General features: G+C 36.3%; 2 protein-coding genes across 2 annotated transcripts; both read right to left on the bottom strand.

Moving 5' to 3' along the window:
• Positions 1-30909: 30909 nt before the first annotated feature.
• Positions 30910-46036, bottom strand: xpnpep1 (X-prolyl aminopeptidase (aminopeptidase P) 1, soluble). The gene is made up of 20 exons (XM_030135820.1): positions 45911-46036; positions 43212-43336; positions 40860-40923; positions 40275-40379; positions 39260-39352; positions 38921-39064; positions 38693-38788; positions 37891-37972; positions 37505-37715; positions 36611-36700; positions 36455-36505; positions 36108-36166; positions 34779-34856; positions 34589-34660; positions 33911-33971; positions 33721-33790; positions 33410-33583; positions 32229-32305; positions 31472-31570; positions 30910-31199 (listed from the first exon to the last, which is right to left on the bottom strand). The coding sequence occupies exons 2-20, from the start codon at positions 43326-43328 to the stop codon at positions 31080-31082; spliced, it is 1863 nt and encodes a 620-aa protein (XP_029991680.1). The 5' UTR covers positions 43329-43336; positions 45911-46036; the 3' UTR covers positions 30910-31079.
• A 1123-nt stretch (positions 46037-47159) lies between these two features.
• cusr (Copper-only SOD repeat protein) lies at positions 47160-60446 on the bottom strand. The gene is made up of 10 exons (XM_030135741.1): positions 60310-60446; positions 56810-58892; positions 56247-56346; positions 55082-55159; positions 54328-54429; positions 54075-54207; positions 52481-52595; positions 50391-50518; positions 47860-47940; positions 47160-47642 (listed from the first exon to the last, which is right to left on the bottom strand). Exons 1-10 carry the CDS (start codon positions 60347-60349, stop codon positions 47566-47568), a joined length of 2937 nt encoding a protein of 978 aa, XP_029991601.1. The 5' UTR covers positions 60350-60446; the 3' UTR covers positions 47160-47565.
• Between the last annotated feature and the right edge of the window lie 1169 nt (positions 60447-61615).

Raw genomic sequence — 61615 nt, forward strand, 5'->3', positions numbered from 1 at the left:
ACAATTAAAATAATTATTTACATCCAACTCTTTTCCTTGGACAGCCATGCAGCAGGAAAAACATGCAAAACTTTGACTGACTATTAACAAATGTTTGGAGGACGTGAGGAATTCATTGTTTTATGTCTCAGGGCCATGACAGAGGTTTAAACTGATTTTATTGAATGTTGTGATTTACTGGGGAGGGGTGAGGGTTCTGGGATGGATTGTGGAGGGTCTGGATGGAGGCCAGGAAACAGAGCAAAGTGTCCAGAAAAGGATGGGAAGCCAGGAAGGCAAGGTAAGAAGGAATTTAATTGTTCATAGTACAGTACGTGGTTCGTAGATACATGATAGATTTGAATTTCTCAGGCTTCCTCTCTTGGATATTTTTCTCAAACAGCACTTTATGTTGAAAAAAACAAAGATTTCAGAATTGAAGATAGCCCAGATTAAAGACTCACCTGTTTAGACTGGCTTTTAACCCTTGGCACTGAGACACTATTAGGTTTTAATCTGTGGTCTCTTTCATCATTGTATATTGTGCCCTATTGCTTTATGCATATTTATAGTACTTGATTAACCTGTTTTCTATCTTATAATTTTATCATGTTTTTAGATGTAAAGCACTTTGGGCTTCTCTATGTTGTTGTAAAGTGCTATATAAATAAACTTTGATGTGATTTTTCTGAAACAGCACTTTATGTTGAAAAAACAAAGGTTTCAGAATTGAAGATTTTTTAAAACTCAGGTTTATGTGTATCATGGACAGGGAAAACAATGATGGTGTCACACACCTTTGCATATCCTCCAGAGACCAAAGACACTTTTGACTTTTGTTTACTTTAAATACAGGGTGGGGAAGCAAAATTTACAATATTTTGAGGCAGGGATTGAAACACAGTGTATGACCAATTAGTTTACATTTGTAAAACTGAATTACAGACAATGCGATAGGAGCTGAGAAAGAATTGTTGTGCAAATATTGTGTTAGATGGATGACGCTGGGAATGCTAAAGTAATAGAAAAAACTTATGGTAAATTTGTACATTTTGATGACTTTTAAGTTGTGTAGTTATATTAAAAAGTACTAAAATGTCTTAACTTGAATTGATTGCTTTTTTTGTTATTTGCCACAGTATTTACAGGGTGGGGAAGCAAAATTTACAATATTTTGAGGCAGGGATTGAAAGACAGTGTATGACCAATTAGTTTATTGAAAGTCATGAGAATTTATTTGCCACAAGAAAATTGACATAATAGAAAATGTTTTTATTCTGTGTCCTCCTTCTTTCTCCATAACTACCTTCACACGCTTCCTGAAACTTGCGCAAGTGTTCCTCAAATATTCGGGTGACAACTTCTCCCATTCTTCTTTAATAGTATCTTCCAGACTTTCTCGTAATAGTTTTGCTCATAGTCATTCTCTTCTTTACATTATAAACAGTCTTTATGGACACTCCAACTATTTTTGAAATCTCCTTTGGTGTGACATGTGCATTCAGCAAATCACACACTCTTTGACGTTTGCTTTCCTGATTACTCATATGGGCAAAAGTTTCTGAAAAGGTATGGATAATAGTGTTAGGTATGATTATGACATCAATATATGTTTGGTTTCAAAACAATTGACGTAGTGCCTGCTGAGAAAAAACAACTAAATGTTCATTGTAAATTTTGCTTCCCCACCCTGTAATTGCCCTGATTGGAAACAGCATGATACAACAATTTTTTTCAGATAACATTTTTTATTATTTTGTTTTTTTTATGGAATATCCTTTGCAGTGGACAGTATTTTTTTGTTTTTTTAGTTAGCTGTGAATCTCACATTGCTGGGTCTCAGGAGGATATGTCTGTTATGTGTTTGTGTAATGACGCTGCACCTAAAACATCAAATCCAGGTGTGTAAACCAGCGCATGACCTGCAGTAGACTGAGGTCAGCATGGATGCTTTTGATAAACAGACAGGACCAACGTTTTGGCAAAATCCAATTCATGTTACGAATACACTTATACAACCTAAACTAACAGTAAATGTATCTTGGGTTTATTAATTAACTTAAGATACTGATGTTTCAATCACCTTGACCATGACAGATTACCTCCTAAAGACCCAAACAACCAGTGGCGACCACGATCATCTACTGATGTAAAATGTTTAATACTGATGGATCCACTAATCCTATCAATCCATGTAAATAATTTGTGTAAAATACAGTTTGTCATCTTTTCATGGTCATCAGATATGACCCATTTGGACGTTCAGAGGCTCCGTAGTGAACGTAGAAACATCATCATCTTCTACAACATTGTTTCACCAGTAATAAACAGTCACTTCTTCAGTTTTTTCTGTTTCTGATAAAATAAACCTCAACTTTTATCTGAGCTTTTATGAATATCTACATGATCAGTAAATTAAATATAGGAAAATACCTGATTTACACTGAAAAAATACAAAATATAGAGGATAATATTATAATATCACTTAAGAAAAATGAAATATAGAGAAAAAAAAAAAAATATATATATATATATATGGGAACTGCCAAAAAATAGCACTGGGTATTTATGGGTTAATCTGAATTTGTATGAACATCTACATGATCAGTAAATTAACCCTTTCATGCAAAGTGGTCATTACAGTGGACAGTTATTCTACAGCTGTTCTCTTGTTTATTCATGGATTTTGTTATTTTAGTTTCATATCAGCCAACACAATACACAATACACTGCAATTGATAACATTACTGTAACTTGGCTGTTCTTGATAAACCAAATCGAACATGTCTGAGTATAAATCAATTCCTTGTTATCGTTATTAGACTGTAATTAACAACAAAAGTTTTTTTTTTTTTTTTTGGTGTATTATCTCCTTGAAGTGACTAGTATTGGAGTTCACTACAAACAAAAAGTTAAGGATATTTCTTTTTTTTTTTTTTGTCTTTTTTTTTTTTTTTGTCATTTTTGCCATTTGTAAATAAAACTATGTCTGGTCCTTAAAAAAATGTGTTTCAATTTAATTCACACACAAAAAAGTAAAAAGCGTGCAAAAATCCCAACTGAAAAAAATAGCCCCAAAAATTTTAAATATCCATAACTTTTTGTTTGTAGTGTATGTTAAAATGTGAGAAAACATCAAATTAGCAGCATTTAATGTTTTTATTTCATAGTTTTCACACAGTATATCAGTGAATACATGTTTTGTTGCTTTAAAAATTAAACGCACATTTTTGCAACTCCTTGAAAAATAGCTTCATAAAAAAAAAAAATAATAATAATAATCTCATTGTTTTTTAAATACCTAAAGAGGAATGAAGAAAAAAATCTTGATTAACATTCTCATAATTCATGCATGAAAAGGGTTAAATTAAGGAAAATACTTGATTTTAACTGGGGAAAAAAATCTAAATACAGAGGAGAATATTCTAATACATGATGATAAATCACTTAAGATAGGTTAAATAGAGAGAAAAATTAGTTTGGAAGCTGCGACAAAAGTAGCACTGGGTCTTTAAGGGATAAGCCCTCTGCATCTGCTCCATCTAGTGTTACCTGCAGTGTTATTTTTGCGTTGTTATGCAGAGAAAATGCAAAAATTGAGGAAATTATCTGTTTAGAAAAATGTTGAGAGGGCATTAATTTGTCTCGTGGAATAAAAAGGACTTTTGAATCAAACTGATCATATCCAAAAATGAACACATCTTGTTTTGTGATAGAGACTGATGTTAAAGAGTCATTTCAGGAGTGCAGGAGCTCCATAATCACATCAGACCTGTACAGCTGGCAGGGCCTTAGAAGCATAGCACCTCCAGTGTGTCTGATCTCTGGGGAGGAGAACCTAATACCTCCATCCACCCCCCCCTCCACGCTTGGACGAGTGTGCTCACTGTACCATGAGCCACAGAGTATGTGGTTTCAGTGTTTGGGTTGGCAGCCCCGACCAAAACTGTTGGCGTTTTGAAGAGCAGCCTACTGCACTGCGAGGGAAAACACAAGCATAATAGACAACTATTTGAATTCCTGTTTAGCCTGACGAGGCTGTACATTGTGTGTTCTGGTACAATAGCAGCTAGAGTCATGGGAATATCTTTTGTGTTGAGGCATTTCACTTATATTATATCATATGTTACTTATGTATTTGATGTTCGCAGCTGAATACAATGAATGCAGCGCAGAGGTTATTTGTGTAAATAAGGTCACAGAAGGTCTTTGTTTGGGAGATGTCAGGGCCAAGCAACCGGTGGTTTTGTCTGAATCAGTTCATGACAAATTATGCATACTTTATTCTATCACTGACCATTGTGCCATTGTAGATTAGAAAGAAAAGCTTCCATTCGTCCACAGCTTGTATCTTCAGATCACTGTACAACAAATTTCAGCATTTCAATTTCAGAAAATGAAGTGTGTGTGTGTATGTTTTTAACATGCAACAGCTGATGCATTTTGTAGGAGTAAGAGGAAATGTAAGAGGCTCATGTAAAACAAGCAGCAGCTAAAACAACAGTGATGTTTTATTATTGTTATCTTTAAGCCCTTGTTGTTAAGGTTAAGGTTTTTTAAAACACTGCAATTTCCAGCGGGGCTGATTTTCTGGGGAAAACTAAATAAATGATACTTGTTATTTAGACTTACAGTGCATGAGCCATTCTGGAAAACTCTAAATTTAATGATTCATGGATCCTCAATTTCATTTGTCGTCATCTTCTTCTTCTTCTTCTTCTTCTTCTTCTTCTTCTTCTTCTTCTTCTTCTTCTTCTTCTTCTTCTTCCTTTTTTAATCTAGAAAGATTGTACAATGAATGGAAAAAAATGGAATGAATGATGAAAACAGTTAATAAAAACTTAACAAACAGAATTACAAAGTTACTGATATACTGATCTATCTTCTGGGATCTGTTAAATCATAATTCTACATAAGTGCATACCATTGATGTTTTTGTCTTTCCATTGTGATTAATGACAATTTAATACATTTTGGGAAACAGAGTGTATGTAATGGTCCCAGACAAGATGTATACTCACTCCACAGGGACAAGGTTTAAACAAATTCCCAAATAAAACATGAATTAATAAAATAAAATGATTTAAGGAGAATCATTTGCGGTTGGTGCTCATCAAGGAGGCTCTTTCCCGTGTCCATCCAGTGAAAACAAGTTGATGGGGGGAAGCAGCATTCCTCTAACAAACTCCATACAAGAGGTCTGCATCTATTTTTAGGAACAGCTCCTGCGTCCCACACATACATGATTCCCCTGGAGTGTCTAGCGACATCTTTTTCCCAGAGATCTTTGTATACATGCGTCCTGGGTCATCTTTATTTGTCATGAAGGCACTCCCAGATCAACTACGTGGTTCCCAAGGAAAAGGTTGGCCTTGTTAAAGTGGGCAACACGGTGAGAAAACCAACAGACCGTTTAGTAGCGTAGCCGGTGCTGACAGAAATCAGTGACATTTAACATCTGACAGTAAGAATCAGCCAGTTTCCTGTTTCACAGACCAGAATAATGTGACATATTAAACCTATAACACGATACAGCCAAGATTTACAGTCTAAATCAAAATCAGATCTTCCGCAGTGAAAAAAAAAACATGTTTCATATAAATCCTTGGCTCAAACTAGATCTCCACTCTTCCAAATAAACATGTCAGACTGAATCACTTTAATAAGATCATTCACATTCATCAGATGGTTGGTCACAGAACATCTTCTCCAGAGGGTGATGATGGAAAATCTCCCAGAGTGCAACAGGGTCTGGATCTTCTCTAAAGTAAGTCTTCTGTAGTTTTCCATACGTACAGACAAATTGTATCAGACACAGTAGCTCAGAAGCAGGTCCTCTTTTGTAAACCATTATGAAAACATGCTCAGTTCAGTTCTGTTGTAAGCACATTATCACTCCACAGCCCAATAATTCCACTCAAGGACAATACACCTTGTCATATTTTTGCTCCTTGTTTATACACTTTCTGCTTCTTTTAATTTTATTTACTTTTATATTTGTATTTATATTTAGATTTCCTTTACAACTGTATATTTATTCATGTTAAGTAAACTCTGGATTTTTTCTACCATAATATAATATGATATAATGACATCATTACACACTGTATTGGTCTGAGAACCCTAATTTCATAGCACATGGCTGTGTACTGACAATAAATTCTATTCTATTCTATTCTATTCTATTCTATTCTATTCTATTCTATTCTATTCTATTCTATTTGTCACATCTGGACACCTTTAAAATGCACAATAAATAAAAGTAATTTGTCTTGAAGTAACATTGAATTTTTTCCCCAAAAACTACCTCAAACATACATAAAATCCAGAGAAGATTATTTAAAAAATGATACAAGAACAGCTAAGCAATTAATTGCAGATGAAAAAAACAGTAGCTGTGGGTTTATTTGTTTTAAATTGAGAAACTCAACAGTATGTGTTGAGTTTGTGTTCATTATCAGGGTGTCTGTGTATTTTTAAAGCTGAGAGTTCACTTTGAGTTGATTCTGACATTTTGTTTTAGGAGTATTGCATACCATTAGAGATATAAATTCTGATAAAAAAGCCAAATGCGTACATTTAACTTGGGCATAGAGCCACTTTCATGCTGTACCTTCAAAATAGATGAGGAGAAGCCTCAAACAGTACAGATATAAAAACATCTCAGATGTTTCATCATAGTATACGAATTTATCTTCCTCGGTACCGCTGCCAAAATCTATTTTCTTGGCCGTATTACTGTCCATTTTAGAGATCTTAAAAATAGACATGTGATCCTTCCTTTACAGATGAAAAAGCTGATGAACAGAACAAGTGACTGATCCACATAAACAACATGAGTCTGACCAAACAGCCTGTCCACTTTTCTCCATTAAAATATAGAGTTTCAGGTTAATGGTCATGACAGATTCCACATTTTCCCGGCGCTGGTTTGACAGATCTATGCATCATTTTCAACTTGGATGTTTCTGAGCCAATCAGTGAGTCAGCAATAATTCTTTCAAACTGTATTGAAACTTCTTGGATGCTGTAGAAAGCAGATCAAGATCCAGTAAGAAAATCCTCTGTACAAAACTAAAAGACGAACTGACGTTTATTTGGCAAGTGACTAAAACAGTTCAGACACTGATCTACCTTCAGAGGAGACATTTGAAAGCCCTTTTAATGAGGATTGTTTGTTCACTGACTAAAAAAATCTATCAGCCAAATGTTCTTTTAGCTCAGATAGGTGTCACATTTGGATTAACTCTTTTATCAGAGGACAAGACAATGTACAAATCTTTTATTCCCCTTATTCTTATTTCTGTTTTCCATGTAGTAATGATTAATTATATTGTTTTCAGAGGGAGTAAAATATTGCACAAGAAAGGAGAGATCATCTGTATTGCAAAATATAAGTGAAATATACTTTTAGTTTCCCTTGTCATTTCATGTATAAACATAAGTGTCAGTGAGAACAGGGAAAATGAATGATAATTTTACTCATAGTATTTAATAACATAGAACAAGAACCATCATTTCAATCATATTTGTCTACTCTCCTTAAAATGTAATACTGTACGTTCATGCAATTCTATTAATTATAGATACAGATAAACTTTATCCACCCTCAAGGGTAAATTCATGTTTCTGTTAGTTCAAGAAAAGTTAAGGAAACCAAACGAAAACAAAAAGTAATTAACAAGCACTCATTTAATCTATCAGTTCAAGACTAAGATGTTATAGAGGTATCTCTTTAGTCTAGGAGGCAGGTTTTGTAACTGTTCACAGTAGGCTTTTGTCATTACTGTTCCTTTACTCCCCTTCCTGTCCATTGCTGATACATGCCACAATAGCTGTGTCAGAATATTTCTGGATTTGACAGGACGCAGTTGTACTTAAAGTACACTGTGTACAATATGAACAGGAAGGGAGCCAAAACAGTCCCCTGTGGACCCACATTGCTGCTCATTATTGTAATTACTTTCAGTTACAGCCAAAAACCCATTTGTGCTGTCACATTTACCTTGACCTGCAAAGCTGCAGGAGTTGAAATCAGGAGTAAAAATGGCAGAATTTGAAAACACACACCTCCTTCTGCAGTTTTCTCCTCTGGGTCCAGATCAAATGATTAAGTAGAGATACAGAAGAACCGTGTTTGTTTCACGTCGTTGTGGAAAAGTGAAGCCACTATCCCAAATTTCTGTGTAGAACAGCAGTCATATCCAGGTCACATCTAACAGAAACCCCTTTTACACAGCACTTCTGTTCTGGGAAAATATCACCTTTATTCCGGTTTGATGTATGCCTAAACAAAATGGTGGATCATTTGGTCCCACCTCTGTCACGACTCTGTAACACCTCTGGAGGTAGTAACAGAGCTGTGATAAAGATGATTCTGGAATGCTATGTAAAAGGAACACCTCTCCTTTCACAACTAATGTATGATGTTTTTGATGACGTATTGTGTGTGCGAGCCTTGCACCGGGGAATTTAAAAATGAGCGTGTTCAGTTAACAAACATATCAACACGACCAGAAAGATGTTGAACTGGGGAGACGCCGAGATCTGTGAGGTGTTGTCACTTCAGGCGGAAGACTCTATCCATGCTAACATTTGTGGAACGGTGAAAGACGGGCGGACTCTGGAGAGGTTAGCTGTACTTTGGGTATTTCCGATGCACAAGTTATACATCAGTGGTGCCCAATCCAGGTCCTCGAGAGCTACTATCCTGCATGTTTTAGGTGTTTCCCACTTCCAGCACACCTGATGGTCATTATCAGGCTTCTGCAGAGCTTAATGGTAGGCTTATCCTTTGAATCAGGTGCGTTGGAAGAGGGATGCATCTAAAACATGCAGGATAGTAGCTCTCCAGGACCAGGGTTGGGCACCCCTGTTATACATCACACTATATGTCACTGCTCCTTTGATCCCAGAATGCAGGTCTGCTGTGTAAAAGTCCAACCTGTCTCATCTCTGTTAGTCCTTAGGCTTGGCTGTAGAAATCAGTCAATGGTGGCAAAAAGGTGGGATCACCATCTCACCTTTTTTTCAGGATCACTGTGTAAAAGTGGCTAGAATGTGATATTGTAATTGTCAGTCATATCTGCCTGAAAACCTGTGATTAGCCTAAATCACGGTGAAATGGTGTGGATTTAATGTTAGTAGTCTAAGTCTAATGCCCTCTTAGGCAACTTAAATAGAATATACTGAAAGGTAGTTATGGAATTTTTGCTGAATGACACTGGTAAACTGTCACCTACTGCTTTATTAACCTGTCAACAAATACCTTTAGTTCTAAGTGAAGGGGTATTCCAAATTTTACAATATTCTGTCAAACTGTTCCTCACATTTCAAAAGTGATGGGGAAGAGCAGACAAAACTTCTTTATATATATATATATATATATATATATATATATATATATATATATATATATATATATATATATATATATATATACTTTATTTTTATGTCCATAGACAAAATAACCACAAAACAAAAGACAGACCACAACAATCAGAGCATCCAGGTTCAATCTCCAGACAAACAAAATACAGACAGGTTCAGGACAAATTAGGATAAAATTATACAGGTAGCCAAAACTTCTTAATAAGGATATGGTAAATTGGTGAGATAACCAAATCTGAAACACAAGAAACCACAGTGAAACACAGAAACAAGTATGTATGAGGCATGTCTGAACAATCTGTCCCTCTGTCTCTGATACATTCCTTCCTGACATCCACAAACCCTCTAAATCCTCTGTGTCATTAAATCAGATTGTAATAGAAGTTTGAGTCTTGAATCCATGAAGCTCGACACACACTACGTAACAGAACTTCTCTGCCTTGTATAAGCAACATGGAAACAATTTTATTTGATCTAATAATCCAGTTTAATTTAATACACCAATTTGCAGATGATTCTACATAATTAGCTACGACAGTGCCCTGAACTCTGTGGTTGGAATGATCTCATGATATTCTATGTCTATCACCTTTTTGCTCTCTGCCTCATCACTGTGTTCAGATCATAGCAAAAAAAACCAAACCAAAACAAAACAAAACAAAACACACACATACAGAGGCAGGTCTGGTTGTGGTAAAAAGAGAAACCTATCAATAGCTTCCTTTTCTTCCAGACACATTGATATTACAGTTATTTTTACTTTGGTCAGGAAATGTAGGAACAAAATCTAGGTTTTGTTGATAGACAGGAGCCTGAGTGGAGCAGGTGGGTCAGGCAGAGGTGGTCTCTGGATGTTAAAACCACAGACATGACTATTTGGATCCGTCTGATAGTTTGGATTTGACATACTTCACAGGTGATTTTTCTTTTTTTTTGTAAAATAAACTGCATCTGCTTACACTGGCAACTACATTTAGATACTTTGGAAACCATGTTGGAAGAAATCATTCACAACCAGAGACAGTTACACCGATTTCTCCTTTGACAGATACCCCCATAAACCACAATGAAACTGAGACATGTGTAAGTCAGGCTGCATGAGGAAGCAAAAACACATGTCTCAGTTGCTAACTAGTTTCCCATCTAACCTCATTTATCTACCTTTTTTGTCTTAAAAAACTCCTTTAACATCACAACATTAGGTCTGTATTCTCCTTCAGACTCTCCTGCTACTGTGTCACCAAGCCCAGTTTGATCCATCACAGTGAGGTGAAAGGGTAAAGATAAGTGTTTCTGTAACGCACGATTAGCACTCATTAATAAACTTTCTTCAAAGTCAATTACAGACTCCAAGTTTCCAAACAACTTCCTCCTGCTGCTGTAAAAGTCCTAAGCTATGTTTGGCAAAAAGTACAGCCAATACAGAGAGTGGTTTTCTGTAGTCTGAAAACATATCATCATTTGTCTCAATCTATAGGATGAAATTTTATTTAGTCCAGCCTTCATGAGGCCTCAGACATTAAACAGGTTACTGAAAGGTCAAGAGTGAAGTTCAGCTAATGACATATTACCTCACATAATACACTGTCCATTTATCTTCTTTCAGATTCATGATGAATGAATCGTTAATCTAAATACAATCTACACTAATGTTATTTAGATGATTACTTCATCGAGTAACACCATCGCTGTACATTTTCCAGCACAGTTTTTCCAAAAAATCCTTATCTCATCTGGGAGACGTTCAAAATAACTAGATGGATTGCAGCTAGTAGCTGTGTTATCACATACAGAGGTTAATATAGAAATATTAGAGGTAAATGATCAAGACAGAGGCCTCCAGTTCAGGAAATCTAATTATATCTGGATTAATTAGAGGAGAGGAGAGGAGAAGAGAAGAGAAGAGAAGAGAAGAGAAGAGAAGAGAAGAGAAGAGAAGAGAAGAGGAGAGGAGAGGAGAAGAGAAGAGAAGAGAAGAGAAGAGAAGAGAAGAGAAGAGAGAGGAGAGGAGAGGAGAGGAGAGGAGAGGAGAGGAGAGGAGAGGAGAGGAGAGGAGAGGAGAGGAGACAGAGAGTTTAGGCCAAACAGAAGAAACAGAAATTTGAAGAAGTAAACGGACAGTATCTCGTACACTTCAGTTTTATAAACAGGAGAACATTTCCAGATTATTAAACATTTCCCTCATATTGTCTATTTACTTTTCTGTCCCATACAGAACAGCTCTTTGGCCTCAGTTCACCTCTGCAGCCGCTGCGATTCAGACGTTTTCTGGCCAACAGTAACTTTGACAGAAGGAGTTTGTTTTGATGAAAGTGTTTAACTAAGACTCCCAGTCTGCTTTGTCACACATACTAAGATAAATAGCTGTTGGATGTACTTTGTTCAGATAACAGTATCAACCCACAGGGACGATGCAGGATCAACACATACGTGTAAGTGTTTAGATGTTCAATACTAAACCTGTGCAAACACAACTATGACCCAAGATTTAATGTCTGTGTTTAACGTGGCATTTAGTATCTTTTTTTGCAATGAAATTTTCTGTCCTGGTTATTGTTTGTCATACCCTGTTTTCTATATGCAAAGGCAGTAATTTGCAACTGTGTAATGTGTTTATTTGCCTGATTTTGGTTGAATTCTCATTTTATTTTGAGTCACTTGGTCACAGGTTTATGATTTTTGTGTGATTTTAACTAAGCACGAAGGTCGATCATGATGGACATGACAAACAACCAAAAGTGATTTAGTGGCTGGTCTTCAACACCCAGCATACACGACCATCAGTCACCTCGTTACCTTTAACCTCATTTGTCCATTTGACAGGATATTTATTTAATAATGTTGTTCTTGAGGCTGAAGCAAAATAATGTCGCAATCCCCTCTTTTTTCCACAAGAAGAAAGATGCAACAAGAGACAGTTGATTTTAATTCATCTGACCTCTTTTTTTTTTTTTTGCCTCTTTTTAAACAACTCAAAATGAGGGGTATGATGGGAGATGTAGGCTGTAGTTTTTAGCCTGAGGTGGTGGATTGAAAGGTCATGGATATTTTTGTGTAACCCATAAACACCCAAACAGAAACTAGCGGCCGAAATCTTCTACTGATCTAAACTGTTTAATAACTTCAGATCCACTAATCCTATCAACGCATGTAAATAATTGGTGTAAAATACAGTTTGTCATCTTTTCATGGATGTTCAGAGGCTCCGTAGTGAACGTGAAAACACAATCATCTTCTACAACATTGATTCACCAGTAAAACACATGGAGTTTGATACATGACAGGTTGTAGATATGAATTTTTGTGTTCAGTTATTGATATATTTTGATTAAAGTCACTTTTTTCCAGTTTTCTTTGTTTTTTTGTTTTTTTTAACATAATCACCCTCAACTTCAATCTGACCTTCAATGAACATCTACACTATCAGTAAATGAAATGTAGGAAAATACTTGATTTTCACTGAAAAACTTTAAAATACAGAGGATAACATTGTAATAAATGGTGATAATTAATTTCAGAAAGGTTAAATCTAGAGGAAAATTCATTTGGGAACAGTCACAAAAGTACCACTGGGTCTTTATGGGTTAAGAAAACCTGCATATAAAGAGTAGTCCAGGCTCAACAGTATTTTACATTTTAAAGGAACTTGACAGGAATATAAGACGTATATTGTATAAAAGTATAAGTGGGCTGCACACAGTACTGGTAAATCGGAAGTTGGATGTCCTCATTTGGGGTAAGTTACAGGGTGGGGAAGCAAAATTTACAATGAACATTGAGTTGTTTTTTCTCAGCAGGCACTACGTCAATTGTTTTGAAACCAAACATATATTGATGTCATAATCATACCTAACACTATTATCCATACCTTTTCAGAAACTTTTGCCCATATGAGTAATCAGGAAAGCAAACGTCAAAGAGTGTGTGATTTGCTGAATGCACTCGTCACACCAAAGGAGATTTCAAAAATAGTTGGAGTGTCCATAAAGACTGTTTATAATGGAAAGAAGAGAATGACTATGAGCAAAACTATTACGAGAAAGTCTGGAAGATACTATTAAAGAAGAATGGGAGAAGTTGTCACCCGAATATTTGAGGAACACTTGCGCAAGTTTCAGGAAACTTGTGAAGGCAGTTATGGAGAAAGAAGGAGGACACATAGAATAAAACCATTTTCTATTATGTCAATTTTCTTGTGGCAAATAAATTCTCATGACTTTCAATAAACTAATTGGTCATACACTGTCTTTCAATCCCTGCCTCAAAATATTGTAAATTTTGCTTCCCCACCCTGTAAATACTGTGGCAAATAATAAAAAAAGCAATCAATTGAAGTTAAGACATTTTAGTACTTTTAAATATAACTACACAACTTAAAAGTCATCAAAATGTACAAATTTACCATAAGTTTTTTTCTATTACTTTAGCATTCCCAGCGTCATCCATCTAACGCAATATTTGCACAACAGTTCTTTCTCAGCTCCTATCGCATTGTCGGTAATTCAGTTTTACAAATGTTTAAAAATGACCTTTCCATCTCCTCTGTGGCAAACCCTAATTAATTCTTTGGAAATCAACTAATTTAGACAAATGTCCTGCCATGTTTTGACCATGAGTTTCCTCCTTGTGGACATCCAGCCTCATTCAACAACCCTCACAGATGCTCAACCCAGCCTTAAGTAAACCACAGAGTCCGTCCGGAGATGTCGAAAATCCGCCAGTAAGTGTGTTGCTTTCAGTCCAGCATGCAGTTCCCACACACAGTCTCCAAGGCTCATTTGCCAAAGTGTATTTACTACTGGCAAACAGAAGAGAAGGCCTGGATATCCTCAGGGGTGAAGCAGACTGTTGGTGCCCGGCCAACAGTGCACAGGGTCGGGGCAGAGACTGAGCACAGAGCAGCAAGGGAAGAACCAGTCCCACTTAGGGTTGAGTTATGATCATTTTGCTCAGTGACAGGTCATGGTTGTAGTGATAGATGTGAAATGCAGGTGGTAGGTTAAGAAGATAATGCACTCTCACAGGATTATAAGGATATCTGAAAAAGTAGGGTTTCCCAACAAAGAAATCTTCATGTGAAATGAAAACCACCTCAGCACACACATGTACACTCACATTCGTTATATTGACTGAAAGTTAACATTCAGTCTGTATGGATGCAGATTTTAATCAAACAGTGTAAATTGAGGTGAGAGCATCATTTTTTTTTATTTTTTATTTTTTATTTTTTGAACTTTTTATTTATTCCACCCATATAAAACACATGGAGATGTACAAAAATCACACCAGCCTCAGTCTATAAATTACTCGATCCATATCACATTACTTTCACTTATAACTACTTATACTACGCCTTTTACATATAGGTCAAAAATATGTCAAGGTCATACACAGGGTGGGGAAGCAAAATTTACAATATTTTGAGGCAGGGATTGAAAGACAGTGTATGACCAATTAGTTTATTGAAAGTCATGAGAATTTATTTGCCACAAGAAAATTGACATAATAGAAAATGTTTTTATTCTATGTGTCCTCCTTCTTTCTCAATAACTGCCTTCACACGCTTCCTGAAACTTGCACAAGTGTTCCTCAAATATTCGGGTGACAACTTCTCCCATTCTTCTTTAATAGTATCTTCCAGACTTTCTCGTAATAGTTTTGCTCATAGTCATTCTCTTCTTTACATTATAAACAGTCTTTATGGACACTCCAACTATTTTTGAAATCTCCTTTGGTGTGACGAGTGCATTCAGCAAATCACACACTCTTTGACGTTTGCTTTCCTGATTACTCATATGGGCAAAAGTTTCTGAAAAGGTATGGATAATAGTGTTAGGTATGATTATGACATCAATATATGTAATATATGTTTGGTTTCAAAACAATTGACGTAGTGCCTGCTGAGAAAAAACAACTAAATGTTCATTGTAAATTTTGCTTCCCCACCCTGTAACTTACCCCAAATGAGGACATCCAACTTCCGATTTACCAGTACTGTGTGCAGCCCACTTATACTTTTATATATGTATATTGTATATAGATATATATATATATTTTACACAGATACCAACAACATTCTTGAAATCTGACTTCTAATATTCCACCAGCACAAATAAGTGAATTTGCAAAACCAAAACAGGTGCTACTGAGGAAAAGAAATAGAATAAAATAATTGAGTTACAAAAAAAAAAAAAAGCAATATTAAAAACAAAGAGGTATTTAGAGCTCTTGTATGAGAGCATAATTTTTAATAGTAACAAGTAAATCAGACACAACACAAGATGCAGGAGATTATGCAAAAAAACACAAGTTTAAGTCATAAAAAAACAAGCAGACTAACTAAATAGACAGAATGCAAAATGTAACTCTAATTATGTCAAATGTGATGCAAGATGAAAAATAAAGTGAGCATAAATCTCTGTGTAATATGCTCCAAGTTGCAGGTGACAGGTGTAGAAAAACTACATTCTCAAATTTTGGCAAAACATAATACTGTGACTGAAAAATTTGATTATTACTATTTTTTTAATAGATATATGTTTTGGGGACATTTTCAAAAGAAAGAAATGCAGAAAAACTTCCTCATTGTATGACAATGAGGGCTCTGCCTTGTCATATGGAGTCAGGCCTTATAAAGAACTAGTGCATAGACTCGCTGGGACCCACAGGTGCTAGGTGTGGTAGTTTGAATGCTGTTGTGTATTCATGCATGCTGTACCGCATTTGTCAAGCAGTCACCGCCAAAGAGTTCTGGGTATAGCAACATGATTGTTAGACTATTGTATTCCAAAATTGTTAATATCTCTCAAAATATTGGTCCTATCAACTTGCCGTTTTCACTAGTCTGTTCTTTGACCAAATATACATAAGTACGTCAAACTACAGCAATCTGCTCTTTACAGATTTTGTGTGCATCCCCAGACACACACACATACGCACGGTGACCGACAAGGGCCAAACACATTGCAACGGCCCAGTGCGTCTCAGTTAGAGAAAACAGCTCCAAGTACAGAAACAATGCAAATTCACAAACTCAAACACAAGTCTAAACAAGGTACAAAAAGAGGAACGTGGTGCAAATGAAAAAATGCACTGCAAGACACAAAAACAAAAGCATGATCATCAAATGCTCTGCAAATAGAGAAACGATGCAAAGCAAGAAAACATCTGTAAATGAAGAATGCTGCATAACCAGTCAGTACAACAGAAGTGCTCCAAACCTGCAGGGGGCAGCATTTATAGACAACAGACTAGTGTCCAATAGAATCTAATAAAAGTCACATGACCGCGCTACGCTGTAACCTCAATTTGTTCCCACTGTAGTTTGAAACACTGTCAGTCAGCTGTTCTCCGTCTTTCTCTCCATCCTGTGTGTCTCTGCATTGAGCTGTTCTGCTGACAGCGCCCCCTACAGGTTTGGAGCACTTCTGTTGTACTGACTGATTATACAGTGTTTTTCATTTGCTGATGTTTTCTTGGTTTGCGTTGTTTTTCTATTTGCAGAGCATTTGGTGATTATGCATTTGTTTTTATGTCTTGTGGTACATTTTTTTAGTTGCACCACGTTCCTCTTCTTGTACCTTGTTTAGAGTTGTGTTTGAGTTTGTGAATTTGCATCGTTTCTGTACTTGCAGCTGTTTTCTCTGACTGAGACGCACTGGGCCATTGCAATATGTTTGGCCCTTGTCGGCCACCGTAGATACACACATACACTAATGCACAGACACACACTCACACAGAGGCCACTTCACTTTTCTAATATAGATAAAACCTACTGTCTATCATGACACACAGAGAAGCAGGGCTATATAACTTTAGCTCTGTAGATGACTCTAATCATCACCAGTAATAGCTCTAAGTGCAGTGATAAACAGTATTTATGAGAGATTAGCATCAGAGCTGCAGGCAAGGCATGCATGTATGAAATCCAAAACTGATGGGAAAGTTTCCTTATTAGGCATCTGTCTACAATACAGAGGAAAATGTATTTTTTTCTCGATAAAATCAATAATACATTATCACTTATGCCCTTTAGACCTGTTTTCCACCTGGGTGTGTAAACTCTGTGCTTATTATTTCATTATTTTCTCCTACAAATCACATTGTTATAACTCAGCATTAATGGATTCAAGTGAAGTTGTGTAACCAAGGAACTTCTATTACTATAAAAACCAATATTCAAAATATCAATACATTGTAAAATTAGCCTGCAAAAGAATAATTTTTAACACCATTACTGAATGAAAATGATTCTTAAAAAGCACCAGTTTCATCTTTTCCCCTAATCTGTTTACATTCTTTACGACTGTTAAACAACTTAAATAGAATTTGCGCTTAGTTTTTGTTCAGTGGCTGTGTCAGTGTGTATCAGAGCTTCAGGTTTCACCTCTTTGCTTGTACATAATATCTGATGTAATCTACAGCTCCTTTCATCTCCTGTTGTCGAAGCTAGAAGAAGTGAAAACACCTGCATGTGTGAGGGTTATATTGTTAAATACAGTATATCCTACTGAGTCCCAGGAAAAGTAAAGGTTTTGGCTTTTTTACATTTAATAATTGCCCTGATTGGAAATGGCATGATGCCACAGATTTTCAAATAGTTTTTCTTTTTTTTATATTCTTTGCAGTGGACAACAATTTTTTTTTTTTTTTTTTTTTTAGTAAAGCTGTAAAACTTTTGTCCCCTACAGAGGACAAAAATGGATTTCTGGGTCTCAGGAGGATATAAACTGTCTACAATTAAAACCCAGTGTGGACTGGATACAAATATGTAAGCAATCTTTCTGCTTTTCTTTTCTCTTTCACCTTTATTTAGATGAATAAAAGTCCACCATGCACTTTCATATCTTCCTGCAGGTCTTTGCTTATTCTTTTACTCGTACTATGACAAACTAAACCTCACCCTGAGGGCTTCTCCAGTCCTCAGCCACAAAGTCTTAAAACCATAAATCACTGACTTGAAATAGAGATTTCCAGAGCCCCTAAATTATATTTTTTATATATATATATTAAGGGATAACATATGGGCTATACTGTTTATGAAAATATCTTGCTTTTAGAAATGAAAAAAAATACATGATGGAAAGTAAATCTCTGCTGTAAATCTCCGAGTCAGAGCACATTAAGTTAAACCGTCCATATAAATTCTTTCTGCTACTGTACATAGTGCCAACACTATACACACAGTTGGGGGCCACTTATAGTTCCTTTGCCTTTGCTTCCATTTCTGAAGGGTTCAGGGCTCATCTTTCCATCGTTCATTGCTGTGTTTATTAGCAGCATTTGTAAATAAACTGTAGTTGATTTAGCCCAGAGCACATTTCCTGTGTATGCAGTTCACAGTATTAACACATTAGCACGTTTTACGGGTCACGCACCACGCTCAAGCAGTTTTCTGATACTATTTGGTGTTTTACAGAAGTCCACCGAGGCCGACAATATCCTGTATTCAGTTCTAATAGGACAGAACAGCGATGACAGCAGGAATCATTAAATCACACATTTAAGCGAGATGTCTGACTTCTCATGACTCCTCAGTGTCTCCTCTGTCTGACATTGTAATCCAAGACGGGACGTTTTCTGTTCTTCTCACTGCCAGAATGGGTTTTACCTCAACATTGCCTAGAGACAGATCGTTCCAACATCTATTGTGAGTTTTTTCACCTGTCAAATCAAATGCAGCATTGACGATTTTTCATACATTAGGAGATGACAATAGACAAATTGAGAAAAAAAAAATGCTGCCACTAAAAATGGGAAAATTGAAGGTGTTTGTTGTTTCTAACTGAGATGAGATTTTACTAAAGATGAGCCAAAACATACTGATTTCAGATGTTCAGATCATGAACAACTTGCTTTTATACATATATGGACAAAAGTATGGGGAAATGTTGGATTCAGGTGTTTAACCCATAAAGACCCAAGTATACACCGTTGACCAAAACCATCTACTGATCTAAACTGTTTCACTAATCCCATCAATCCATGTAAATAATTGGTGTAAAATGCTGTTTGTCATCTTTTCATGGTCATCAGATATGACCCATTTGGACATTCAGAGGCTCCATAGTTACCATGGAAACACTGTTATCTTCTAGAATATTGATTCACCAGTAAAACCCATGGAGTTTGATGAATAACAGTGGATGGAGACACTTGGTTTATATTCAGTTCATGATAGATTTTCCTGAAAAAGTCACTTTTTCCTCAGTTTCCTCTATTTTTGAAATAATAATCTTCAAATGTAATTTCAGCATGATGATTAAAGTACATGATCAGTAAATTAAATATAGAAAAATACCAGATTTTCACAGAAAAAATGCAAAATAGAGAGGATGATATTAAAATAAATGGTGATAAATCATTCAAGAAAGGTTAAATACAGAGAAAAAAATCATGTTGGAACTTCCACAAAAGTAGCACTGGGTCTTTATGGGTGAATTCCTCACAGGAGGCTGGGCTGCTAAACCACAGACAAATGCCATAATACAGTTTTATATTGGGGGAAAAAAGACCATTGCAACAAACATTTTAACTCATGATTGACTGAGTTCTTGAGTTTTCCCTCTTCCTACATGTTAGAAATAAATGACTAATGTTGTGAAGAGTTTCCATATGTGTTTGTGTACAATCATGTTTTCATTGTCATTCATGCTCATACAACAAATGGATGAGCAGCATCCACAATATAAATAATACGATAACATTTTCACAAATCGATTCCAGAAATGAATATTTAATTCAAGATTTTTTTGCTTAATTCAAGCAAAAAAATCTGCCAATGAAATAAGTGAAAATTATCGTGGTGAGATTTTTTAAAATAAGATTTTGAAGATCTATTGTCTAAAAATAAGTTCTTATATCTCTTTTACAAGGTACTCTTTAGGTGATTATGTCTTATTTTAAGTAAGAGATATTTGAACTAGAAATGAGAAAAATACACTTGGTAAGATGTAGATTTTTGCAGTGTATGTTTCCCCAGTTGAATCAAACTTCAGTTTTTTTTTTTATTTTTATTTTTTTACATGGTACATACATAAATACATTTTTCACTGCTATTGGATATAATATCTCCTCAATACTGTTATCTGCATCAGTGCTAGCTCTTCCAGCAGTGGAACCCACCATCAGTGCCCTTTGTGTCTTTGTGTATTAAATGTACCTCCACAAGTTTAAATGACAAGTGCAATAAATCATGGCAGGACCTTCCCGCTGAACCACATCAGAACAAATGGATCACACCAGAACGTTAATTCCCCACCAGCCTCTGTATAAACATGGGGGGTGAAGGAGCAGTGTGGAAGGGAGGGTGAGGAAGGGTGAGGCAGGGCGATGAGGGATGGTTAAGAATTCACTGGCCAGTCAAAGCGAGAGGGGAGGCTTTTTGGAAGAGGTCAGAGGAGAGATGACTGATCGACTTGACTGTATTTTTTTTGATTTAAAGAAATAAAAGCCTCTATTCAGTGTACGTCCATATTGGGAGGAAAAATGTTAGCCTCAGTAGATGTGCTCTGGAAATGTACATTCATCTGAATTAACAGTGTCGTTTTGAGGCCAAAATTTAGGTTGATTTGGGAAGATCAATCATTTCAGGGAAACTGATGCCATTTTAAGGTTTAACACAAAGATTAGATTGGAAGACAAAGTTAGACTTGGCAGCCATTTATCAGCTTTGTAGAAGGTATGGAAGCTACCAACATATCTGTGTAACTCCAATATCTGTGTACCTTTTTGCTTTGTTTTATTTATTTATTTTTACTTCATCTATTTTTAATCGTCTTTCCCCTTATTTATTTATTTATTTATTTGTGAACTTACAAATATGCATATGTGTACATAAATATGTGTGTATATATGTGTCTGTACATGTATGTGTTTGAAGGGGGTTTATATATTTCTATATGTAAGTGTATTATGTCTGGCTGTATATAAATTTATCCAAGGTCCAGTACTTGGGGTGGGAGGGCAGGTGGATAGGAACTGAATACAAAAATGTCATGTTCAAGTTGTATGTTTCTATTAGTGCATTTGAAAACTGAAAATAAAAAAAAGACCATGAAAAAAAAAAGAAGACAAGGTAAGATAAAAAGTGGATTATCATGAGTGTATCAGGTTCAAGCCAGTGTGTCTAATTTACACAAGTCACTGACCAACATTTGGAAATCTCACACACTCAATCACAGTTGAAAAGACACCAAAAACGCCTTAAATACACTCAAAATGGAGCGACTGTGAAAGAAATGAGGCAGTGCATGAAGAGTTGAGTTCAGCGATAAGTGAGGTGTTGGTTATGAATAGGGTGTGGAAATGAAAACATGCATTAACACTGACGCTAAATATTTTATTCACTGCATTTCCTATATCTGACAAGCTCTCGGATACAGCCCTTATTTAACCTGGCACCTAATCAAGAAGGGTTGTGTTAAATAAAAGCTTACACTCACCCTCCCCAGTACTTCATCCTTGTTACCCAGAACTGCAAATATACTGCAAAACACATTCTAACATGATTTCTTTTACAAAAACATAAAGTTGGAATAATTTTGCTTTCAGCTGTATTCCTCTTTTTATTTCTATTTACACACAACCGTAATCACCTTTCACCCGGTGTAATGATTACTGTATATGGAAAATATTTTCCTGTCATGACTATGGAGGGCAAGTCTGAAAAAGAGAACCTGAATTTACACTTATGGCCAAACATTTGAGGAATGAGAGAAATTGATTATTTGCTTAAATGTAATTTATTTGTCATTAAATTTCTTTGAAACCTAGTGTTATTCACTAAGATGGAAGAAAATATTTGTATCTCTTCTTATGAAATGATTGTGACAGTGTGATTTATTGTTGATAGATAAAGTGTAACTGAAATCATTACACTGGGTCATAGGTGATATTGGATGTGTATAAATAGGAATTAAAAGAGGAATGTGCCTGAAAACAAATTAGCAGTGTAAAATGCTTGTCAAAAAAAATAAAATAAAATAAAATAATAATAATAATAATAATAAATTTTTAAAAAGAAAAAAAAACTTGTCACTTTTGACCATGAGTGTACTCAATAAAATGGAAAAATATAACCAGCTACACTATTTTCAACAAGTTATATTAAAGATGCAGCTGTTTTAACCATTGTCAATATTAAAACAAGTCTTAAACATTTATATATACAGTCTGGGTACAAGAAAAAAAAAAGATGGACTAGAAGTTCATCCCCAACACACTCAAGCACTTTCATCAGTGGATAAAACACCCAGTCTGAATATTCCCAGTCCCATTCCCATGATCACCACCCCAGAGAGAAATAGTTTATGCATACAGCTCCGCTCAAATAAACCATACCAATGTAATGCCACCCACATGCCCCTTAAATCAAAACAGCCTAACTCCTAGATGGATGTGAAATTTATACAGGCTTTAAAGAAGTTTAGGAGGCTAATAAACAAATAATTCAGCCTCCGCGTCACAGCATATTTCCTAATCAGTCTGTCACTGTCTGACTTTGTTATTCTTCACTATATGCTGACTTGGAATATAAAGGCCATTGCTGTCACTCAAGTAAAGAAAAAAAAGAGAGATAAATGCCATGGAGCTGTCCTACAATGAAACTAACCTGAGGAAAGGACATATAGGCAAGGTGTGACCCCTAGTGGAGGATGTTTTAATAATACTCAAAAGTGCAGGTGCTGTAAAACTGAAGTAGCTGTGCATTCAATTCACTCAAATAAAATAAAAAAAATCACTCAAAGATATGTGTATGGCAGAGAATAATGGTAGATAAAGTAATCTACAGTCACAGAAGTCATCAAAAACAATGGTTATGCAGTCAAATACTAACTCCTGTGTGGATCATGTGACTTAGACAGAAAAGACAACATGGAATGCCTAAAAGCACTGTTTTTGTCAGTACAGTGCCATGGATATTGATGTAAAGACTTAAATGATTTTGGTTATTATCAAGAAAAACATGGAAAATGGCTAGATATCAGCTGTGAAATTAAACTCTTATGAGCTGTTTTTGTTAGTATCATTATATTTGTCCAAATCAATGTACTTTTAGTTGTACCAAGCATTAAAATGAACAAGAAATTGAAGAAAACAAAGGTGGCCTAATATTTTTTTTTTTTTTCCGTGACTGTATATTACCTGTGTGTATATTACCTAAAAAAAAAAAATGTACAAAGAAATGTTGTTTTCACAATATCTGGCTGTGGGAAGGCTGTGAACATTATTTGGATTGTCAGGTTGTTATATTGTATAGTGTGTGTGTATATACATGGGGGTGCCGATGTGGGTTGGTGTACAGATGTAGATATAAACTGGTGTGTATGTATATGTGTATGTGACTGTATGTGTGTGGGTGTACAGGTTTGTAGGAGTGTGTTTATGGATAATCATAGCCTTATGTTGTATATCAAGTAATTAAGCACTAACAGTCTGAGGACTGGAATCGGGGGGTAGGACTGGATAAGCAGTGGCTTCTTCCTACTCCCTTTCAGGCACAACAGTCGTTCTTTTTTCTATTATTTTATTTTTGTTTTGTTTTATTATTATATTTTTCCCCTATGTTTTGTATTGTGTTAGTGTCTGAACTAAACTGAACTGAACTAAACTAAACTAAACTGAACTGAACTGATCTGAACTGAACTAAACTAAACTAAACTAAACTGAAATGAACTGAAGTAAACTACACTAAACTAAACTAAACTAAACTGAACTGAACTGAACTGAAGTTAACTAAACTAAACTAAACCGAACTGAACTGAAGTTAACTAAACTAAACTAAACTGAACTGAACTATACTAAACTGAACTGAAGTAAACTAAACTAAACCGAACTGAACTATACTAAACTGAACTGAACTGAAGTAAACTAAACTAAACTAAACTAAACTAAACTGAAATGAACTGAAGTAAACTACATTAAACTAAACTAAACCGAACTGAACTGAAGTTAACTAAACTAAACTGAACTGAACTGAACTATACTAAACTGAACTGAAGTAAACTAAACTAAACTAAACTGAACTGAACTATACTAAACTGAACTGAAGTAAACTAAACTAAACTAAACTAAACCGAACTGAACTGAAGTTAACTAAACTAAACTAAACTAAACTAAACTAAACTGAAATGAACTGAAATGAACTGAAGTTAACTAAACTAAACTAAACTGAACTGAACTGAAGTTAACTAAACTAAACCGAACTGAACTGAAGTTAACTAAACTAAACTAAATTGAACTGAACTGAACTATACTAAACTGAACTGAAGTAAACTAAACTAAACTAAACTAAACTAAACCGAACTGAAGTTAACTAAACTGAACTGAACTGAACTGAAGTAAACTAAACTAAACCGAACTGAACTGAAGTTAACTAAACTGAACTGAACTAAACTAAACTAAACTAAACTAAACTAAACTAAACTAAACTAAACTAAACTGAAATGAACTGAAATGAACTGAAGTAAACTACACTAAACTGAACTGAACTGAAGTTAACTAAACTAAACTAAACTAAACCGAACTGAACTGAAGTTAACTAAACTAAACTAAATTGAACTGAACTGAACTATACTAAACTGAACTGAAGTAAACTAAACTAAACTGAACTGAACTATACTAAACTGAACTGAAGTAAACTAAACTAAACCGAACTGAACTGAAGTTAACTAAACTGAACTGAACTGAACTGAACTGAACTGAACTAAACTAAACTAAACTAAACTAAAACCGGTGTTTGAAGAACCAAATGAGCAGAACATTTAGCTTCAGAATTGTCAGTCAAATTCACACTCTCACCGTCTAACTGTAACGTTCAAGGTATTACTTCAAACTTAATCGTCCTGTGTGGTAACTCTGCACAAACAGGTTGACACAAAGTTCACAGACAAAGACACAAACTTGTGTCTGGAGTTCACTCTGTGCAGCAGCTTGTCTTTGAAATAGAAACAAAAACCTTTCTAATTACATGCACAACTAATTGCATAATATGTCCCTCGGAGCTGCACGGTGAAGTGAAGCATAAGGAGGAGGGAGAATGCTGCCTTTGTTGCCTTTCTGCCTGCTTTTGCTCTTCAACCCTTGGGAATCAGTGGCATGTGTGTCAGCGTAATTTGTGGGGTTTGGATTTGAGTGATGTGGTGAACTGTCCTCTTTTACCAATCATAGGCTAAATATGCAGGACTGAAAACAGATGTAATCACACAGAAGATATGGACAGAAAATACACCGTCCAGGTTTTTGAATGGTGTTAGGTACTGATGGTTTATGTTTTCAGTTATTTTGATCATTTCATGCATTTGATGAGTGGGAGATTGAAGAGAAAAGATAGGAAAACAAGAGTAGATAGAAGCCCCCTGTTTATGGCTGGCATGTATAGTAACTCGATAGTGCGTTTACTTTAAGTCACACTGCAAAAGGAGGTTTGTTAGAGATTTACAGGGGTTTGATATATGAAGAACAGTTTAAAGAACAGGTCACATAGTACCAAAAACAGCAGAATGAAGATACCACTAACAGCTGTTGGTGTGTTGTTTATTTCTATACTCATACGATGCATCTGAAGACTCCTATTGACAGTGTTTTTGTGAGATAACCTTAAACCTCCAATTAGATTCCTCTTCTTCTTTTTCTCAAACACTAAAGTCTTGGTCTTTGCTGAAAACATGCAAACCCTCCAGTTTTAGGTCACCACTCTGAGCTTATTAAAAACTGTATAAAAGGCCCAAGTTCTCCCTCCCTCCCTCCGTCCCCTTCTGTGTCCCCCCCAGAAGCTGAACAGAATAATGAGCAAGTAAACAAGGAGAGAAGACCAGAGGGAAAGGGGTGGGTGTCCAACTTGAACCGAGGGGTGACAAAAGAGGAGGTGTCTCCACAGCGACTGAGTCAAGCTATTTGGGTCACGTGGCTCTGGGTTTCTATTGAAACCAGTAAGAGAAGCTGGAAGCTCAGCCCTTAGTGCATGTTTTGGAAACCAATGGCAGCGACATGAGTGGATCCAAGCAGGACCCAGTAATGATGGCAGACGGCCTCCATCTGAACGGGACAGCGGCTTTGGGACTGCACGACGATGAACTGAATACAGCTCTGTTTGGTGGGTTATAGCCTACTATTTTCATTTACGTCATATTACTTTCATTTTGCATTTGCAGGTACAGGGGTTGGACAAAATAATGGAAACACCTAACATTGTGGCATCATAGAAGGTGTTTCCATTATTTTGTCCAACCCCTGTATATTAAAACTATTGTGGAATGTGTTGAAACTTGGACATTTGAGGCCTACTGACCAACCTATTTCTTCTTACTTAACAAAACTTTATGCTTATTGATTGCCAGTGAAAAGTGCAATGATTGGTTTTTCTTCTACACAGAGTTCAAGGTGTTTAATATCGTCATCACTGCCCTGGCCTTGTGTATTCTCACTGTCACTGGCTTGTACTGTATCATTGTCTGCTACAATCGCACCAGGTGAGGAAATGATCTCATATTTTTACCGCTGTAAATGGTTGAACCAGGCACTCATCAGCCATAACATTATGACCTCTGAGACAAAGTGGTATTAATGTTGATTATCTCATTCCAGTGGGACCTGTCAGTGGGTGAGATATAGTAGACAGCAAGTGAACATTTATTCCTGGAGGCTAATGTGTTAGAAACAGCAAAATGGGCAAGAGTAGAGATCTGAGCAACTTCAACAAGCGAGAAATTGTGTTTTTCAAATCACTGGGTCAGATCATCTTCAGATCTTGTTGTTCATTCCCAGTGTAAAGTGGTTTGTACCAAAAGTATCAAAAGAACAACTGAATCTCAACTAATCCAGCATCTATGGGAGTATAACATTATTACTATCTGTATAATATTGTGTAGGTTCTCCTTTTTCCACATAAACAGCTCTGACCTGAGGCCTAGCCTCCACCAGACCTCTGAAGGTCTGCTGTGGTATCTGGACCAAGACATTAGCAGCAGATCCCTGAAGTCCTGGAAGTAGAGAGGTGGACCTACATGGATCAGATTTATTTGTCCAACACCTCCCACAGATGATCAACTGCCCTGAGATTGACATATCCTTCCTTAGTCCATTTTTAATTGGTACTAACCACTGCAGACCAGGAACACCCAACAAGACCTGCAGTTGTGGAGATGTTCTGACCCAGTCATCACTGTTACTATATGAACCTGGTCAAAGACACTCAGTTCATTATGTTGAACATTTTGCTGTTTCCATCACACCAGCTTCAAGGACTAAATGTTCACTTACTGTCTAATATATCCAACCCAGGGAAAGGTGCCACTGTAATGAAATAATCACTATTACTGCCACTCTGCTCCCCAACTCTGGAGCTCCTTGCCACCAGAGCTCAGAAATACCACTTCACTCCCTCTCTTCAAATCCAAACTCAAAACCCATCTGTTTAGGACCATTTTCTCTTCATGACCACAATTGCACTGTCCAATTTTTAGCCTGTCTTGCGTTGTACTCTGTTTTATTGCTTGTTTTATACTCTCCTGTTTACTGTAAGTAAGTAAGTAAGTAAGTAAGTAAGTAAATTTTATTTATAGAGCACTTTTCACAGACAGTCACAAATTAATTTATCAAATCAAGTCCAAATCAAATCAAATTTACAGAAACGATGTCCTTGAGTGCCAAGAAAGGCACCCATAAATAAAATTTATTATTATTATTATTATTATTATTATTATTATTATTATTATCATTATTATTGTATTACCAGTTCACCTGTCAGTGGTCAGAATGTTTTGGCTGATTGGTGTATGAACCTTTCCATGACAGGTTAAAGCACAGGTGCAGGTAATAGTTTAAATTTTTTTTTTGTCCTGATTAATAAAAGATGTAGAGAAAAATATTGGAAACTAATGCTCAAGTAACCAAGCAGCTCAAATAAAGCTAGATAACTCCATCCCTAAACTTTACATCCTTTGTACTCAGTGATGCAGTTAGTGCCATCTTCTTCACCAGGCAGTCAAAGCGAGCCCATGTGTATGAAAGCGCAGTGACCCGTGATGAACCGGTGCACCCAGTGGCTGTTAAAGCAGTGAAGAGGTCGACCAGCTTCATCAACCCTCTCGCCCTCTTCAGAAAACCAGAGGCAGCAAAAGACAACTCCAGGATCTATTACATCTACAGTAATCCGCTGCCTGTAGGACTGGAGGAGGAGGAGGAGGAGGAAGCAGCTAGAGCTACAAGGGCTCCCAAGGAGCAAACCCCCCCGACACCACCACAGTCGTTTGAAGAATACGCCAACAATCCCAACAGTGGTGTCATCCTGGACCCTCCCATTTTTTACATGCAGCTTTAGTGGGTGATGGGGAGTTGGAGGAGAAGCTGTCTGAATGTGATGAGTTATAGCTGATGGCGTCTCCTTGTCTCCTTCTTAAGGCTGTTATAACCCTAACCGGCCGATAAAGTGACTCCTGGTTTCATCTTCAGGGTGATGCACACAAGATGCAAACAGCTTCTACACTGATTCACTATTAGTGTAAAATTGGACTCACTACATTCACTTGAGAGATGCTAAATTTGAGAGTGCAGCGTGTCGCATTTGTGCATGCTTGTGTGTGGGAGCCACTCATTTATTGGCATTACTGGACTCCATTTCTGAGGGAACAGTAACTAATGATATGCACATTTGCAGCTGAGACAAGCAGAAGAGAAGCACTGATGAATTCTGGGATATTGGACCCTAGTCTTCTGCATTGAAAACAGTCTACATGTCAGGGGTGTGAAACTCATTTTAGTTCAAGGGCCACATACAGCCCAATTTGATCTCAAGTGGGCTGGACCGGGAAAATAATAGCATAAACATAACGTGCTGCACACTTTTAGTACTCCTTGGCCAAATATAGTGTAAGATTCTGTTGAAAGTTACTGCCCTATAATTTAGATTAGACTGTCTTTGTGTAAAACTTATTACATACATATTTATATTTGAAAGTACTTAGATATTAGAATCGAATTGAATCAAATCAAATCGAATCGAATAGAATAGGCTTTATCATCCTTGTACTCCATGTTATGACGCAATTGGTTCAGGATGCCCTTACCAAAGTCCAAAAAATAAATAGCAATAAATATAAATATAAAAACAATACATATAAAAGCACACAGTGTAAAAACAATAAAATACTGCACAAGGCCATTTGACCTTGAAAAAGTAGATCAAGGTCACATATTTTCAATCGGTTTCTGCTCCATGCCAAGATGCATCCACTGTATAAATTTGGTGCAGATATGTTAATGTGTTCTTCAGATAACGTGATTATGTTGTTGAATGGAAAGACAGATGGATGGACAGACGGACAACAAAATGATTACAATACCCTTTGGCCGAGGGGTTTTAACTTATAAATAATAACAACTCCAATTTTTTCCTTTTGTTTCAAATTAATGAAAAATTTTATATTTACAAACAATTTACAAAAAAAACATGAATAACCTGAAATTTCTTCAGAAAAATAAGTACAATTTTAACAATATTATGCCTCAACTTCCTCTGCATTACAGATTGTAGTGGATTTACAAAGGCACCATTTAGCAACAGGCATAATATTGTAAAAATTTGGGAGTTTGGAGTTGGCATTATTTAGAGGTTATTATGCTATTATGTTTTTGGTTTTTTCATTTTTCTTTTTTTTTTATTATGCTATTATGATACTGGTCCAAACCGCTTGAGATCAAATTGGGCTGTATGTGGCCCCTGAACTAAAATGAGTTTGACTCCTTTGACCTTTAACGTCTTCAGTGTCATTCTTGCATTTGGTAAATTCATCATCAGACTGGAACCTTTGCTGGTATATTTGACACCTATGGTATAGTCCCCTGGTGTTGTCATGCATAATGACAACAGTAACAGTTGGGAATGGAGCTTATTTTTGAGATATGTTACTAACATTTTACAATTTGAATATAGAAAAACAAAAGGTTTTGTATATGATACCTTTTGATGTCTTTGGGAAACTAGATTTCTGCAGCTTCTCTGGATTCTGTTTACCAACATTCCTACAACAGAAGAGGATAATATTGTGGCCAATCACAGGTGATTTCAGACAGGTTTAGGAGTTAAACATGTGATTGACACTTTCAATCTCCAACTGCTGTTATGATTTGGTTAGATACGACTTTACTGCTCTAAGCTGTGACTTATCACAAGGCAGCTGCCATAACTGGGATATTGTGGCTTCTCTTTACAAAGTCCACACGGGACAGTGTGAGGTCTCTTTTGTATGTTCATATTTAGTCTTTTAATTTGGACGGAGAGGATAGAGAGTCCCTTCTTTCCAGCTTTAATGCATGTAAACATTTTCACCTGTTTGACATATTGTGTTTTTCAGTGCAGAACTGATGCACTCATAGAGGCCTAGTAATCCACTTCCTATGTATGTATCTTATTGTCCTTTACTCACACAGTTCTCTTGATTAAAATTTTACTTGTCATTTCATCCTTAAAAAGGTCTGTACGACTGAGATGTGACATTGTTGGATTTTTACATTACCTTTAATAAAACTGCTCATATGACATGATTTTTGATGACCTTTAATAAAACTGCTGATACAATGTGCTTTACAAAAGAAGCAGAGTGCAAGACACAGAGATAGATGAGAAAAAATACAAACGATTATCACCGCAGAGCCGTCGATCATACAAGATGCTCCTGCACAAAGTGATTGGTTTGCACAAGAGTCAGTCCTCAGACAATTGGCTGGGTCTCTCTGATGAGCCACTCCAGTGCCTCCTTCCTACCCTGCCTCTCCAGCTCTGCTCCGACCACCTCCCGGCACTTCCTGTGGTACTCATTCACCCAGTCCCGCTAAAGGACAGAGAGGACAGTGTCAAAAGCAGTCGAACCTCTAAGAGAGTGTGCTTAAGTAATGCATAAAGTTGTATGACTATCTTAGAAGTGTGTGGTTTCCTAGTCTAATGTCAGTCACTCTCTGTATTGCTCAGTATCTTACATAACGGCCTGAATGTTGTCGTTTAACCAATGTACCACAGACAGTGCTGATAAAAGGTTTAATTTTTTTTTTTATTACTTTCCATTCAGTAAACCATTAAACACAATCAAGATGAACCATTCTTTACCTCCTTCTGGGTGAGCAGCTCTGTGCTCATCATCTTGACTTGGATGGGGACCAGAGTGAGGGGGTCAAATGTCAGACTACCTCTGTTCCGGTAGTTGTACTGCACAAGAACAGACACAAGAAAAGAAATACTATAATGTTTCTTGTACTGAGAGTAGATGCTTTGACCAGCTACATTTAACCCTTCAAGACCTAACACTCTTTTTGTAGTGACTTCCCAATGAATATTTCTCTAAATGTTACCTTTTCTAAGCAATTTATCAACATTTATTACAATATTATCACCTGGATTTTACATGTTTCATTGAAAATCTAAAATTTTGCCAGTTTTTAATTTACTGGTCATGTAGATGTTCATAAAACCTCAGACTAAATTCAAAGGTGATTACATCAAAACAGAGAAAACTGATGTCAAAATGATGTTTTCAAAAATATAACAACATAAAAACAAGCATCTACAGCCACTTAAATTTAACAAACTACATGGGTTTTACTGGTGATTCAATGTTGCAGAAGATGGCTGTGTTTTCACGTTCACAACAGAACCTGTGGATCAACAGTTATTGAATGTTTTAGATCAGTAGATGTTTTTAGTAACTGTCAGCTGTTTAGGTCTTGGAAGGTTAAGAACCTAATTCTTCACATATTACATTTGCATGAAGAATTACTCAGAGCAACATGAGATCTAGAAAAACTGGCATCTGCAAAAAAGTGGAAAGTTGTTGAACTTTGATTCAATATTGAGTTAAATGACCTACTTTAGGCTTAGCTGGTACTACAAGAACCACATTTTCCAGACGAATACCGAAAGATCCATCCTCATAGTACCCAGGTTCTACAGAGACAAAAGAACACACTTGATCAATTCAGAAAAAACAAGATTATTACTTTGAAAGCATCTACAAATGTATTTGAGGAAGTTCATAAGGTCAGTACTTTAGGGTCCTCTCTGCTTGGGCTGTATTTCAATTTAGAAGTTTCTGATTCTGTCAGTGTGACAGGCAAGCCAAACCACAACAAAGGTTTGTACGCAACTTGGACAAATGACAACACTTCTGCTTTTACAACAAATGTGTTGTATGGGTAAGTGCAGTTCCTTGAAAAAGAAGAACACAAACTACTGGTCAACTGAAAAATTTTAAATACTGGGAAAATATCTGATCTTGGTTACATCAGACACATTACATATGCTAATTCCAAATGAATGAGAATTTCTCTAGCATGTCAGGCTTTAAGTTATGTGAACGTGTATAAATAATAATAATAATTTTCCAGTCTTGCGCCAATTACTTTTATTGTGTCTTCACAATCTGAACATAATTTGTGCTAAATCTGTCAAATTCACTTTCAGTTATGAACACAACAATAAACCTAAGTATCAGAGCCCATCAGCTCAGCTCAAAACTGTTACAAAAATGTTTCAGACACTGTCACTTGTGCTTGTGGGTTGTAACAGTTTCCCACTGGAACCCACAGTATCACCATCATCATCAAGTTTGAGTTGAAGCCTCTTGGTACGTGGTTTCATCTCAGAAATATCTGGATGAAATCATTCACCATGTTCATCACGTACTCACCCAAACTGGATGGGAAAAAAAATCAAGGAGCTGAGTGAAGAAAGTTTTTCTTTCAGGCATTGAACACGTCTGAATTTACTTCATTAGAATTTATAGATGTAATGCATTGTGACATGCTTTCAGTTTTGGAAACAGCATTCCCGATTTAGGAAAAATTAGGTATTTTTCCCCTAGTAGCAAAATCAGTGTTAACCAATGACCCCTAGGGAGTTTTTTGTCACTCAAGGGTCGAGGGTCAAGGCATCAGATTGTAAGGACCTATATAAATAAAACTGAGTTGAACTGACACGTAACTGAAACCGATGTAACATTATTTTTTTTCTGGTGCAATTAAATCTCAGTATTACTTTGAAAATCCGTACCATCACTGACAATCATTCCAGCCTCCAGAGGTTCATCAGCAAACGTCTTGTAGCTGATGCCACATGGACCCTCATGTACATTGAGGAAGCAGCCCACACCATGGCCTGTACCATGGAGGTAGTCGAGCCCTGATTCCCACAAGGCAGCCCTGGCGAACGAATCCAGAAGGTGGCCTGGGAAGCAAAACAGAAGTATAATGCTGGACAATACTGTAGATCACGTTCAGGCACACTGCGTGTCACATATGTTTGAATGTAATGTTCATGCACTATATATGAGGTAAGCCTGAGGTCAAAGCAAAGGGCAGCACCTTTGGTTCCATTGGGGAAAACAGCAGCACTGACAGAAATGTGTCCCTTCAGCACATAGGTAAAGCACTCCTGGAACAAGCAGAACACAAAAAAAAAGCTTCAATAAGAGTTGGGATAAATTTGTTTGATGTGGAATGAAGATGACCAATAACTGTCATATGTAAGCAGTAATCCAGATCTCAAATTCACCTTCTCAAAAGCTGATGGTGTCCCAAAGTGCATGGTGCGTGTGACGTCTGTGGTTCCATCACTGTCAAAGACACAGCATGGACACAAAATACAAAATAATGTGTGTCTAATGAATAAAATATATCACTTTGTACTAAGAGGGAAGGTGATGTGAAATTGTGAAATTATGTGCAATAATATTATGTTCTGCAATAAATGCAATAACAATGCAATAAATATTAAATATTTATCAAATATAAATGCACTATTTTTAGACTTGGTTCATAGCTATACATACTGTTTACATCAATACATACTGTTAATATTGTTCATACATATACATACTATCACATACTGTTAATACTGTAAATTTGCCTACTCATTTTTATCCATTTTATTTTTTATTCTACTTAGCTCTATTCTTATGTTACTTTGTAAAATTACTAAATTTATATTGTATTTTCTAATCTTATTTTTAGTTTTTGTAATTTCACACTTGCTCTATTTTTATTTCTGTTGTACTGGTGTTTTGTTAATATTGTTGCACTGACTGGAGTAGCACAACGACAATAAAGGCTATTCTATTATATTCTAAAAAAAAAAGGGGGGGGGAAGGTGACAATGATCATCTTAACAAAAACACAAAGCAATACATGTCACGTGTCTGGTTATTACAAATGTAAGTCTGTATGTTTTTACATGTACTGAGCTCCAGAGTCGATCAGGTAAACTTCATTCATGGTAAGGGTCCTGTTGGTTTCAGGCAGTGGTCTGAAAGTAAAAGAAAACAAAGCAGGGGTAAAGACAAGATAAAAGCAGAGTACATTAGAATTGTAAAAATTAGTATTAACATTGTGGATAAATGCAGAAATACAGCTCAGAGAAATACCTGTAATGTATGATTGCTCCATTTGGACCAACACTGGAAATTGTAGGGAAACTGAGGCCAACAAAATCTTTCTGTTGACTGAAAAAGACACATAACCTCAATGAAAACTACGAATGTAAACATAAAATGACCTTTTCAAAATAACCTTTTCAGTCAATCACTGTATACACCACAGTACAGTAGTGTGCAAAGGTCTAAGGCAGCCTTTAGTACAGATGTTTTTGCAGGGTTGAAATGGGTGTGTATTTTCATTTCTAACAAGAAATATGCAGGAAATGCGTGCATATACACACACGTACAAAATCAGAGCTAAACAGCTTCTGCAGGTAAAGTCAGTATTTAGTGTGAGCATTTGGGTTCAGTACGTCTTCAACGCTCTTGGGTCGACTGTTTGGATAATTTCTTGAATAATCTTGTTTTACATTACACACTGTCAGAACGTCCCAGAGGCTTTCATGGTCTTTTATCCTTTTCTCTGTCCAGATGACGTACATTCTATATTATTTATATTTTTTTATGAAATGCATTTTTCTTAGCAATACTGTTTACATATTTGATATATATTCCAATTGAACATATATTGCTATAAAGACTGAGAAATGCAGATACGTGATCATACATTTCAGAAAAAAATTATGAATGAACTTGGAATGCTAATTGCCAAGAGGCTGATAGTAAAAGAACGGAAGTCTCTAAATCCTCCTTCTTTTCAAATGTGGGTCGATGATATGTTGTCATTGATACAGATTTTAAAAAAAAAACTCAGGTCTTTGAGGACATGCTGTGTGAACACTTTTTCAAGGGCTTAGACTCAGTTTCTCGCATACTTGGAGGAAGTTAGATTGGACTAAGGATTATATCTGTATACCAGTGACGGTCCTTTACCTCTGCCCCTCCTTCTTTAAGTAAAGGACTGGCTACTTAATTAATTAATTAGTTATTACACACATCTGAACCTTTGCTTTTGTGTTTTTGTGTTTTAACATAACTGAAAACTACAAAATAAAATCTATATTTATAAAAATTATGAATAATGTAGAATGTACATGGGATCATCTGGATAAAGAGTTCACTGTATGAGAACTAATGCTTCAAACGTGTTCCATATGTGAGATTTTAAGACTTTTAATACACATTGTATTTCCTGTTTACATCCAGTAGAGGGAGATAGAACTCCAAAACACACAAAGGGCTTGCAGCATTTTTCCAACACAATCTGATAAGCATGAATGCTGAAATGAAGTTAAACTGGATGTTTGAGATTGTTAATCAAGTGAAGATAAACCGTCTGATCGTAAAGTATCCACAGTGAAGGAAAAAAACACAAACCTGCGTAACTCCTCAGCTTTATCAGCAGCAGAGATTTCTGTCACTGTGCCTTTTGGAATCTATAAAATAAAAACCACAGGGATTAGAAACACAAAGTTAAAAAAAAAAACAAAAAAAAAATACCTGCAACACCTTGAGCACGCTAAAAGGACACACAAAAAAAGATTATATTTGTGGGTTTGGGGAGTTTTATTGAAGAGTCTTAAACATCTAAATTTTAACTTAATTTTCTTTCATTCTTCCCATCCCTATGAACACATACATGGGGTTTATGTATATTCTCTCCTCATGCAATAAATAAATACCAAAAACATATGTAAGGCCTCAGAAAAATCTATTTAAAATACCTCCTTTTCCAACCAAGCAAAGAGTTCACATAGAGCGACTGCATCCTTGATCTGTTGGAGAAAGTTCAGACATCAGTGTGGAGGGAGAAAAAAAAAAATCAGAAAGATAAATAATAAGGTCTGTCATTGATTTCAAAACAGTTCAGAAGTTCTTACATGGGCCATTCTCATGCCTTGAATCTCAGTGGAATTCTTCACAGCCTTGGCCAGGCAGAGTGGGGTGTAGGGGATCGGAGTCCTGTGTGCCTGGACATGATCAGGATGATAGTTTTTTTCTTTTTTTTTAAATAACTGCTCAAAAACATGAAAAATAAAAATGCTTGTTGTATGCAATATGTCTGGTAATCCATACTACTTTGCCTATGCAGTTAGGAAAATTGTGTGCTTTTGCTGTTTGTGCTTCTACTATTATTCTGGGTTTAAATAATCAGTCTATCACACAGATGCCTGATGTTTCCAGTAAGAATCCCTGTCCTACTCGGAAAAGAAACCACAACCTCAAACCACATTCTCAGTGGTTGAAACATTTTCTAAAATCCAAAAGATAAAATTCACTCCTTGTTAAATGATTTTGACCTTTATTTGATGAATGAAAGGACAAGGAAAAGACTTATCAACAAATTTAACTGTATTTTTTAAATATATGACTTGATTTAGATTTTGACGTCTGCAGAACTTAGATGGAACAAAGACAACATCAGGCAGGAGAGTTTAAAGAGTAGAATAATATACAAGTAAGACTATTGCATTAGATTCCTCAGTTTACAGGTTAATTAGTAACAGGAGAGGAGATCATGACTGGACATATTAAGAGCATCCACTAAAGGCTTCATCTTGGCATAGAAGGATCGTGGCAGATTTGATTTATAGTTCTGTCAGACAATTTCTTTCCTGGAATCATGTCATGTGACAATTGTAGTTTTTCCAGCCCAGTGATCACGGAAGGGAAATTCCATCTAGTCAGTTGCTCATACGTGGCTGTCAGCATCACCAGAGCAAACTAACATGCCAATGTGCTTCAAATCTGTCTACATGTGACTTCAGTCTTACCTTGGGGATGACCTGTGTGAGAGCGCAGCTGGCCTTGTCGCATATCCACACTTTGTCTTTGGGGCCGAGGGCAGTGCAGATGGCCTGGAGCTCAGTGTAGACTGACTCGTATGGAAACGTCTGGATGCTCAGCTCAGGTTTGCTGGGAGAGTCCAGCTGCAGGTGGTCTCTTAAAGCTGGATCAGTGAGACGCTTTAGGTCCACAAAAAGTCTGCAAAGAAGAAAAGGTCAGTAACTGTTACCAAAGCAACTGCATTTATGGAACAAGTAATGTATATTAGTAATTCAGTGTCATCACACCCACACAACATTGTACCAATCTGTGGTGATACTGTAATTAATAAGTACTGACTGAACCACTACACTGCTGCACTGTTGTTTATTACCTTATTGTGTTCAGCCCAACAATGGCATATGCAAAGAACACTGGGTTGTACTCGATGTCTGAACCACGAAGGTTAAAAAGCCCTGAAAAAAGGAAGCAAAGTTTACTACAAATATCACTCTATAATGACAGTGTCAATAGCAGTAGTCTTATATGCTGTTTTCCCAATGTGCAAACATTGACAAACAGAGAATATTGTGTAAAAACGTACTTTAAAAGCTGTGTGTTTCATGTGAAACCTCCATACAAATTGGGTGGTGTTAAATATCAGTGTTTTCATTAGTCTGTCTTCCTTTGTGGATGCCTGGGTAAATCCCCTTTAATTTAATGGCCATCAAAACCCACTTACCCAAATGCTACCTGATAACAATCAAAATCAGAGTGACTCTAATTAACATAAGCTCTCAGACTAAACAATCAGAAACAAGAGCTCATTAGGAACAGTTAACAAGATGCTTCAAGGTGCTCCTACAGAGACACCCGAGCATCCTGGGGTCCTTGGATCGTGATCACATATCAAAACGGGCTTATGTAACACAAGTACTGTTGGTTATGGCTTCTGCTTTTTGAAATAAACTGAGTTAATCTAGTCCTGGGCTATTATGTTTGGCTATAGGTCAGTAATCCTGGAGTAATTATCTTACCAGGTATACAAAACAAAAAAAAAAAACTATTTTGAATTTTTTGTGCTGTTATAACTAAAATATTAGAAATATTTTCTGCCTTGTCCAATAAATAGTATATGTTTCAGTCACTTGAATAGATGCTAGAAATTCTAGAAGAAAATGAAATATTAATCATACATGCAATCTCATCCAACGCTGTTGCAACAAACCAGGTGATTTTCCTTTCTGTCATCTTAGCTCGCAGAGTTGTGATTTTATCCTGCCAGGACAAACCTACAAGAACAAAGGCATTCTCAAAATCAAGGTACAGTAATCACATGCTAAACTTGTGATCAGCGTTATATGATTGATCATGCGCTAAAATTAAAAACATGAAAAAACAGCATGATATTTCAGTGCACTGACCAGTGTATTCCAGTCCCAAAGTCCGGAGCTGCGTACTGGGTCTTTCTGGTCGGTCAGCCCAAACAGCATCAATCAGGTTTTCCTGAACTGCCACCAGAGAGTGGCCTGCACTGGTCAGTGCCTTGGACATATTCTTCCACTGATCTGATATGTAACATTAGGAGATCATGTTTAGATACAAACTGATAAAAAAAACAATGCTGCATGAAATGACTTTTTTTTCCCCCAACTCAATTTACATCTTAAACCTGCAAAATCTATTAAATGATTTTGTTTATTGGATCATATTCCTGTTGAAGCGTGGAGGGTCACTTTTAAAAACATGGTACCATAACCCACCTGCAGCTATGATCCAAGGGTCTACTCCCACTTTGGAGTTTTCTGGCAGGACGCTGATGAGCCAGTCCTCCTGAGAGGGCGTCTCCTTCAGTCCTTTAAAACATGTGAAAAAACAAGGTGATCCAAAACATTATTAATTATGTTATTAGGGTATTTTCAAGGATTTTTTTTTTTTTTACAAGCATGCTAAAACACTTTGTTCATTTGTTGTTTCTTCTTTAATTGACATGTTTTGTTTGCAATTTTGTGTTGGGTAGATTACTCCCTGTTATAAATCTACTTATTTGCATTCCTGTTGAAGAACAGGGAACTGTAAATTTAACCCTTTATCAGGAAAGTGACTATTTTTGGTAATTTCTGCAAACATTAAATATGGAGCCAGTCCCATGCCTCAGTGAGGTCAAGAAGCATGTTGGGTTTTATAATACTATACAATACTATGAGAGATTTTATAGACATTTTGAAGCTGTAAATAGTGAATATGAGGGATTTTTATAAGTTAATGTCCTTATAACAGCAGGTTTATTGCATGTTTTATGCCAAGAAGAGGGAGACTATTGTCACGGCAACTGACGAGGAGATAGATGATGATGTCCAATAACACACTGAGGTTGAAATTATGAATTTCAGAGTATTTCAATCAGTGCCCTATAAAGGGTTAATACAGTTTCAAGATGGTAAATTATAAATGCACCAGCAGTTATGTATGTAGTGCTTTTCTAGCTTTTTATGGAACTCAAAGAGTTTAACACTACGTCACATTCCCCCATTCACACACCTGAACATTCACACACCAGTGAAATGGTCACTGGGAGCAACTACCAACTGAACCACAGGTGCCTAAAATCTTATAAAGAACTATACATCTGAGATACACAACCATCATCGCTCAAACAATAAAAAGCACTGATTAGAAGTGTTGAATATTATGTGTTAAATGTTATTTAACATAAAATAACTAAAGGGCACATAGTGTTTTCTTTTTGTACATAGCGGCCTTCATGTTGGACATTACCCATCTTCATAAGGGTCCAGTTGTTGTCCATCTGCTGACTGGCCTGGAGGAAATAGCGCCCATCGGTCCACATCGCAGCGTGTTGCTCTGTGACAATGGCTGTTCCTACATCACATCACACAGGCTTGAATCAAATTTGATATTTCCAGGAAAGGATCTGCTGTTGGATCATGTTTGTGTTTTTGCATACGGGTAAATTAACACTCAAATGTTCACATAATGGTTGTCAGTGTTGAAGGTGATATAACACTATCTAGATTTGATATCTTCACTTTTAACAACAAATACTTGGAAAATACATGTATTTTCCTCATCTCTCTTCCAAACTGTGCTCAGATCTCACTGACATGGAGGGATTTAACAGTCTTTTATTACACTGGCGGAACCTGAAACAAAGACGACCTTTGCTAACATCATGAAAAATGAACACACTTTTCTGAAATTAAATATTTATCTTCAGAAAAACAATGGGTATATTATCTCACACAGTAAATGGTACAACTTTATGAATGTGACTATTATTTAGGCTCTTATCTCCACTGACACACACACACACACACACACACACACACAAGAAAATCATACCTGCAGAGCCATTAAATCCACAGATAAATTCACGTCTGCAGTCACACGGAGCAATGTATTCACTCTGAAACACATATGGGGGGGTAGAGAAAGAGGCCGAAAGATGGAGAGATCAGCTTCAGTAGGTTTGAAACGCCACCTTTGCTGCTCTTTTCACATCGTGACTTGTACATGGAGAGGGAAAAGGGAGGAGCAACGGGCAAAGGGCTACAATTAAATGCGAAGGTCAGACAAGACGATCAGAAGTGGATCAAGACACACACAGAGTAAGATTTACATGGAGATGTATTATAATGAGGAGGAGATGGTTTGTCTTTGTTTACATTTGTTTACCATGTTCCTACTGTAGACATAGAGCTAAGGGGCGATGCAAGAGACACATTCTCCACACTATTAAGAACATGTGCATCAACCCCCCCAACAGACACATAGTAAAACCATGTCAGATGCAAAGGATTTTAGTTTGAAAGCATTTCTTGACTGGCCTTTCATTCTCTGTATCATAGAGGCTTTAACAAGGTCACCTTCCCCGATGGATTTGATCAATTTGTATTTGCTTATGGCTGTTTCTGTTCTCAAGCAGCTTTGATATTCCTTAAATCATCACAAAACATAGATATACATTGAATATGTATAAGGTTTGAACATGACAAATCCTGCAGTAACTCTCACATGTATATAAGCTATTAAAGTCCAGGGATTGTAAATTAATTAAAATTATATTGTTCTACAAGTAAAATGCTTCCAGAATAAAAGTAGTGACATTTGAACACATGTGAGCCACTGATAAAGTAAAATCAAGTAAAAAAAAAATGCTGGTTAGCTAAAGTTTCTAAAATACAGTCTTGGGTCAAAATGTGAAAATCGAGAATTAATGAGAGAATGGGTTTTAGTCAAAAGGAATATTTGCCTCAGAGCTACGAGATCTACTTCAAAACACTGTCTGCATATTATATTATAATACATTCACTTTACAGGTTCTATCTAGTGGAAGATTTATAAATATATGGTATAAATGTACATAAACCAATATATGTTAACCCCACAAAAGCAATAACTCCCACAAATGTAATAAACCGCAAACGTAATAAAAATTTGCAGCTTTTAATGTAATAATCCCTCAAATGTAATAACAATTGCCTACCACAAACGTAATACCTCATTTTCCCTTCTCCCTCTCCTTCTCTCTCCATTGTTATCATAATCATATCCAGACATTTTATCTACATGGTTCAAACACAGGCTTCTATTATACTTAATGAGAATAAATAATATCCAGTTCATACTGAAGCTTTTATGATAGAACCTTTACAGCATTTTTACCCATTGTGTTTTCTTCCTCCACTTAAACACTTAAACACCTATTTATCTGGAATTAGCACCATGTGGTGAAACTGCAACATTTGATCATTCTAAAAAAGCAAGTATCCAAAGGACAAGAATAAATGGGAAGAAAAAGAAAGATGAATGAATATTCATGCATGCATGACTTAAATGTATGTGATGTACTAATTATTACATTTGTGGGAAGTTATTACAATTTTGGAAACTGAGGATTTTTACCATCCCACAAATGTAATAAATCCCCACAAAAGAAATAATTATTACGATTGTGAGAAATGAGGTATTACGTTTGTGGTAGGCAACTGTTATTACGTTTATGGAAAAGTTATTACATTTGTGGGATTATTATGTTAAAAGTTGCAAATTTTTATCACGTTTGTGGTTTATTACATTTGTGGGGTTAACAATATATGTGTAATAACACTTTATCACATCCCTTGAAAACTTCAGCAAACCAGCACTTTTGTAATTTCTTTTCCAATTAATATTATTAAAATGTGTAACATTTAGCACATTTAATCTCTGAAGCAGATAATTTCTAAAAAAAAACAAAAAAATGTAAACCAGTGTTATTTACTAGATAACTGATATCAATCAGTGTCAAATGCACATTTAAATACAGGGTGTCCCATAAGTCTCCATACATAGGAGACATAATACATATGGTTCTAACATGTATTTCTTTATATTTCTTCTTTATAGTTCTTCAGCAGACACGCATTGAAATGTGTTCCCGACAAAATGGCAGTCATATAGAGCATATTATATAAATCAAAATGGTTTATGTCAAGAAACGTTTATTTTTCCTATGTATGGAGACTTAAGGGACACCCTGTAGAATTTTGTGCTGTCTAATAATAGTAAAGAGAAAGCGCACAAATTGCTACATAACAATTCTCCATAAGATGATGTTTGACACCTCAGAGCACCTACAATCAACCAAAGGCTACGCTCATGGTTACAAACGCCACATAAACACACAAGTAATAAATACGTATGTGATCATACCTGGTGTGCATCTCCAGAAGGGATAATGTAGGCCTGTATGGGCTCAGAGAAATATTTACAATTCCTCATTGTCTGGCGAAGGAGCCTAAGGAGCTCTCCTGTAATCTTTGGAGTCATGGCAGTGTCTAGAAATAGAAAGATTATATGAAATATTTCCAAAGCACAATAAAATGTACAACATAACAGCTTATACTGACACATAGGCTGCACAAAAAGTCATACTCAAAATGCAATGCATACTGGGATATGCAATTGCAGTTTGAGTCTCTTGCGTTGTTATTTTTTCCAAGTCAAACTATTATTAATATACTGAACGTCACTTAATACTCAACCTTTTAACCTGCAAGTCTCCATGCTGCTAGTACCTTTTTAACATAATCTCTTTACTGCAATTCTTTGTACTGTATCACTGCAATTACAGAATGTACATGTGCAATAATGTTTCATCTTCATCCTGCTACATTGTGATTTAACATGTAACTTGTACATGGGGCTGGCCAAGGGAAGGTTAACATCTAGATCAAAAAATACATTTAAAATCACCTTTTGAAGACTTATTTTGAAAGCATATTACTTCTAATGCCAAGAACAAGTTTTATTTAAAAAAAAAAAGAAAAAAGTTTTAAAATTCTTAGATGGCATCATATTCAATATAAATTTACATTTGCGTTCTTTGTCCATCAGTGCAGTTCAAAGTATAACTTTGATTCTCTTCTACTGAACCTATACTTATGATAAGGTGTAAGGTCAATCTAAAAACTTTTTGCTACTCTTTTTACAGTGGTTACAAATATCTAAAAAAAACTGAGATATGTTCAAATGTATTAAATTAGTTTATTAAGGTATTTGATTTTGTAGATATTATGTAGGCTATGCAATGAATATCCTAATAAATGCTGAATAAACAATTGAAACTTGTAATCATTCTCCCTTGTCTATCCGTTAACAAAACACTTAGCACAACTTTTGCTATTTTATGCCCTTATATATTGAAACAATACAAACTCTTTTCTGTTTGTCAAAATAGACACCCTAGAGGACCAAAGATCTTTCAGTCTTCTGAAAACTTTCTGAAAATTGGAGCCACACTTTAAGGAAGGTTTTATAAAGTGGTCAAAAACAGATGTTAATTTTCTGTCCATCCTTTACTGAGGGGTTTTACTATTTTTAATCCAGAAAATTAGGTTAAAACATTTTTTTTAACATCTAAAAGTGCTCATTATTCCCTGCAAAATGAGGTATCACTCATCTTTCTACCATAAACAGTTGTGAAAGGCCAAACATAAATGTAGTAAAGCTGTCCATCCGTTACTGCTCAGCAAGCCCCAAATAATACTTTCATCTACACTCTCTTTCCCTGTCACTGTTATACATTATATATTATTTTGATTCAATTTCTTTTTTTTGCCTTTTACTTCTACTTTGGAAGTAGGGATAGCAGACAAGAATTGCATTGCATGGTATAACTAATATTTTTTATCCTGTGCATATGACAATAAAACCCCTTTAATCTTGAAACTTAAGAATAAAAACTAAATACAGGTGTTTCATTTTGCATTTTTTTTTTTTGCACTGTACTTATGTCCAAAAATTCCTCATGCACACATACATAAAACTGTACCCATTAGCAATAACATAATAATTACACAAGCTGACATTGTAATTTCAAATTTTTTTTAATGACACTGCTCTATTCAAGACAAAACTGCCTTGTCAAGATGTAGTAACACTTCAAGCTTAGTTAAATCAGCTGTAATAACAACATACCAAGTCTCAATTATCAATACAATTAAAATAAGCACTTACATGTTCACTCAGTGTCATTATCCATTTAACTTAGATTACCTGTCATGTTGATTTTTCTCGTATTTTCAGCAGGACTGTGACTGACTGCAGACTACCTGACTGTGAACGTGGAGCTCAAAGTCACAGTCCACACCTGAATCTTTAACCCTCTGAAACATGCTGATAAAGCAACAGTCACTGGAGTCAGGGTTAAATATTACAGGGCTGAAATAACTGACTTGACCTATTTCCACTGCAACATCTTTTATAAAACAAAGGTGAAAGGAGATAAACTGCAGGTGAGAGGACACTGGAACTACAAGTGACACATTGACACTGCTGTAGTCGGTGTGAAAATCCAGCCAATCAGGTTGCAGCCTTCCTCATCAATGAGCTCTCCTATTGGCTGAAGCTCCGCATGAGCGTGTTGTTTACAAGTTAGCATCTGATGAATCAGTCACATTCAACGCAATCATTCCGTATTAGCTAACAAGTTAAAAATGAAACTAAACAGATGGTTAGGATATTTATATGACCAAACACGATAAGTTTATGATTTTAGCTAAATCGAAGGGCTTTTTCCCCCACATACTTATCAGACATTACAAACACTAACTATTTCATTCAGTGTGGTTTTTAGTGGTGGGTGTGGTAAAATGCGGTTGGAGGGGCTATAAAGCAGGTTAAAAGCTATTTTTTACTTCTTATGTACAGTCAACGCCTTTCTCTGAGCTTCCATCATGGACAATACGCCGTGGTCACATGCGTGGGAGTGGAATGACTGACTAGCCGTACCCCTCATCTGGAAACATCCCTTCAATAGCAATAGGAGTGTTAGCAATTAGCTCAACAAACGGCCGCTAGCTGCCATTAAAATCCCCCAATATACAAGTAGTGAAATGCTGAATACACACCCGGTGGTTTCGTCTGGCAAAAACGACTCCCGCGGTTAAAAAAAACTGCGTTTCTTTAACAGCTTGGACCTTGTGTTAATTTACAAAACAGGAGGCTGCCATGTCGAGGTTGACGTCTCTGGTCACGTGACTGCAGTTTCTTCCAGTAGACGCAGAGGGATCCAGACTCGCCTCTTTTTCACTGAATAACAATAATACAATGTGTGCATGGACATAATGTTGCAGATCAGCAACGCAGCTATGAAATATTTATTAATGTTAAATATTTATAACACATAGAACTGTCAGTTTAGTTTCACACATGATTTGAGAGGAGCCCACATTGATTTTCATATGCAAGCTCATAAAGTATGTAAACAAACAGCAATGTATGTCTGAGACATTTTGTTCTTCCTTTATGTTTGCAGGTTTATTTTCTGCAACTGCATATTGTTTTTTATGCTTGGTGGCTGATCTATAAATATATGTGCACACAAACAAAAAATAATAACCCATATATTGAACTCACTTCATTTTTACCCATAAAAATGTTTCATATTTTAATTATTCATCAGTTCAATTATTCCTTATTTTAGCAGCTGCAATTTTGTGATTTTCCACTGTCTAACTTTTTTAATGTGTATGAGAGCTACATTTTTCATGGCCCTAATGAAAATGAGCTACTCAGATCAATATATACACAAATAAAGGCTGAATAAAAGAATTAATGTAAGTTATCTTTTGATTTTACATATTGCTTTTTGGTTTTGTCTTTCCTTTGTGTTTGCATATTTAGTTTCTGCTTCTGCATATTTCCTTCTTGTTCTTCTTATTTCACATTTTTATAACTACAATTATTCTTTGCTTCTCAAATTTTCTACTCATATAATTTAATGTGTATGATAGCAACACTTTTCTTGGCCCTAATGAGAAGTTTTAATTATGTTTTACTTCATCAATTCACTTATTCTGCATTTTAACTGCACACATTTTAGCTGGAGGAGACATTTTTGACAATGAATGAAGGAATCATCTGTATTTTTGTGAATTACTTATATATATATATATATATATATATATATATATATATATATATATATATATATATAAATAGTCTTGTGTGTTACAGGTTAAAAACCTTCTATATAGGTGTAAGACTTTATTTATTATTATTGACATATTATCTATTAATACTCAAAAGTTTTCAAGTAATTTCTTAAAATGTATAACAAGATGTGATATATTGATGGAAATCACAAGGACCAAGCCATACAAACAATATTATATTTTATTCACAATTTTCTTGATATTTACTCAAAATTAGGCAATGAAATCATGGGCAGTGCATACACAATAAGAAAAGTCTTGGTATCAGATAGTGAGAGTCCCCCTCACCCATTGAAAAGTCCACATAAATATAACATGTAAGTAACATACCTGTTTCCATAAAGGCTACGTGAAACAGTTTGGTGCTTAAAGGTAATTACAAAAAAAATGTAAACAGGCAAGTATGTGTACAAAGAGACACAGTTATTGTTTGCTTGATAATTCATCAAAATGCCATGATTCCCTTTGTAGGTTATACTTCATGAACATATTTGCAGTTTTCCAACATGAGGATCTGTGTCTCCTCACTGATGATGCATGGCTGAATCTCTGAGCTTTCCAAGTGTTGTTTACAGCAGCAAACGGGCAGCAGCAAGCACAGAGCCGAGAAGAAAATGGCCAGGCATCAGCAGCACACCCGCAGATCCTAAGGGCAATAAATGAGAAAGGTTAAAACTATTTACTCAATAACATCAGTTGTAATGAATCAGTTTCAGACATTTTTTATTCTATTTTTAGCCTGAGACATAATGTATGGTCATAGTAAATCCCCTCCTGCAGTAAGTTACATTAAAAAAAAGTTGTGAATGTGGACTGACCTAAATTTTGGCCAAAGCCATAATTACACCACGGAGTGTACTTACTCGTACATGAAGGCGACTCTCTAAACACACCCATCTTCTCGCTGGTTTTGACAGACTCCAGAATCTGTTCGCTGACGTTCCCTTTAACAAACAGACAATGTGGCAATGCTTAATTGCACATGAATTGTAAGTTAAGCTGCAATTGCTGATTTGTTAGACTTGATAATTACTGTGTTTTACTCTGATAGATGTGCTTTTCCATTATTAAGTAAAGTAATGAAAGGTTACGCCATAAACACTCAGTGTTTTTCAGATTTTTCAACCCTAACAAATAACATATTTCATGGAACACTTACAATGGCAGAAAACACAGGAGTAATAAGCACAGTTAATATATATGTAGTTTACTACTACCAGTGTGTGAATGTGAGCGTGAATGAATAATAGATCCATTGTAAGTGCTTTAAATACGAAAAATAGTAAAGTGCTATATATATATAATCTATTATTATTATTATTATTATTATTATTATTATTATTATGTGATGTTTGCTTTTTGTGGATTATATGAAGAAAGACTGAGACAATTCCTGATGGTTTTTGTTTGTTTGTTTGTTTTATCTTACCTGTAGACACTGCTTCACTTTGTTTTCTGTAATATGTCTGCTAGCCTGTTATTATACACCATTGCCTCTAAATTTAGAATAATTTTGTTTTCAGTCACATTCCTCTTTTTATTCCTTTTTATATGCATCAGAAACCACCTCCTAGTTACACTTTATTTATCAAGAATAAATTACATTGTCACAATTATTTCATGAGAAGAGGTAAAATATTTTATTCAGACTTTATGGGTAACAGTGTATGTACAACTACAATTATTTATACAAAATTTCTACAAATGCATCTAATGTTTCTTCTGATTATCTTGTTTCATTTTTGAATAACTTATTCTTATCTTCTTTTTGAACACCTTTTATCATTACATTTAGTCTATTTTACTTTGCTGTATTGAAAATGAGGCCCTTACACTGGTATACACCTCAAGCAGAAAGACAATGTGGCAATATGTAATTACATGTGAATTTTAAGTAAAACTGTAATTACTGATTTTTTTTAGACTTGATAATTACTATGTTTTACTCCAAGGGCAGTTACGTATGTGCTTTTCCATCATCGACAATGACAATGACAATAGCCTACACCAGTAATGCTCAGTGTTTTAATGATAATAAAGCACATATTTTATCTGGAAAGCTGGGCTCTCTCTCAATATATATTTTTATATATTGGTCATATAGTAATACTAATAATGTCAGAAAACACATAGGTGTAATTGATATAATTAACTGACTACATTATTTTTAACTGCATTAATTGTAAAACCTGCATTTATTACAAAAGAAAAAGTCAACAAATCTTAGCAAACAAATACTAATCCTTGATTTCTGCTTGGATTTGTTCTTGAGCCTTTTCTTTCACCACAATAGAACATTTATATCTGGCTCTATGTTGTCTGTAGAGTCTTAAGTCTACATTGTTCTGCTCTATTACCTATGATAACCACAGACCTTTTCAGGAATTATTGCAATAGTAAACTCTCCGCCCTGTGGGAGACCTCTGAGAACATAAATGCCCGCCCATGGTATACTGTGTGAAACCTCTTTACAGACACTCCTCTGTTCCCCCACTGGGATCGAGGATGGGAATGAAAACAAGATCCATAGACAGTCAACTCCAGTGTCGGGTTGCTGAGCAATTTTTCAGGTTTTCTAAAGATTTTCAATGCCTGTAATTGTTCATTGTTCTGATGAATGCAAACTGGCCACAGCAGGACTAGAAATAGGACAGACTCATAGAGCATAGTCGCCCAGTGAAGCTGAGTCATGTAGGGATGCGCATGTTTTATGTGATCCAGATTATATCACCTGTCCAATGTGTATGCTTTGTCCATTCATATACGAGGGCCGTTCAATAAGTTCATGGCCTCACCCAGAACAGAACAACACAGACTGATAATTTATATTTTATTTTTCAACATAATCTCCATTTACAGCAATGCACTTGGTCCATCGATGTTCAAGCATCACTATCCCATCACGAAAGAATGTAACATCCTGTATTATAACAACCAGTATTTCTGGGTGAGGCCATGAACTTATTGAACAGCCCTCGTATGGAAAATATATTTAATGCATCTTTTGCACTGCATGTATGGTCAGGATTCTATTCAGTGTTTCTCTGCATTGTCAGTCTTCTTCTTCTCCTAAATTTTGTTTGACTCTTTGCAGATGCACTTTCTACAGTGGGAAATCCATGCCCAGTTACAGTGGTTTTATAATGTCTTATTACATAAAGGACCAGAGAGACAGTGCTCTTAAGAAAACATGACATGATTGCAGCATGATTTATGTTTTTTGTCAAATATAACCTGTGATATAACCTGATGAAATACTATCCTGATTACCAAGAAAGACATAATAGAGAATCTAATTCTGTGTCCAGTACAAAATTTCTTTTTGATCATCATTGATCAGTTCAAGTATTATTGTGACTAAAAATGTAATTATACAAAGAAATGGGACACATACCTGATACCATGAAGCTGACTTGCTGGCAATTTGCGTTAGTAGGTGCAGACCTTGGAGAGCCAGGCAGGATGGTGATTCTCGACATGCTCATCTCCAGGACATCAGCGACTCTCTTACGGAAATCAAATCTGAAAGTATAAGGACGTATAAGGTAATGATGATACTGATACTACATCGTCAAGTCAATTCAGTCAATTTTATTCATACATTTCCTTCAAGGGGCTTTAGTGTCTGTAAAACATATACAGAACTTTCTGTCTTTCAATCACTGTGCAGATATTGATATGACACACCCGGAAATACAGCAGTTCTTCAGCTTTTACCTCCAAAGGACTGACTCCAGAACTTACTGTTTGCCTTATTGTTTTAAAACAATTGCCCTCTGTCAAGTCCAGAGTGAGAACTGGGAGTGAAACACCTTTCATTAATGAGGATATAAAATGATGTAAGTGTTTTGGTATCATGTGTTCATGAACATTTTTCTTCCTTCAAGCCTATGATTCCTTCTGCATTACAAGTTATTTTAGTTGGCACTCCAGGCTACAAGTTGTTTTCTTTCCTCAATTGTTAAGATAGTTTGTGATCACAATTCATCTTTCATATGTTAGCCTAGAGAAAAATTCCTCTCAACTGACAGCTCTGAAATAATAACAAAAGAAAGCCGTCATCTTTTGGACACCTATGTACTTCAGTTAATAAGACTCTCTAGATCTTCTCACATAGTGTATATCAAATTATTTTCTTTGTAAGTCTTCAGTATATTATGTCATGTCATGATATGTCATTTCATTTTTTTATTTCTGGAATTTCCCCTTGTGGGACTAATGAAGACATAGCTTATCTTATTACAGAAGTACAATGATATTAATGACCATTTTCAGTGTTTATTGTAATGAAATAAAGGCACTTATAGACTTAGAAAGAAAAGCTCATTCCTCATTAGTATTTTTCCCACAATACATTATGTAACTAGAAGCACTCAGAGAGCGCAGAGCTCCGCCAAGGCTGATCAGTGGCCCCCCCCGTGGGCCCCCCCACCCCTGATCACCACCAAAATTTAATCATTTCTTCCTTATCCCATTTCCAACAAACCCTGAAAATTTCATCAAAATCTGTCCATAACTTTTTGAGTTATGTTGCACACTAACCGACAGACAAACAAACAGACAGACAAACAAACCCTGGCAAAAACATAACCTCCTTGGCGGAGGTAATTAATTCACTCATGACACAGGGATAGGGTGTCACATGGTCAGACAGTGCTGATGTACTAATTTACAGATTATTTTGTAGTTAGGATCATCTATCACTACACTCTTGCACATAAAGTTGGAATAATTTAGCTTTCAGTCACATTTATCTATTTATTCCTATTTAAACACATCCGTAAACACCTTTGACCGGATGCAATGATTAATTACTGAGTTACACTTTATCAAGAACATATTTAATTGTCACAGTCATTTCAAGAAATAAAAACATGTTATTCTAGCTTTATGGGCAACAGTGCATTATGTAAATTAAGAGTGGTTACACACATCATTTGCAAATAATAACTGCATTGTAAAATGATGTGTTGAATATTATTATATAGTTGCACTAATTATTCGCACATGAAACTTTAGGCATAAAAAAAACACTGTTCTTAGCAAATACAAAAGAAAAAATTTTTAGACATTAGACAAACTGTACTAATTAGTTAAATATATAACTGTCGGGAGCAAGGTTAGAAATTATTGCATGACTTCAATCAGATTTGTGATCAGTTGAACTAAATATACTATTTCCAGTAATCAACATGGACCAAAAAATTGCAAATCAAACTGAGCTGATCAAAACAGAACTGCTGTTACTGAGTGAGCAGGAAAACAACTGTGAGTGTCTGCAAACTACTGAGTCCATTTAGAGACACAATCATAAAGTATTTAAAGCAACAAAATGCCTGTAAGAAAGGTTTAAAGATGACTGTGACCTTTACTAACCATCACAAACTATGGGTACACAGACAGACAGCTTCACTGAACAATACCGATGTTGACAGATTTAAGATAAAATTCTGATGCTTTCGGTAAGATAACACACACACACACCTGCTGAAATTGGTCACCATGGGAAAGGTCTGATCTGCTGAAGAGGATTCTGGGAGGATGTCCGCACATGCAATGATATTGTCTCCGTTCCTCAAAACCAGGGATCGGTGGACAACTAAAATCACAGAAAATATCAAAAATAATATTGAATTTATTTTTAGTAGAACAGGTACAGAACATACATAAAACATATTCACCAACACATCTACACTGAAGTCCCTTTGAAACTGCTGCACTATTTGCCTTTCCATATTATTTGTTTTCTGTAAAAGGAGAATTTTGGGAGCCCCGTGGCCCCATTTCCTGCTTCAACTGGTTAACTCTCCATAATAATGACCCATGCAGGAGTTTCATAGGATGCAAATTTATAATTGACTGATCAAAAATGACGGATTCACTATGCAAATGAAATTAAAATAAACTCTCAGATGTGACTTTTTTTTTGTCAAATTCTTCACTATGACATTCTTCATGACCTGCTCTTCTGACTTTTAAGGAGCTATTTGTAGTATTTCTACTTTAAAAGATTCAAATATGACCTATCATTAGCATGTTTAGAAAAAAGAAGTGGGATGCAAAAAACGTCAATGTATTATATTGTATAGATATGCACTGAATTTATTCACAGCTACAGGTAGATGAAACAACTTTCAGAGTCAAAGAGATTAAAACAATGACATGAAAAAAAAAGATTACTGTCGTTTTCACCACTGGATACAGCTCTAAAATGAATAAAATGGAGTTTGATGCTGACATTTCAATAAGTCTACTACACAGGTGAGTTTTATTGTGATGGTACATAAAAATTATTATATGACGTCATTATCTTTGTTAAGTCGATTTTTATTGATCCAGGGTTCAGACTAAACTGTGTCCGTGCTGATGTTGTTTGGACGATTCCAAACAAACCTTTAGTGCAGCTATTGACAACACCACCAGAGCGTGAATGTGAGAGTGAATGAATAATAATGTAAAATAATGTGAGATTAATCATTTAGGTGATATGTGAGATTTTCTGTTGAAAATCAAATTACCCTTCAGGGACATTAAAGATTTTTCAATTCACTTCAGTTCAATAATGGATCAATAATGTGAAGCACTATAGAAATCTAATCCATTATTATTATTATTATTATTATTATTATTATTATTATTATTATTATTATTATTATTATTATTAACACAAACCATACAGAAAACCGAGGCGATTTGTGGTTTTACTGTGTCTGTTTTCAGTCTAAAAACAGAGCTAAGCTAACAGAGCTATAATGTAAACTATCAGCTGGTGCACCATGTGAACATTATAAAACACAGTGTTAATCTGACTTGAAGATACCATAATATCGATGTGTGTAAACAATTACTTTTAAACTTCAGTCAGTGAGTCATACAATCTGTGGATACAAAGCATTAATTTGTTGTAGTTTTTGTAGCTGTGAGTGTGTTCCTGTACCTGACCCCCCCCCCCCTGTTGATGGTCTCATACTGTGTAACCCCTTAAAGAAAACCCTTCAAATAACCGAAGTGGTTGATGCACACGATGACTCCAGTTTTAACTACGACATAACAATCTGTGACTAGTGCTTGTAAATACCTGTGAAGTCTCCGCTGAGCTGGGTGATTGTGTCGGTGAAGAACTGTCCCTCTGTAAAACTGACTGGGCCTTGTCTTGTGGATATCTCCCCAACAACACAGCTCAGAGAGTTATCTAATGAACAGGTGGAGCTCTGAAGAAGGAAGAGAAAATAGGACAGCTCATATACACAAAACATTTTTGGCACAGTAATGACAGCTGGATGTGCATCTAAGGCAACCAAGAAACAACGGCTAGAAAAACTTCCTCTTACCATTGATGTCATGTTGAAGGGATTGTATGTTCCTCCCATATCAGTACACTGGCTATTGTTTGCATCCACACGGTTATTTGTGATGAACATGGACACATTGTTCTGTGGGGATGCAGTGAAATACAATAGTGGGTCTGGGGATGTATCGTTTTTGTTTTTTCTAAGTTTCAGCACCTACAAACACACTTACAATCAACACATAAAGAGCATTAGATATTAGACAAACATAATCCCAAATTTTAAGGTGTTTTCAAAATGAAACTCAAACTGTGCCTTTTGTCCCTGTCATCACTGTCTCTATATCTTTGTGGTTCAGTAATGTGAGTGTTTCTATCCTCTCAAAGAATAAACACTAGCCAGAACTTGGCACCTTTTGCAGATATTCAAAGAACTGTTTCAACCTTTTGTCAGTGAGGAACATACTCTCTCATTACCTTATCAGTTTACACAATATTATCCATATTACTATTCTACGATTCTAGGGCCAGTAGTCACCCCTCACCCCTGTCCCTTCTAGGCCCTTACTCAGACATTCAAAGAGTTTAAGGCTGATACTGATACAAGGAAATGTACATAAATATCAACTGTTATCAGCTGTTGGCAGCAGATGATAAGCATCTTCATTGTTGAATTGTGTTTCTTCTTTCAGTAATCCTTAAAAATTGTTGCTTAAAAATGACAGACATATTTATACATCATAGTGTCCATTTTTTGATGCATTCATCTGCTGAAGTGTGCAGGTGTGCAAGCTTACGCTCTGTCTTGTCATAGACTTAAGTCTCATTTCCAGTGTGGTATCTGTGCTGCTCCCATCAGTGAACATTTGCTGGCGCTAGAAAAGAGAAAATCCACCATTAGAAAAATTGTTTCCTCAGATCAAATAGCACCTGGTGATAGGGCAATGGGTGAAGTAAATTAGTATATATTACACACCATTTCCACAGACTCATTGTGACAAAAAATTAAGAGAAAAACTCAAGGGAATATGTTTATTTTCTGTAATATGGACTCTTTGGAGAAATTACAAGCCTTATAATCATTATATGTGGAGCGTAGCTCAGTATGGGGGCCTCTGGAGGGCAGCTGACAGAGACAGCTGTTCTCTCGGTGTGTTTCTCCGTTCAGTGTGTCTGTAGGTTTGACCAGTCAGCAGATGATGCTAAGCTAAGCTAATGATTCTGTCCATGCTTCCTATAACTCTCTTGTCCAGCACAGCAGAAATGCTCTGTCATGTTTTTGTGGCAGCTCCTAATAAGTTAGACAGAAAACCTTCCCTGTGTGTGCGTGTGCGTGTGCGTGTGCGTGTGTGTGTGTGTGTGCGTAATCTGTGGCTAGAAAAGAAATCCTTCTATTTCTGTTGCTTACAAATTGCTAACTAAATTATTTATACATAGGTTGAGAAAATTTTCTGAATTTTAGACTAAAACAGAACATTTTTACCAAACTATGTTATTGTCAGGGTGTACACTGACAGATACATATCCATCTTATTATCACAGAAGGACATGGTTCCTTTTCCTCAGTGGACTGATACAGAAAACTGACCTCTGTTTCTGTTTTCACATGTATTGATATGTTTTGACATTTTTACTGCAGCACTGTTGAGTAATTTAACCTTATGCAATAAAAATTGCAACTGACTTAAGATGACTTTAATACTGGTGGTTTTAGCAGTCTCTGTTGATGTGAACAGTCATCGTCTTTCTTAACCAGTCTCACCAGTAATTGGTTGTGCCCTAACTTTTGTCAGGCTCATAGTTTCTCTCTCACACCATATAAAAGAAAAAAAAAATTGATTCATTGTCAGTGGAATAAATGTATATTTAGTATTTACCGCATAAAAATGCAAACAAAAAAAGGAAACAAAACACTGCAGAATAACTTTAATCATTTGGAAAATAGTAGATATGACTTCATACCAGTCTGACTGTCCCCGACACTGTACCATTAAAAACAGCCTTGGCGACTGTCCATTGTCCATCTGAATCTCTCTCTGCTGAGATGTCTGCACACCGCAGTCTAGAGAAAACACACACACACACACACATAGACAAAAACACAAACAAGATGAGCAAATGATATCAAAAACACATAGGGATAACCGAGGATTTGACACAATCCTTGGTTATCCCTGTGTGCTGAGACAATATTTATGAGTGCTTATCAGTATTTAGTATCAGACGATTGGCTACTAACATGCACTGAGAAGAGTAAGCTACTGTTTTCAGTATTAACTGCCCTTTCTGTAATTTTCATGAAAATTACTTTTTGGGAAGAAAAAAACCTTTGCAACAAATACCTTGCGTTGTGTTGAAAAAAAGTTAGTGGCTACAGCACAATAGTTGCACTTCTCATAATTTGCCTTTTGCTATGGGAAGTAGTGATTAGTATGTGTGTAAAATATGTTCTCACATCTCCTTATCATTTTAACTTTGATGATTCCTCTCTAACAAACACATCACTGTTTCACACTGTTTCTTACCTTGATCCGTTGCTGTGATGAACCACCAGTGATCTCCCCACTATGCTATGGGGTCCCCTTAACGGCAAGTTGGTGTCCATGTACACAGCCTGTAACTGGTTGAGGCCAGTCAGCATCCCAAACTTTCCACTGATGTCGCCAACCTCATACTGGTCCACAGTGCCTGATCCAGGTTCGGGGGAGTTTGTTATGTTAAAAGCAAATGGGTTAAAGTGTCCAAGAATGTTTGCATTGGAGCAAGGATTTGTGCTACCAGGTATAATGGGCAGGATGTGGACGTGATAACCACCAGCTATCGCATTCAGTTCGGTCAGGGACACGTTTATTGTAGTGGGGCCCTGTGGAATAGACTCTGTGAACCGTATGTCCCCATTGGACATGCCTGGTCCGAACCAGCTACCTAACCTTCCTTTGGACATTCGCACCAGTGTAACATTGGCACAAGCAATTCTTGGCCCACCTCTATTTTCTTCATGAATCACAATAGAGCGACCGATTATGCCTGACCCAGGCAGCCAGGAACTGACATCAGTGAAGAAGTTTTTGGCCTCTACTTTTCCCAGTGTGGTGCCCAGGTTGATGGTGCTGTGTTTGTTGGAGAGGTCTCCCACCTCACAGGACAAGGGCCTGGATGGGCCACAGTGGAGGGCATAGCTTCTGTCTCCTGTGTCGATGTTAAAGGGGTTCCAGTGACCCCCTGTTGTACTGCAGCGACCTTCATCATCATCCCTCTCAGAGCTGATGGGGTAGGTGTGAACATGCCAATTGTGGTCTCTGGTTGGTGTCATCATGGGATTTCCATATGACAATTCCATAAAGATGGAGACATCAGACAGGGGGTTGTTCCTCAGTTGGGTGAACCAGATCTCACCGACTACAGGGCTCCGAAATATCGCTCTGCCTACAACCACTTCACCAGGATAGCTGATACTGGCGCAAACATACCTGGACCCATCTGTCTGATGAATTACAACAGACCGACCTACAATACTGTTACGTCCAAACAAAGGGAGGTTGAAGTCTGTGAACACCATGTCAGACTCATTTTTACCTGCAAGAGACATGTGCTTCCTGCTGAGATCACCTATTTCATATTGGTCATGTGTTGACCCGGGTCCATTTGGGTATGTTGGTGCATTTACGTCTACTCCAAATGGATTCCAGTGCCCACCCACATTATCATTTGAGCACAAGTTTGAGAGAGGGGATCTGACTGAGGGGACGGGAAAAAGGTGGACATGGTAAGGGCCGACTTTCCCCCGCAAGTTACTCAGGTTCAACCTCAGCTCTGTCACATCAAACGGGGAAGCCTGTCGGAAACTGAAATACCCTTTGATCCCTTTCATATTCACCACTGCGCTCACTTGTTTCTCTGGAACATCGTAGATCTTTGCACACGTGTAGTTTGATCCCATTTTGAAGAGAAGAAAGGAAAAGCGGGGGTTGAAGCTGTTTAGGTCCAGACGGGACTTCTCAAGTTGCAATGGGGTTCCCACTTTTACAACACCAAGATTTTTTAAAGCTGAGGAATTTAAATTGCTGAGCACTGCATTGCAGCTTGCAGCAGCGCTCATCAACCCAAACAGGGTGATATTGGTTTGAGAAGCATTGACCTGACCGATTGTAACGAGATCTGCAAGAAGCCGATTGTTGGATAGTTCTGCGTTAAAGCGGATGTAAACATTACCCGCAATGGGTCCGGTGAACCTAGCCTGACGTGTCAAATGTTTTTCACCTCGACTTACAACTGTGCATACTTTGGTCCCGTTACATGTCTGCAAAGTTACTGAGAAGTCATCCAGGCTTGATCTTAGCGCAAACAGCTGTGAAACATTGACGACAGAGTTTGACCCAAGATCAGCTCTGAAAGTGAATATACTGGAGCCGATGTTTGCTTCAGAACAGGGCTGAGCAAAGTGACCGTACATGACAGGATATTCGCTGAGGGAAACATTCACGGAACCACAGGATCCAGCACCAGACACATTGACAAAGGCTGTTCGGGATGAGGTGTTAAACTGCACCTGTCCTTGGACTCCTCCCATGTTCAGAGGTGCAAGAAACTGAACACAGGAAATGGAACCTAAAAAAACAACAATAAAGAGGAGATGGTGGTAGTTTCAACATTTCTTGGTCTATAACTGCCTGCAACTACACTACACGGTACTTCCATTGCCAGTTTTTTGTTCCTCCAAAACAAAACATAATCTTATCTTTAACTTAAAGTACTTTGAGCCTGCAAACCAATTTCTGTTTACATAAGATAACTGATAAAAGATACAATATTTCCATACCAGTGAATGATGATTAACTAGAATAATCACACTTAACACATAACAAAGGCTAGAGACATATTTTCAGTTGAATACTATTTAGGATATATTTTGAAATCGTAAGTGAACATATTTATGAACGTGTCCTGATGAAAGGAAGATAAAGCCCATAAAAACAATGTCCATATGCATACCCACAAGTCATAATAATAGTGATAATAATAATCAAAACTGCCGCTTAAAGAGCCAACCTGAGCTGATCACATACAGCAGTGTATTTTTTTTTTGGTTAAAGCGCAAAGGGAGAGTTGAGAGCATGAAATATAAAATGTTAAAATTACAATTTTGAGTTAAAATTTGACTGCATGTACAAAGGAAATTTGCTGCTAAACAATGAAAACTGCTTTCTGACTTCAGTTATCAGATTCCAGACAAATGCTAAGTGCACATAAGATTGCTAAACAATACTGATGTAGTTAAATTACTGATGACTCTCTCAAAAAAACACAGGAGTCTTCTTCTGCAAACCACTGTACAGACTTTGCTGCAACCGTCACCTGTGTTACACTGAAACCGTTCAGTCTGTGTACCAGTTAAACATTAAAGGTGTTAATAATTTTCACAATGTGTCTGCAGCTCTGGCCAGTATTTTCTGTATACAATTATGGACTGCTGCAATTCCAGACAAGGAACCTTTGTTGCATGTGATTAACTTTTTTTTTTTGCTTTTCTACTGTCAACTTTCTAGTATTTTAAAAAGCAGATATTAAATGTTTTGGGAATAACATGTAATGCAATGTTTTCTTATTTACTCCATAAGTAAAATAACCAAAGTGTGCATGTTTGGAATGTTCTCACATGACGTGTTTCTAATTTGATTATTTAGGTGGCTTCAATGCTTTTCACATCATGGTAGGATTCTCAACCAGTTGGAGCCCAATAAACTTTTGTGTCTGACATTCCTTTAAAACTATTCAATTCTCAATCAGTATTAAAACAAGTTCCACACAAACACTTGTCACTAAACCCACTTATCTTTACCCACGCGCCATTGAGTAACCCTCAGTCTAAGTCTTTCTTCTTCTTTTTGCTGCAGCAAGCTCATGCTCCAAACAGTGCAACATAACCACAACACATAAGTCAAACACTCAAATAGCTACAGGGACTTCAAAATCATCAAAAAGCTGCATATCACTAGAAAGCATTGTGAAATTGTAAAATACTCACCATGTAAGCAAAAAAGCAGGGCAGCTGTCAGATAGCCCATCCTGACAGATATGTTCACAGATAAACAGTAAAGATGAAGAAGCTGTACTTACAATTTTTAAAATACTAAAAAAAAAAAAAAAAAAAAAAAAAAAAAAAAAAATTCTCTGACGGTATAAAGGGGTAAAAAGATTCAGTAAAATGAAAAAGTGTGTGTCTAAGTGGCCCCTCAAAGTAAGAGTGAATGGTTCTCTGGCATGTGTAGCTTCTCTTATGCTTCTGATTCTCAGCAGAAGGTGCCGTCACTGTCTGTGTCAGCCTGTGATTGGTCAGACGGTACCTCAGTCTCCTTTACAGAAGCAGGGCGGGAGGAGGAATAATTGGCAGCCTGGATGGAGGTGGCTCATCTGTGCTGTGGCTACAATCAGCTTAAGACAGGTTCTGCCTCTTTTCTTTTCTCTCTCATTTCTTTAATTTTGAAACTGAAAACTTCAGCATTTAATTGACAGATTCCACATGAATACAATTGTTAGGCAATATTTTTTTCTTATCAAATTATTCTTGAAATAGTAAATTTTCAGTCAGATGCTTCTGTAATATTTTCCATTTTACTGAATCAAGTGTCATTGCAATAGAAGGTAGTTTAATAATTGATTCACATTCACATACACATTAGAAGCAACCATGACAAAGTGACCAAAACAAGCATACAATGATGACATAAATTGTATCCATCCAATCAAGTTTAATAATGATAGTAATTGAAAGGGTTGTAGAGGGTGATCAAAAAATAAAGTTAAAATCTCCACTGGAAATTAAAATTGGTTTTCTTCAAGAGCAAATTGCAACTTTAAGATGAACAACCATTTCATAGTTTTTCCACAAGTGGCTGTAACCCTTGGAAATGATTGTAGTTCCCCTTTTTAAAACCGTTCTTTTTCTCTTCCTTGTTCGTCTCAAAGGCTATGTTTGCCTCAGCTGTCCTTGTGACAGGGTAAAGGAAAAAAAGGAGGGGAGAAAATAGTAACTTGCTCTAAGAATAGTGGCCTGATGGCCCATCAGTGTGAGCTGCTTTGGGTAGACCACGCAGTTATTTACACATTTTGGAGGGCTGCTTGAAGTGGTTCAGGTCCTTCACTGGGCTTGTTTAGATGACTGATTGCAGCTGAGCTGGAATCGTGACGTGGCCGTCTGTGCCCCTGCCTGCACACCATACAAGAGTTTACCACCTGCAAATATACCAAACACACCGAAAACAGGTACTGAGACCTTACAACTGGGCCAAATAAGGACACATAACTGCAGCCGTTGTACACAAAAAGGATGT

This window comes from Sphaeramia orbicularis, chromosome 1, assembly GCF_902148855.1.
Source record: "Sphaeramia orbicularis chromosome 1, fSphaOr1.1, whole genome shotgun sequence".
NCBI lineage: Eukaryota > Metazoa > Chordata > Actinopteri > Kurtiformes > Apogonidae > Sphaeramia > Sphaeramia orbicularis.

Bases quoted from the DNA above. Each gene is read 5' to 3' on its own strand.
- xpnpep1 (XM_030135820.1), bottom strand. From the start codon at position 43,328: ATGACTCCAAAGATTACAGGAGAGCTCCTTAGGCTCCTTCGCCAGACA. The intron at 39,065-39,259 runs GTGGGTTATGGT...GTTACATATCAG, and splicing joins CCCTTGGATCATAGCTGCAG to ATCAGTGGAAGAATATGTCC. The intron at 36,167-36,454 runs GTATTTTAAATA...TTTATTTTATAG, and splicing joins TTGCTTGGTTGGAAAAGGAG to ATTCCAAAAGGCACAGTGAC.
- cusr (XM_030135741.1), bottom strand. From the start codon at position 60,349: ATGGGCTATCTGACAGCTGCCCTGCTTTTTTGCTTACATG. The intron at 50,519-52,480 runs GTGTGTGTGTGT...TTATACTTTCAG, and splicing joins ATGGTGACCAATTTCAGCAG to ATTTGATTTCCGTAAGAGAG. The intron at 47,941-50,390 runs GTATGTGTCCCA...TGTTTGTTAAAG, and splicing joins AGTCAGCTTCATGGTATCAG to GGAACGTCAGCGAACAGATT.